Source organism: Oenanthe melanoleuca, chromosome Z (genome assembly GCF_029582105.1).
Source record: "Oenanthe melanoleuca isolate GR-GAL-2019-014 chromosome Z, OMel1.0, whole genome shotgun sequence".
NCBI lineage: Eukaryota > Metazoa > Chordata > Aves > Passeriformes > Muscicapidae > Oenanthe > Oenanthe melanoleuca.
This window is the reverse complement of record NC_079362.1, coordinates 26876058-26938906: the sequence shown is the minus strand read 5'-3', so window position 1 is coordinate 26938906 and position 62849 is coordinate 26876058. Positions and strand designations below refer to the sequence as shown.

The following is a 62849-nucleotide window of genomic DNA, read 5'->3' as shown; positions in this document are numbered from 1 at the left end:
TTCACTGTGTGCAAAGGAGACAGAACAAATACAGATGGCTGAGGAGATGTTTAATCCAGCTTGCCCTTCTGATTTTCAATTATCTGCACTTAGATACTTGCAAGCTAAAAATGCACAGGAAACTTGCAAACATCTCTGCATGAATTTAGTTACAACTATTTCTTTTTCACAAAGAAGAAAAATCGAAGCAGATACTGGTACATACATCTTCTGCATAATTTAATGTTAGGGATGAAGGAAACACCCTAATTGCAAACAAAGATTCCTTTAGGTTTGACAATGAAAAGATTAAAATTTTTATTCTATCCAGAACAGAAAATATAGGTGGATATTAATCTGTGTTTTCATTAGAGGGATTTTTATGTGAAATAAGCAAGATTTGCCCAAGATGTTAAGGATCAGCATGTTGGGACACTAGCCTGTCTTACCCTTCTGAATCTTTAATTGTCTTTCTGTATTAATTAACTAGGGCTTGGGCAGGCGACCTCAGGGCAGAAGTGATCTGTGATGAATCTCACTGGTGGATCCAAACCTGAAGTAGTGGAAGAGATTGTTTGGGAATGCTGTGAATTCTACATCACGGTCAGCATAAAGAGCAAGTTAGATAAGTATGTCAGGAATCATAGAGTTGACCCTGGTATAGAGCAGAAAACAGAACAAATGACCTCCCAACATCTTTGATGCTTATTTCTTATGTCCATGTATTAAATTTAAAGTAATCTTTGTGTAGTTTAATTACTTGGTTCTGAAGTATGTCTTAAATAGCAATTAATTGTCTGTTTGAGACACAATGGACAGGAACATAATAAGGAGGTTAGTTCCAGTCAAGGTCCTGTATTTTTTTCACCTGATACACATCTTTGTTACTTTCTTTAAAGAATGTTTCCATTACAATTTTTAATTTGTTCTCTTTATAAATATGATGTATTTCTTCAAGCTTCATGCCAAAAATATTTTCCTGTTTGTTGCATGGGGTGTTTATAATTATAAAAAGTTGCTTCCACTACTTTTTATGAAAGGAACAGTAGAAATTGCAGTGATTAGTAGGTCTGCTACACAGTGGGCTGCCAAAGAAAAGGAAAATTGTGATTTCCAAACCATTTTAATATGTTGTGCAGAACAATTGCTCTCTGAACCATTCCTTATAATGATAAGTTGTTTACCACAACTGAGAATGCATGCTTCTGATTTCAGTAATTTTAAGGGAGAAATATGCAGTAATGACATCTGTAGTGTATTCTTCCAAAGGCAGAATCACTTGTGACCTGGCTGCTGCTGAAGAATCTGGTCAAGATGAATAAGGGTAGCAGAAGCTTATTAAAAGTGTATACACGGTTAAGTGGGCAGAACAGTAATTTAAAAATAACAAATGAAAAAACAAAAACAGCCCCAAAAACCAACAAACCAAAAATCTAAAACCTATAAGAGAGCCATTTATGTAAATAAATGAATAAAGTTGATAATTCAATGAAACTGGGTTCTGTGTCCCTTGAGATCAGACAGCGATAGTTTGGTGTTATAACACAGCAGTAAAAGACCAAGTTGTGTCACTTAACTGCAGTGGTGATGGAGGACTGGCCTGAGTTAGCATTCAAGGGCATTAATGAAAAGCCACCAGAGCACATGAGCAAAACTTCTTCAGGAATCTCATTAGAGCAAATATGCCTAATTCTGCTTTTGTGTTAGGCTTCCTCAATTCCTCACCTTGGCACTCCTCTATCGTGGTTATTGGGGAGCTGCATTTGTAGATGGAAAGTTTATGCAGCTTTCTAAAATGCGGCTCAGGGACACGAATGAGGACCGTGAGCTCTAGGGCTATTGCTGCTCTTCTACAGCAGCAAACTCTTCCGGCAGCGCTACTGGTCCTGCCCAAACCGCAGGTTTGGGGATTCACCTGAGCTTCTAAGGCCTGCAGTGGGACAGCTTTAACTCAAGCACTAAGGGCTGGCGGTGCAGGGCTGCGCCAGCTTCTTACACCTTAGCGCTGATGCGCCAGCTTGGCGCTCCCCTCGGGAACGGGGCTGCCCGGCCCCGTGTCCCGTCTGCAACAGGTGTGTCCATCCAGCCGCCCTTCCCGGGAGTCGTAAACAATCCCACCATCCGTGTCTCCCCACGCCCCCGGCTATGGACAGCAGCAGCCCTTATCAGCCTTGCCACCTGCCTGGCCGGGGCAGAGGCGGTGTCCCGGGGAAGGAAAGGGGTTGTGCCAGGGAAGAAAGGAAAAAGGAAAAAAAAAAAAAAAAAAAAAAAAAAAAAGGAAGAAAACAGACGGTTTTGCGGGCAGCGAGGCCGGGGAGGAAAGGGGCCTCGCTGAGGGCGAAAGCCGCGGGGGGGCCGAGGGCGCGGCGATGAGGGCGTGCCGCCCGCCAGCCGCCCTCCGCCCGGGGCCGCGGCTCTGCCCTGCCCTCCCTCCGGCCCGGGGCGATGCGGAGGCGCCGGGGCCGTGCGGCCATGAGCTCGGGGGGCCGGCGGGCCGCGGCGGCGCTGCTGCTGGCGCTGCTGCTGGCGCTGCTGCTGGCGCTGCTGCTGGCGCGGTGCGCGGGGCGGCGGCGGGGTGAGTGCGGCCGGGCGGGGGCACGGACACGGACACGGACAGGGACAGGGCACCGGCCCTGCCCCACTGCGGCGCTGGGGTGGCCGGACAGCCCTTGGCGTGGTGGTGCTGGGGCAGCCCGTGCTGGGGTGCGCGGCCGAGCATCCCGTGCCGTGGCGATGGTGCCCGCGGCGCAGGTGCCTGGTGGTGCTGCCCTTCGCAGTGGCTGGGGTGTCTCCTCGGCACCTGCCGACGGCAGCGCATGGGCAGGACCGAAACAGTGAGGTGGCCGTAGCAATGGCATGATAAATTGTGTGTTGTGAAGGACAAGTAAGGAATAAAACTTCAGCCGTAATAGTAAAGGAGGCGGGGGGTGGAAACATGGTTTTTTATCTACTGCAGCAGCAATCTGAGGAGGATACCCCCATGTCTTATCAGAAGATTGTAGCATCGTGAGAAAGTTCTCTCTGTGGCTGTTTGTAAATTTAATTTTCTGATCTATGTTGGCTGCCATTGCATGCTGGCAGTTTTTGTTCTGTCTTCTTTTCGGAAACACACACGCAAGTATATAAAAGCGTGGATAATTAGAAGTAGGAATCCATGATGCTTCCTACAGCCTTAAGGCACTCCTGTGAGTAAAGCAAACCACGTGCATGTGGAAGGGCAGTTTTATCACAGTGATAAATTTGATGCATAAAATAATGCTGGTGTTCAGCTGCCTTCTCCTTCCAGTTATGGTATTTAGACATTGTAGAGTACTCAAAATTTTGTTGACGATGCTAAATATACAGTGTTAATATTCTTATCAATTTCAGCTATCTTAGAAAACTAAAAAATTCGATACTTCCATGTCAAGCACCATAAGACATCAGCTTGTGCAGTCTTAGTTCTTTCTTTTAAAATGTAAAAAGGCGTTAATGTGCATGCTTTGCCTACATTAAATCCATCCATTCTGATGGATTTGGAAAGTGCGGGTATGTGTGATAACAAAGAGTTGATTAAAAAAATGGAGGAAAGTGAACGTAATGCCCTGAAAGTATGAAGAGAGCAAATTTGAATTTTATTCTAATTTCATGCGTATTTAAAGTCCTGTCAAATTATAGTAAATTAAGTTGTGTGCTTCTCTACCACTTTTAATATAAATTAATTTCTAAAATTAATTTATTGTAAGTCATTTTACTCCTGGAAACATTCACAACATTATTAAGAATAACATTTTTACCATATTGACACATGATACAGATTGATAAGTATCTCAAATGTCTATGTGTAACTAATAGAAAAAAAACCCCACAACAAAACAGAGGAAACAGATATAAAGACAAAAGAGAAAAAATGCATATGGAGAAAAGATTAATTGTATTGGATATACCTTCTAAACCTTTCTGATTGCTGAAAAGCTCTTTTCATTTTTGTTAAAGAAGAGAAGGATGGACAAAAATGCTCAATGTAGTTATTTGCTTAATCTTTTTTGTTTATTTTTCATCTTTAGTCTTTTAATACAATAGCTGTGGTTTTTTCTACAAGTTTCAAAATGAGGTAGTGGTCTATTCAGTGTTTTAATTTGGATTGTATCTCCACTTTGAATTCTGTGCTGGTTATCCTGCCATGCCTCTAGTGAAGTACTTTAAAAAAGGTAATTGTGTTTTTTTTGTCCTTAAAGCAATTGTGAGCAGATCCATTCCTGATGTCTGTGCAACTTGCCACATTCATGCAACATGTCAGCAAAGTGGAGGAAAAAGTGTTTGTATCTGTAATTATGGATTTGTAGGCAATGGAAGAACTCATTGTCAAGGTAGGCTGCCTGTTTATAAATTGGAAAGAAACTCTGTAAATTCCTAAAATGCTCCTTCTCAAGTAATTTTAATTAATTCTTTGAAGCATCCTAAAAACTTTGTCACTTCCTGGCAAAATTTCCCATAGAATATATTTGGATTGTTTTTCCTCACCAAAAGGGTTCTATGTGTTCAGAATTGTTTAACGTTTTGTTACTGTGGCTGATAGTGTCCCTCTGTCTCATACATGACAAATCAGTATGTGAATCAAAGAACAGTGTCAAATGCTGTGTCTCAGTGTCTGTAATAGCTTACCAGTGCTTAAAGGGGATGGTCCTTCACCAACCATTTCCTCCTCTTCATCTCTTACCCTTCTTTCACAAAGCACTGGCAGCTTCTGGATCCTGCACAGAGTTCAGATATCTCATTGTAGGAAAAACATAGAATCATAGAATGCTTCAAGTTGGAAGGGACCTTGAAAAATCACGCAGTTTCAACCCTCTTGCCATGGCCAGGGACAGCTTCCACAAGACCAAGTTGCTCAGAGCTCAATTCAAGCTGGCCTTGAGTAGGGATGGAGCATCCACAACTTCTCTGGGCAACCTGTTCCAGTGCTGCACTATCCTCACAATGGTTAATTTCTTAATAATACCAAATCTAAATCCATCCTCTTTCAATTTAAACAATTCCTACTGGTCCTAAAACTACAAGATGTTGTCTGAAGTCCCTTTCCAGCTTTTTTGAAAGTCCTCTTTAGGTACTGGAAAGCCATAATAAGGTGTCCTCAGAACCTTCTCTTTTCTAGACAGAACAGCCCCCAACTCCTTCAGCCTTTCCTTGTGGGAGAGGTGCTCCAGTCCATTATTATCTTCATGGCCTCCATTGGACTTGCCCCAGCAGGTCAAAGTCCTTTTTATGTTGGAGACCCCAGAGCTGGATGCAGTGTTCCAGGTGGGGCCTCACCAGAGCACAGCAAAGGGGCAGAATTCCCTCTATCAGCGACTGAGAGGGAGATGGGGACTACTGACTGGTGTTCAGAATCCAAATTTACTGTGAGCTGTATATGCTTATATACCATTTTTGGAAGGGCAGTAATTTTTTACTACATCAGTTGGGTTAAACATCACACAAACAAACTTACACATTTTGCAACATTTCTACTTGATTCAGTCTTGTTCCCTGTTGCCAGTCTTGATCCAATCTTCTTGCTCTGTTTGTTCTTGCCAAGGCATCTTGGTTATCAAACTGCTTATGCTAATTAAATCCACAGTACTCTCTATCTTGGCTCCCACACCCCTCCCTCCCCTGCTGGCCACACTGCTTTGGATGCAGCCCAGGACATGTTTGGCTTTCTGAGCTGTGAGTACCCATGGCCAAGTCATATCCAGCCTCTTACCAGCACCCCCAGATCCTCTCAGCAGGGCTTCTCTTGAGCCATTCTCTACCCAGACTGCGTCTGTGCTTGGGATTGCCCCCACCCAGATGTTCCATGAACTGCTAAAAACAGTGTATGCCGTAACGAAGAGCAGAAGGAGAGAGCAGGGCCCTCTGGTTTCAGCAGCTCTTAGATTCTTTGATCTACTTAAGCTGTGCCACAAAACTGTATTCACATTTTCATCCAGGGACAACACTTTCTGTTGTTCTCCAGCTTACCAGCAGTGTTTACATCCCAAATAATTTATAAAGGAAATCATTAAGGAGAAGCCTGGTTACTTGAGCATGAGTGAGGAGAGGAGGATACCTCACTTTTCTTAATCTCTGTCTGATGTTTTTTCAATGTACTCACAGATAAGGATGAATGCCAGATTGGAGCCAGCAAGATCTGTGGAAATCATACTCTGTGTCATAATACACATGGAAGCTTTTACTGTGTTTGCCTTGATGGATACCGAGCCTCCAACAACAACAAGACATTTATTCCCAATGATGGCACGAACTGTACAGGTAGACTTCGCAAAGAATCCTGAGCATGACAAATCCAGAACTTATTTTTCTACTGCACAGATGTTTTTTCTTTCCCCATCACTGTAGAACTTCTTTTCTGAAACTACATCAGAGAACTTTTTGTTGTTGATGTGCTTGTTTGACATGCAGGTTCCTAACAGCTATTTCCATTTTGAATTCTGCTATGTTACAAATCATTGCTTCACAGTCTCATTCAAAAATTATCTTTTCAGAAAAAGCAGCAGCATCTAGATTAATGAAATAGGATGATACTTAAAATTCTCCAGATTGTAATTTTTTGTGTTTTGTGTAGAACATTAGCCAGTTCCTTGTTAGTGATGAACTGTTGTAACTGTTCAAGAGATGCCCAGATACAGGATTTTTCTCGAATTGTTTGAACAGCATATAACTTTGGAAACTATTTGTCAAGCAAAGCAGCAGTAATTCTAAAGAAAGCTAGCTATAGAATTGTAACTGTCCTCTTTCCAGATCCTTGAAGATGGGACAATAATAAACTCCTTTGTTTTCCTAGAAGTGCTGTGAGAAGCTATGTAGAACTCTTCATGGAAGAGTTAAGCTTGGGCCACATATTACTGAATTAAAACAAAAAACCCTATTATGAAGTGCATCTGCTTTTCTCTGAATTTTTAGATATAGATGAGTGTGAGGAGTCTGGGTTGTGTGGTCTCAATGCAAGATGTGTGAATACTGAAGGAAGCTACATGTGTTACTGCAATGATGGTTATAAATTAGAAACCGGAGAACATTCTTTTCATCAAGATGGAAACATAGTTTCATGCAAAGGTGAGAGTCTTTGGATACTGTTTTTGCTAGCACATAAAATCATGTTGCACCATAGTGTAGTGCCTGTTCTGACCTGCTCTTCTCCAGGGCAGAAACCCTTTCTCTGAACTTTGCTTCCTGTATGATTTTTTTTCTCTTCTTGCATTTGATTTGTTCCAGTGGTGTCAGGATCCCAGAGTCAACACCAGATATTCCTACAGGTTCTCAGCAACGCTTCAGATGTGCAGGGTCAGAGAAGCTTGATAATGTTGTGAAAGTAATGTAGTTAGTTTCTGAGTGGAAAGGAAGTGTGTTGTAATCCAGTTGTTAATATAATCACACCACATAAAGGGGAAGAGAAGAGAGACTAAATAGCTAATAAGAGAAGTTAGATGAATGAAAAAAGCCTAGGGCAGAGGAATAATAAAATAACAATTCAGCTATTTATTACATGCTGTGCCTCCTACATAAATAGTTAAATTTATGTTGGCATAGCAATAAAACCTCTACCAAAACCAAGTTTCCAATGTGAAATTCTGTCTTTAGTGGCAGTTTTCGCAGATGCAAACTGCTATCAGTGTAAGCTGTGGATATGGGAGTATATAATGAACACAGGTGTCCCAGGTGGAGGAAGCTGCCTAGATTATATTCAGCTTTTATTTCTGAATTATTGCCAGAACCATCAGTAAAGCTCACGGCCTGTAATTGCTCAATTTTTCTGACTGTAGTGCTCCTCTTTGCTTGCCAGAATTGCTGATAACCCTCCTTCTTATCTCACTTGCCTCTCCATATTCTGTGGTGAAGTAGTGTCTGTACAGATTGTGTTTCTTGCAGAGTTGCACAAGGGAGCCCTGTCCAAGCAGATGTGCTGGAGGAGTGGAGCTTTTGTAGGCAGGCTGTTTCAATGAGATGAAGAATTTGAGAGGCAGAACATTTCTTTTCAATTTATCTGCTGCAAAGTTCTTCACTTCTCCCATGCACAGGGAAATAAAGCTGTGCATGGGGGCCTGAAATTTTCCTCTGATGTTGAAGTATCATTCAGCCATTGCTGTAATGAGACTGGCCCTTGCAAAGCTCTATCTCATTGCAGTGTCTCATCTTCAGTGAATGGCTCCAGCTGTATTTTAGTAAAGGTGTTGCTCAATAACTGCTTCCCTGTGTTCCTCCAACTGTGGCCAGGACAATTCTTCAAATCTAATATTCTACCCCTTTGGCAACCCTTCAGATCATCAGATAAGGTGTATTTTGTGATGTTGCCATCTAGTTCAGCTAATTGTAAAGTGCTCAAGTGTTGTGATTTATGTACTGTGAGATCTTTCAACCCAATCTCTTTGCAGAAATTGGATGTGGCTCCCCTCCTGAAATGAAGCATGGCTACATTGTGGGGAACTACAGCTTGCTGCCAGGAAGTGCAGTTCATTATGAGTGTCAAGAAGGGTTTTACAGCAATGAAGGAAAGTTCTCATACTGCACTGCAAATGAAACTTGGGAACCTGCTACTTTAAGCTGTAAAGGTGAAAAGAATCTTAAATCTTTCTTAAATTCTTCATTAAGGGGGGTTCATGAATGAGAAGTGTGCTTGTGAAGATAGTGGACTGTTCCCAAAATCTGAAGGGTATGTTTGTTCATGATCTGGTTATTTGCAGAAAAAGAAGAAAATAAAAGGACACGTTATTGTCCTGTAGTTTAGTGACATTTTTGATGCTGGTCCCTGCATTTTTACAGACACTGAAGTGTGTCCTTCTGCTTGTGAGCTGAGGCCTAGAAAACAACTAGATTTCTTTAGCATTTTGCTGGACAGGCTTCTGAGTTGGAAAGTATCACTGACCTCTCACGAAAGCATCAATTTTCCTGACACCTTGTGAAGTTTTGTCTGAAGGTTTGCTGTAGTTGCAAAAGAGAGGCATCATAGCAGTCATCATCTCTGGGTAGTCTTCATAATTTTAAGAGCATTTGTGCATGAACAAACACTTCCACATCTCTGAAGAGTTAAGTTTCCTATGACTGTCTTTGAAAGGTTCACTTCCTTTGGTGTTCTAATTATCCATTCTCTGATAATATTACTGCTTATGACTGCAGTATTCTTTTTGTGTTCCCATGAGTTGTTAGAAAGCCTTTTTATTAGTTAAATGACACTTGAAGTGCTAGCTAACAGAACTGTGTATATACAGTATATACACAGTTCCCACTATCTATATACACTGTGTATAGCAATTCTGCAGGGGAGAATTGTCATCCTGGAAATTGTCACTTAGTGAAGTACTTTCTGTCTCTGAAATGACAGCAGTCCTCTTGGTTTCCAATTCTTACCCTTTCTTCTTTTTTTTTTTTTTTTTTTTTTTTTTTTTTTATGAGAATGGATAGAAATGTAGCATTTATGGGAAGTGAATAAATTAAAATAAGGGTTCTAAAACAACGTGGCTAGGAAAAGCAAAATGTTAACTATCACTAGAAATTAATAAGAAAGAAAAGGAAAAACAATTATAAAACAATGCAAGTAACACTTCCCCCCAAAAACCATAAATAAAGGACAATTAATCCGAAAACAAAAAGGGAGTGCCCAGAGTCTCAGGTGGTCCCTCGACAAAGATTGTGGAATGGAATTCTTGTGAGCTGTTGATGTATTTGTTTTTGTTAATATATTTGTTTTTCAGAAGTTACTTTTTCATATGCTTTTTAAAATTTATACAATCAAACTTTACCTCAAGTCAGACTTTCTCAGCACATCTCTTATGCTTGGTTGAAATAAAATACATGATATGCCAAGAAGCAGCCAAAAGTCTGAAATATTAAACTTATTTCCTCCTTGTATTGCAAGCTCTTTTCCTGGTTTTCAACTAGGACTTCTCTTGTGGAACCAGCAAGTCTGATTTTTTTCTTTTTAATACTAGTAAACATACCTTTAACAAATTCTTCATATTTTTTTGTGCTTGTGTGTGTGTTCTACTTGACTTCTTTGTTTAAGCATTATGTAGACTCTTGCCTTAACAGGAAACTTTTGTATTGCATATTGGAACCTTTTCTATGGTTTTGCATTTTTACAGTTTTTGTACACTTTTAAAAGTTTTGCTTTCTCAAGGCAGTTTCTGCTTATTGGCCTTGAGTGATGCTTATTGAAGTGGTATAGAACCACCTTTTCTGATGTAATCAGGTTTGTAGAAGCAGGAGAGTCTAAAGATTCAGAAGAAAACCAGGACTTTTCTGTATACTGGCAGCTAGACTGAGGATGGATTCGTAGATTTAGAATGCTATTCTGAGAGGAAGACAGAGAAGTGTCCTTTTATTTGGAAGCAGATGTTTGGAATAGCTACAGCACTGTCAGTCATGGTGGGAATATTGCAGAGGACCTGATTAAGTATTGTATTACTACAGGAGAAGAGGATTAGCTGGTAAAGATGAAATAAATACTTATGTGAGTGCAGCTGTCATTGCTTCTACTGGGTGACTAGCAGGACTGTCTTCCTTCATCTCCTCAGGTGTGGATTGTGGGGTTCCACCCTCTGTTTTGAATGCACGTCCAACATCTGTGAGTGGCACCACCTACAGAAGTGAAGTTACTTATGAATGTGCTCATGGTTACCTGATGGCAGGTGGCAGTCACACTGCAGTCTGCAATGCCAAAGGACAGTGGGATGGCCCTGATTTAGTGTGCAAAGGTAAGGAAAGTCTGCCTTTGGATTTATTTACCATAGATACCACTTAATTCACTCTGATAAAAATCAGTCATCCTCTTTGAGTGTTCACTTTATACAGTCTTCTGGCATAGAAAGTTGTCACAAAACAAAAACCATATTGAACAGGGTTTTTTAAAATCTCTGTTGCTAATGAAGTTGCAATAAATTTATAAAAGTTAACATTCCAAGAACATAATCCTGATGCATGTCAGGCATTGGGATTACCATGAGATAAATACAGCCTACATTGCTGACATTTTTTTAATATCCACTCTTCATATAACAATTGAAGCCACAATCCGAAATCAAACTGCTATTAGCTGTTAATATACCATCAAAATTCCTGTATTTGGACAGTTTCCAGTTGCAAACTATGATTGTTCAAATGTGCTGTTGCGATTTGAGATGAGTCTTATAGTGCTATGATTTGGAAGAATGTAGCCTAAAGAGTTCCTCAATAAGATGGAACACAGAGGTACATTTAAAAAAAAAAAAAAAAAAAGTCTCCTGGGATTTTTTTAATCTGGGCTCATATTCTTAATTAGGAGACCTTAGAATAATTAAACTCTTTAGTCGGTTTTCACATTTGCACAGCTTCACTTTTCCATTTGTTGGATTAGCAATATCTTTTCAGCTTGATCAAGTTTCAGTTTGTTTCAATCAAATATAGTAATTTCTTTGGATGATCCATGTGTATGTTATAACCACTCTCTATTTTAGAATGACCTTTAATATTCTTATTCTGTATCATGAGTCTAAGTAGAGGGTTTGCAGTATTACAGAAGAATGTGCTTCTGAATTTCAGTCTCCTTGCAGAATGGCCATGGGCAGGTAGGTGGAACTGCAGGAGTTTTGTGTCTCATCACATACTGTCCTTCTATGAGTTAAGGACATGCTTACCTGTGCATTAGTTATTCCAAGGCTTGTTCTGATGATTTATAGTAGATACATTTATAGTCCTTGGTGTATGAAAAGGAAGGTAGTCATGATTGTGGATGTATTGCCCATTGCAATACATATGTTTAAATTTTCCTTTAAAGGTTGTACAGATCACGAAGCTATAAGCTTTGGTTTTTACTTCTTTGATTTCCTTTTTTTAAAAAATATAATTTCAGAATCACTTAAAATTATTGAATAGTTTTAAATGGTTCTTTTAAAATGGTTTTAAAAGAAAACTTGTTCGCTCCATATAAGCTTTAATGACGGTAAGATTTTAATTCTTACAGTGTTTGCCTCTTATAACTGAAGTGGTTTAGAATCTTTTATTGAGGTATAATGTTAATTGAGAATTGAAAAGCAGATTTTACCGTAAATAACACCGTTCCATCTATTTGATTTTCACTTTTTATTCTTTTTGTTCCCTGTTTTTATTATGCAGCCCCCAAAACCGTAGCAAATTAAATTATTAGATAATTATCCCAGCTTTCTATTTATCTGTAAAGTGGCTTGCATAATCTATCAAATTTTCCCTCAGAATTGCTCGTTCATCTTGCCTGTAGCAGCTTTTTTTTTTCAAAACTTGAGTTAAATCCACTGACAAAGGAACATAACCTTCCTGATGCTGTCCTTTCATGATACTTCTTGGACCATGTATCTTTTTTAATATCTACTGTTACTAATGGTAGGTAAAACAAAGGAATAAATAGCATGTGGAGGAAAAGAGAGTGTTGTGGGAAGATAGACTTGTCCATAAAAATATGCTTTAAGATCCTTGCTTTTCAATTCTAATCATGACACTGTTTAATTTTATGGATCATCTTGTAGGATAAATGCCCCACCTCACTAGAAAATCTCCAGCCACAAAATCCTGGCTTCTAATGAACTGGCCTGACTTCTTGAGATCTAGAAAGTAGAAAAAAGTGAATTGTAACTTGCTGGGACAGTTCATCCCTCCATCTGTAATATTTTTATATGTCTTGCCTGTTTTCATTTCAAGGTTTTGTTTGCCTGTTTTCCTCTGTTCCAGAAATAGACTGTGGCAAACCTCTGCTCATTCCACACACGACAATGACCTGGGACAACTCCACCACTCTGTGGAGCAGAGTGTACTATCACTGCAATCAAGGATATTATTTCAGTGGAGACAGGAATTTTTCAGAATGCACAGTAGATCAGTCATGGGAGAATATTACTTACGTATGCAAAGGTAAGTATTACCTTTGCTGTTTAAATTGCAATTTATTTGATTTGTCATTCCTGTTCTGTAGTTAGGAACCGGAGGAAGAATGACAGCAAGAAATCCCCTTCTGGTTTATGATGTAGAGAACATGGTGGTACTTTTGGATGGAAAGGTCACAGAAGAGAGTGTTGGCAATGCAGCAGGTTCTGCTAGATGCTACAGATCTTTCTATAGCTGTCTTGCTTTTTATCTCAAACAGGAGACTAATGCAACTGGAATTTTATTTTCACTGAGAGCCTTCAACTTTAGAAGCCCATGGAGTGTCACCAGAGGAGCAGAAGGCGTTTGATAATACTTTCTTGTGAATCCATTACTATAAAGAGCACTCCAGTGAAAGTAGTGGCAGTTGAATTTGAAGCCCTTTATCTCTCTCCCCTCTCTCGTTTGTTTTTTGTTCTTTTCTCGTAATGACTGAAGCAAAATTTGTTCATGGTTGCCTTTCCAGCCTAGATCTAGTTGTCTGAATTTCACTCCAGAATTATTTTCTTATACTGACATTTTATTAACAGCCAGAACTAGCAAATGTTTTGGACTATTGGCTGTTGTGCTCTTTAGTGTTCTTTTGTGTCCTAAAAAGGAGTTGTCTACATTGTCTTGTTCTTAAGTAGCAGTGCTGTCTTTTGCAGAAGATAGTGTTCATTTAGCTTTGAAACATCTTCATGGTTTTCAGAAGGACTAGAAATTTGTCCTTGACTTCTGCCATTGCCCTTCACACAGTTCCTGCATGAGGCCTCTCTTCCCTCACTTAACTTCTTGAGCACCTACTGTGAACGTAAAACACGTGACATCAAGTAAAATGAGTATGCAGAAAAGCAGTTCTCTCTGCTGTTAAAGTGCCCAAGTGAAAATGGAACTGCTGTTGTTAGAATGTTATTCATATTTCATTCAGGAAACTCACACTGCTGCATTTTGTGAATTGATTTTGAAGCCAGCATTGCGTAGAGTGACTAAGTTAGTCAGGTCTGTCAGTCTGCTGAGAGTTGTCATGAGCGCTCTGAAGCTATGAAGGGCCTGAACCTGCAGACTGCAGTCATAGGATTATTGTGGATTTCAGCAAGAGCTTTGCCAGATTCCAGCTCTAGCTGCTGGAACAGAGTCAGGTCAAAAAAGTCAGTTATGGTCAAATAGAATGGTAAGGAAGAGTTACAATATAGCCTAACTAGTCCAGGCTCCTTTTAAAATAGTTAATCATCAACAGGAAATTGTTACAAAATCTTTCATCTTCTTTACTTCTACATTTTTCATATTCACTCGAGGTAACAAATGGCTTTAAAATTAAATGAAATTTCTGTTTGTGCAGTGATGCCTTTGAGATTTACATGCTCTTAGCGGTGTGTGTATAATTAACTGGTAAAGCACATTAAAATGAGAGAAAGTTATGTACCATTCCAAAATAATTTATGACAGATGTTGGAAAACCAATTATCTTTTCATCCTGCCTCAGAAATTCCATTAGAAATAAGGGAGTTAAGAGAACATCTGCAGGAAATTCTCTTTGACCATTAATTTCTTCATTTATTGCAAAGTGATTGATATGAATTCCTTTTAATTGCATTGTTTTAGCATTGTCTATATATGGGGTATATGTGATATACGGTAAATATATGTGTGTGGGTGTATACAAGCACTTTTCTCAGGTGCTAGTTTAAGTATTAAAAAAATGTCTTTACAAAGTTAATTTTACTTGTGATGCTGATTGGATTAAGCCATCAGTAAGGTACGGCAGTAGTAAGCTGGATTACAGTTTTTATCAACCTCTTATTTATACACGTAAAATGAGGCAATTGAAGTGCAGAGAACAGACCAGCAATACCTGCTGTCTAGTTGCTCAGTGTGTGAGCCTGGACATCTTGTGTAGCTGGTCCTCACAGAACTTCTTTCCCTGTGGAGTGCTTGGTTTCCCAGAATAAGAACACTTAGTGTTGGGAGGACCTCTGGATATCATCCAGTCTAATCTCCCTGCCAAGGCATGGTCACCTAGGACAGGTGACACAGGACACATTCCAAATGGGTTTGGAACGTCTTCGTGCTTCCCTGAAACACTTTGGGGGTTTTTTTGTGTTTTACCATTTGTGTTGTGTCTTTCTTGACTGCCAACAGCCAGGTGATATCTATCCTCTCCCAAATCTGCCTTTCTCTATTTGACTCCTCCAGGATTTTTTTCACATTTCACCTCTGGTCTCCAGGTATTTTTTTTGCATGTTGTTTCTAGGACACTTTCTCTTGGGATGAGAAAAAGATTGTGAAGGTAACCTGAAGATCAGTGGGGTAGCAGTGAACTTCACTCACTTTGGTTAATCACAAGTTAAAATCTTTAGTGCTGAGACATAGGCAAATGGAGGGGTTTTGCTTCTCCCATTTTATTTGTGAGTTTGAGTGTAATCTGATGATCAAAATCACATATATTTAAGACCTGGATCCTACTGTGCGTTTCACAAACCGAGTTCCCAAGCTCTGTGAGTCACTGTGAGATTTCAAAGTGGAATGAATGTTTCAAGGAACCTGTCTCCCTCTAGTTGCAGAGTACTTTTTTCAGAGAAACCTTTGTGCTGTTATTGGATACTATGTTTATGCTACTGGGATTAATGTTAAACCAAGCCCTTTCTGTATATTTGGTTGTCCAAATAAAGATTGTGTGATCAGTAGGAGTAAAGGAGAAAAAGCAGTCCCCTCAGAAAGCTGAAGACTTTGTTGTGGTAATTGCTCTGTGCAGGATTTCATGCTCTTTCACTCACACCCACTTAAAGTGGAAACTTTTGAGAAAAGATCTGCCAGCTGTTCTGTGAATTTATGGTCATTGCCCGGTGGCCTTGTCCTCAAAGTTCAGAAAGCATAACAAAAAAAAAAAATGGATGTAGTTACAGAAAAAAGAAAAAAGCTACTGGTTCTGCCTTCTTCCTTCCAGGGAGGCCACTGTATAAGATTTCTTTCCTTGCCTAAATACCCAGAACAGCCCCTTTTGTTGTTTGTGGCTTTATTTTCCTTTTGATTTCTTCTTTTTTCTTTTTTCCCCTGTATTTTATAAACTCATAAGTTGCAGATTACTCCCTGTCTTGTACACCCCACCTCCTTGTTAGGAATTTTAATTCTCATGGATAAGAGAATGGAGGTCTCATGGATATGGAAACATTTTCCTTCTGTCAGTGAGTCCTTCTTTCTATCCACTCTTTTAATAAAGCTGTGCTTGATTTAAGGAGTACAGCAACTGAACATACTATTTTGCTTCGGCTTGGCCTTAGCAGGACTGTGAAACAGATAACAGTAACAATGAACAGCACTTAAATACAGTTAATCACAAAGCTGTTTGTAAGAAATTTGCTTTAGAGGACATACAGATTAATCTCTTTCTTCTGTCCTGGAAACATGGATGCTTTCAGCATTCCATATACAATGAATGTGGAATGGAGGAGTTAAAATTTGTTGGGAGATAAACTGGTCTAGTGAGTGAGGCATCTGTTTGCTGTATATATGGAGTGGACATAATGTTAGAAAACAGGTCTATGGCAGTTCTAATAATCAAAGAAAAAGAAGGAAAAAGTGCTGCAAAATGTATTAACAGTTAAATTATAGTTCTAAATGGCTGCCTAAGTATGAAATGCTAGAAACTCTTAATGTACTGATTTAGTCAGATCCCTGCATGCTACAAAGGAGCCCCTGTGGGATGCTAATGGAATTTATATACAGAGGAGGAGTGCCCTGACCTGTGCTTGCTTTTACAGCAGAACAATACACCAACTATTTTGTGAATATTCCCTGAAGTATCTACCAATGCTGTCCTATAAATACCTTTCGATTTTTCAGCAGCTAGTAAGTGTTTTTTAGCTTAGAATCCATATCTATATTGGGTTTCTGTGACATTGGTCATGTAGTGAATGTAATAAGAAAATAAGGTAGAAGGAAAAAGGAATTTGAAGGCTAGTGAAGGAAAGGAGTGTGCTCACTGTCGATCTGAGCTGTGACCAAAAAGAGTTTTGTCCTCAACTATGTGAGAATGTTATCTCTTCATGTGAGAGCGACTGCGCTGTGTCTAATGACAGCAATGAGAGAACTGGAAAAAAGCATGGATGAGCTGAACTTCCTAACTGTTCTTTGTCTCTGAGAAAGCCTGCTCTTTTAAGTGTGTAAATTAACACATGTGTCTCTGGTTGCTAAAACTGTACTTCCTACACACTTGGTTCTGTGGGCTCCATTGTTTTAATTAGTGTTTATTTTGAAAAGTGTTCTGCTGTGTTATTTAATTTTATTTATTCTACAACAAGAAAAAATGTCAACACCTTTTAAAAAGAAACTCAAGTAAATAATGAGCCAAAACATTAATTCAGCAACAAATAAACTCTTTTCCGGTTTAACACAGAACCTTTCTTAAAAGCTCCTTGTGTGAGTTTATGAAATGCTGGCTGTATGTTTAATGAGTTCACAATCTGTAACTCAGGATGTGCTTCTTCAGGTAGCCTGTACTTACCTTCTTTTTTCCTGTTTGGACAATAAATCAAAGCAAAGCAAAAAAAAGCCCCAAGACCAAACCACAGGAGAAGAAATAAGCAATTTCTCCCAACATAAGATTTGCATGGGTAGTAATGATTTTCTTTCTGTGTTCATGTTTTTCGTCTCAGAGGAGGAATTACTGAGTAATTTATCCATATTCAACGAAACATGTGTGAGGTGGCAAAGGAAAACCGGAAGACTGGGAGTGCAGGAAACATATACAGTAAGTAAGAATGGAGGTATTTGAGATTGGGAGTGACTTTGTTCTTGTTATGTCTGCTGAATTGGTGGATATTTGTTTTGTGGGTTTTGGTTATAAGGTAGTTTGTCTTGATTTTCCCAGTGGAATACCTAAAAACCTAGGGGTGACTGGCTGGGTTAGGAAAGACGAAAATTCCTGTCCTAAAGCTTCAGAGTCTCATTCCACTAAATCACCTAAATGCCTGCTTGAATCTGTAAGAGGTTACAGCATACGTTTATGTTTTAGTGAAGTCCCATTGAAGAGCTCAAGCTCACATTGCTGTAGAAAATATTGCAAAACTTGGGATCTGTCCCTGTCTTTGACAAACATCTCAACTGTACTGTGTCTCACTTGCAGACACTGGATAAAACATGTTTTAGAAATGCAAGGTATATTGGAATAGTGTGCCTTGCTCAAAAGGTTCAACTAATGTGTATCTGAACACTTTACAACTGTTTTCTTGGAAATTGAAAACAATTTTTGTAACTGTTGTTTTGTGTTTTGTGGGTTTTTTTTTTTTTGTTTTTTTTTTTTTTTGTTTTGTTTTGTTTTGTTTTGTTTTGTTTGGTTTTTTTTTTGGTTTTTTTTTTTTTTGTTTGTTTCTTTTTAATGAGCATAAGAATAAAAATCAAGGCATAAATTGTCAGAAACAAAGGAAATAGTTTGGTCGGTGTTATTGAAAACCTAAACAACATAAGAATTCCCATGTTTTCCCATAACATCCCAAGAAAGGCGTTTTTTTGTATGTGTGTTGTTTGGGTTTGGGTTTTTCTTTTTTTTTTTAGTATGTACAAGTAAGGAAAAAAAACCAAAAGGGATTATTTAGGGTGTCCAGGATGAGTACATTAATGTGAAAAACATTTCAAGGTTGGGTAATAATTTTGGAAAACAACCAATCTTTCTTCTCCTGTGTTTTGACCAAAGTATTTTTAGTATGTATACTTTTATTCAGCACTGCTGAGATGGAAAACACAGCTTCCCAGTTCTCCAACAGATCAAAACTGGGTTTATGTAGCCAATGGTAACTGGCAAGCTGTGGATCTCTGGTATAATGTACTCTGTGCACATGCTTTTCCTGAACTCAGTCATCTGAAAGACACTCCAGAATATCCAGAGAAGGTGAGGTTTGTCTGTTCCTTCAGGTCATTCAAACAACAGATTTCTTTTTCACTGCTCTGGGACAATCTTAGACAAGCTCATCTTTTACTGTTGTTTGGCATTCTGTCCTACTACTGCTTCTGTGGGGTAAGGGGGGAAACAAGCAAAAGGGAAAGAAAGTAACAAGTAGATGTAGATCCTCTATCTGTGTGCTGTAAACAAGAAACAATATTTGCTTACGCCTCACTGTTTGAGTAGGAGATCTTTGTAGGATCGACAGTAGATTAGGTTCCTAATAGATTGGATCAGATACCATAATAGATTCCTTCTACCTCTTGTAGAAATATATGAAAAAATAATTTCAACAGCCAGAAGAAATAAAGATCCAGTTTATTAAGTCATCCCATGGCTAGTAAAAACCCTATATATTTTTCTTGAACTGATACTCTAAATCAGATGTAATCCTGTATTCCATTTAAGAAGGATTAAATAAGATAGTATTCTGAATTTTGGAGAGCCACAACAAGCTGCACTATTATCTTTGTTTCAATAGTTTCATATACTGGGCCAAAGATTGGATGAGAAGATATTCTCAGAAGATGTGATATTTAACATCAGTACTAGTGAAGATAATCCAAAGGTGTGTTTAGATCTGAACTCTGGAAGTAACTACGTGGTGAATATAACAACCATTTCTTCCACAAACATCACTGTCTCAGTTACACTAGCAATTCAAACAAAGGGTATGTTGTGTTTTGTATTCTGTGTGCTTATAAAAGAACTTACTGTGCTGCAGAGTTCACTGATTTGAGTCCAGACAGGAAAATGGGCTGCTTCCTAGACTTGATAATTCTTTATGCTGACCATGTGCGTGTAGCCACTGTCAGCATCCTCTTTCTGCTCACTTGGCCATTGACTCTATGAGCAAGGAGAGCAGTGGCAGTAAGAGGCCTTCAGAAAGATTTGGCAAATTTGCTTTTTCAGGACTTGCCTTCTGGTTGAGGCAGGATTGGTACAGAATTTTGGTCCATGGTACATGCCTTCCAGTTTCCATTTTTACCCTTGAAGTGTGGTTCTCTGCCTGTAGGAGAATTCCCCATTGATTGGCAATTTGATACTAATCTGAGTGGTATGAACATTACAGACAACACTCCTATGTTTAACAGTGATTAACAGGGTTCTGGCATTTACCAGTAATTTTACAGAAGTCATGTTCTAAAAGTGGATTTCTGTAGTATTTCAGTAATGGAGACTTTAGGCTTGCCTCCTAATTCTCCTAATACCAATTCTGGTGAGACAGACCTTGAGAAATAATTGCTTTTGGGATCCATGAAAATGCTTTTGCTTGAATGCTTTTTTCTGGAGGGCATCAATTATGACAAATTGTTCTGTGATAATTTTATTTACATCATGAGGCCTGATGATGATGCCTTGATCCTTCTGTCATTATAACCTTCTAGGCCTGGACAAGTAAATTGTCTATTGGATTTCCTGAATAGTATGCTTGGGTTTTTGTGAAAGCAGATTTCTCTGGAAAATGATCATGCTTTACTTATCCTGTTTGTTCATTCAAAAAGAAATGATAACCTACCTTTCTGTCTCAGAAGAGAATGAAATTCAAAACTTAAAAAAAAATTATTCTCAGCTACTCATATTCAATTAAGTTTAAGGAGGTAAAGTTTTTAAAATAAGTTAATATCTTTTTAAATTGTCTCTACAGTAAAGGAAGCTTTCAATAATGTATTAATTTTTAATGATACCTGCTTGAAGTGGAGGAGAAATGTCAGGGGAACTGATGTGGAAGACAGATACTCAGTAAGTGACAATCTATATTTTGAATCTAAAAAAGCAGTTTTTATAAGTCAAAATCCTAGTTTTTCAAACACTCACTGCTAGCAGTATTCATCATTATAATAGTGTTTCATAAAACTCCAAAGAATAATCTCGCACAGCAGCCAAAGAAAGACCATGATCTCTTGTAGTCCCCAGTTTCTTGCTTATTTTTCCCGTACTTAATTTGCTCTCCTTATCTGTAGTTTTGAGTTTGCCATATTCAGGCAAACAACTCACTCAACTCTATTCCAGTTCCACTGCGTCAGTTCTCTTTGCCTTGTGGTATGCCCTTATCCCAGTGGGGAGTTTCTGCATGAACTACTTCTGCCAGGACTCCTGACCACCTGCTGCTGTCTCAAGTTTCCCTGTGCCAGGAGGCACCAAGAAAGTATTGGAAGGCATAGGATCTATTTAAAGGAAAATTAATGTATAATTACTATCCATCAAGCATTTTAGTTTTCATTAACAGAGAAATCATTTAATCAGGAGAGGCCTTAAGTTAGTGACTTCGTGATCATTTCAGTCATCGACAATAAAACACGAAGTCCTACTGACACAAATAAAAGAAGAATGCATGATAGTGTAAATTTCCCTGGAAATATAGATATCTGTAGACAGATCCCGGAGTGCAATTGGCGTTTTGACATGCGTCACAATAACTTGATTTTGTCTCGATCCTCATGGTACACCTCACTGGAGAGGTGTTCACACCAGCTGACTTATAATTTGACAAGAGGGTATACTTCAGTGAAAGTTATTGGAAGCTGATATATTAGCAGGAAATATGGTCTAGGGGAAATTAATAAAAAAGAGGATAGACTAGGAGGAGAAGTGAAAGAATCAGGAAAATATCAGATCTGATTAAGACAAATCAAATTTTGGAAGCACTGGAATTTGAGTAACTGTCAATGCCAACAGTTTTGACACATCATATGCAGTGCTCTCTTCTGCATTTCTTCTAATTAAGAGCATGAGATGGCTGAATGCAAGTAATGTATTATAACATTTCAATTTTCGTGCTGTGTTTGTTCGGTTACAGTTTCATGTCCAAGGCCAGCGTTGGTACCAGAAGAACTTCTTTCATGAAATGACCTTTGAACTTTCCACACACAAGCAAGCTCCCGAAGTTTGTTTAGATTTGCAACCAGGCACCAATTACTCTATTAATATTTCCATGGTAGCTTTGAATTTTTCACTGCTTGTTTCTATGACAACACAAATTACAGGTAGGTCTTGCCATTTATTTTATATATTTACAAAAGCACCAAGTGGGTGTAAGAGACTCAGTTGAATCTGCATTGTTGATCTCAGTGTTGTGTGGTGGGTTGTCAAAGTATTCTTTCCATGCTCAAAATTGTCCATTGTTTGTTTCCATGGATTTTGTAGAGTTCAGAGGCAGAAGGGGGAGAGAAATTGAGATTGTTAACATGTCGTTTTGGGACATCAGGGAAAAGATAGTTCGGTGGGTTGGACACAAGACTGATCTCTAGGAAAGCTGAGTTAAATTCCCTGCCCTGTTAGAGGTTAAGTCACTTTCTGAGAAAAAGTTCTCTCCACCGTGGAGTTAATAGCTCACCTGCACTTGGTATGGGTATTTGTGGAAACAGAAACAGGTACTACTAAAGTCTGCAAGAATCCAAAGTAGAGTGTGGGAATCTGCAAGTACCTCATACAGCTACTTTTGCCTCTAATTGGCAAAGTACAAAACACAGAAGGCATTTAAGCAAATAAGCTTCTGAAGGAAGAGCCTCAGCTTCACAATTTGGCAAGATGTATGTCACTAAAATGCCCTGATGAGAAGCAACTTGGGTCTTGTTTTGTTTAGAACTGTTTTCACCATCCCTGTACTAGACTCTCTGTATTAGGTGAAGTGCAGTGCAGTGTTTCATGATGGTATCACCCTTCCTGTCAAGGACACAAATTGCAATAGGTAAGAAACATGAAAGCTCTCTGAGCATCTGTAACTCTGTTCAGCCACTAGATGGAATCAATACTCTTCTGACTGCTTAGGAAGAGCTGGAGATTTGTGTTTTGAAATTGATGATGTTGCTGTATTTTCAATAGTAAATCTGATTGTTTTAAGCTTCATAAAAGGTAAAACATCTCTTGTTTGTTAAAGCTGCTGTTGAAGATATACAATGACCTCTTTTTTTACATGAAATTATAGTAATGATTTAGTAATTCCTTTTCACAAGTTTCCTAATTGCCACTCATTGCCCATGAGTTCATGAGTACATGTGTCTTTGTAAAAAAAGCTGGTAATATTTTGTTGAGAGAGGTAATTTTTGATTACATACTCAGAGAAAAGGAAAAGCTGTTTACTCTGTTATCCCGTGGTATTTTCTCAATTCTGCAGAATTGCATCAGGTCACTGACTCAGCAGAGTTCTGGAGTACACTTTGCAGCAGGTGCTGTGTGAAATGGTATTTGTGTCTTGGCAGCTGGCATATTTTCATCTCTGCTGAGTTAGTGCTTAACAAATGCACATACATAGCTCCAGGAAAGTCTTTGTGTAATAGTTAGGTAATTTTCACTTTGAAAGAAGATTTTATTACACAAGCCCATTTATACCTGGTAGTTATCTTATTCAATAATCAATAAAATACAGATGTTGCTCTGTCATATTAGGAATCTTTATCTAGAATTTAATGTGCAAACACTTCTAATTTTTTTAATTCCATTGAAAAAAATATTCACGTATTTTTGAGTTTTTGCAAAAATTGCAGAAAATTAAAAAGCCGATAATGATCTTGGGGCAAAACTTGCCAAATAATGGAATTTTAATAAGATTAATTGTGCTGTTGTCTCATTTAAGATGAAGAGGATCCAGCTGAAATAATTCTTCTGGCGGTGCTGTTTTGACTTCTGTATCTTATGTCTTGGAATTGCATTACCTATGAAGCACTTTAATTTATATGAAACTGTAATTTAAGAGGAGGAGTATAATTTTCATCTTCATTTGTCCAGTTATTTTGTAATCATGAATGTATTTTCCATAGTGGATGGAATGATCTCAATTTATCTACCAAATTAATTCTGAAAAGTGGCTTTATTAGCTCTGGGGGGTTTCTAGCTAAATGGTATTGTAAAAATGCAAGATATGCCTTAAGCATAGAAGCTCTAGGGAAATTGAGACTTAACAAGTGTTTTACTGATTATGTTCTCATGGGATGTTTAAGGTTTCATATGCCATCCTTTAAGAGGTACATGTTCAGTTTGTCTGTTTCCACAACTGGAGGCAAATACAGATATTGTGTCTCCTTTACTTTTACAAACCTTCTCATTTTGAGAGTTTGGAAAATCTTAACTCTGGAATTTTGAATAGTCATGTCCCAGATAAGTGGATGATCACTGCCTTTCAGACCTAATTTCCTGACAAGGATAGTTGCAGAATACAATGAGTGTGTAAATGCTATTAGTAAATTTGGGTGTTTTTTCCAAAAAACATGATTTGTGAATGCATGTTATGAAAGTTACTTCTGTATCATGAATATCTATATCTATGTCCATATTAATTCTAAATGAGGATATGTTATATCCATATTATTTGTAAAGAAAAAAGCCAAGAACTTGGACTTAAAAGCCTGTTTTTCTCCTTGGCAAGTAGCATCCTCTAAAAAAATAGCTCTGTGCTGAGCACAAAATTGGTTTTAGCCATCATCTTGTGGATGGTAAATACAGTCCAGCAAATGCTTCATGGATCACTGTAGCAGGCATCTTACACAGTGTTTTATATTGTCTTAATTTTTAAAGAAACTCTCACCACTTGTCTACTGGAAATAGGAAATGGAGTCAATTATCAAACATCAATAGGCAGTTATTATATTGTAGCTGTAAAAATATGGTAGCAAGATTGTCTTTGAAGCAAAGAATCCCATGTCCCTTTCCAGAGAAGGAAAGGAGTGTCTTGTGGGGCATACGTGTGATTATACTACTTACACATAGCTCTGTTTGTTTTCCTTTTGGAATATCCTTTATGAAGGCTTGCTCAGGGGAGGCATTGTTCTTAATTTCACTACCTATTTTTACATAAGAATTTAAGATGGTTGCAACCATTTTTTCAAGGGTTTGAAAAACAGAGCAATAAATAAAGAGCTAGGTCTAATTTACTTTCATCGCTAATGTTCTCAATAAGAGTAATTTTTCAGTTCAGGCACATTAAAATTCTGTTGATATTTAAGTATTTTTTTAGCTTTACTTTGGGTAGATCATGAAAACTCTGGTGTTTGGGGAGTGGGTTTATGGATGCCTGTGTGTTTACTGAGTCCGCTTCGCTTTTTTTTTTTTTATTAGAGCAGACAACTATGACTTAAGACATAGTAAGACAGAAGTGTTTCTGGACACTAGTAGTAGATCTTTTGTGCCTGAGTTACTGATTACATTTCCTTCTTGTAAAATAATTCATATTAGTTTCAGTTATGATTTCTCATTGCTTTTCCTCCTCTTGATTTTCTGCTTAGAATCAAGCTGTATTTTGAGTTTGTTCAAGGTGTACTATTCACACATGCTGAAATTCCTTACGTATTAGTACCTGTACTTTCCAGGGGGGTTGAGTAGGTTTGTCCTTGAGTCTGTGTACCTGTGTAGTACTTCTGGTGTTTCTCAGCTGTTATTCTTTTTGGTTTAGCCCTGGATTTACCTGCAGGCCACGTACTCGTGTGTGTCTCATCTCTGTCCTTGTATGAACACATAAGTGAGAAAGTAAACTCACAAGCAGAGAGTCTAGAAAGTGACTTGAATAAGAAGAATGCATTCCATCACATATTAAGTACAATTTTCTAGAACCCTGCTTCTTTGTATTGGTGTGTGGAAAATGGACGAGATTACAGATCAGATTGTGATGCCTGATTTGTTCTTCTGCCTATGAATGTACACACATATGAAAAGGATAGACTATTATTCTGAAGTGTTGAAGGATGGAAAAGATTTACAGTCATTCTTTCATAAAGGGACTTTTTTGAGGTCTGGAAAAGGAGGGAAATCCCAAAATCTGCTTTCCAGTGAGGAACTGAAAGACTGTTGGAGGTGTGGTGATATGACAGCTCGTACTCTGAGAGCACATCATGTACCTCAGAGAAACTGTCCAGGAAAGTGTCAGAGCATGAGAATTGCCAAAAAGGGAGTTTCTGATTTATGTAATGGGGAAAGAGAAGTGATGAAAACAGGAGCATGATTACTTTATTTTTTTAAATGTAGAGGGAAATTACCTGCCAGTCATGTAAACAATTTCATACATATGCACGCACTTTGTATTTTTGTGAAGAGACTATATAAATGCGTGACATTCAGATAATTTCTCTTATTCTGTTTACAAAGCAATTGATATCGGTGGCACAGTCTATGGTTTACAGACAGTGCTTTGCAAGAGGAATGAAACTCTGATTTCCATACTGTTTGCTTTGGGTGGCTTGCTCACAGAAGAGAAACAAGCAAAAGAAAACATGCTGTCTTCTATCAGGCCTTCTAGCTGAAAGCACCAAAAGCACTTTGCTGAGTTTTTCCTGACCAAAATTCCCTCCTCTCCCATTGCCAGGATCTTGGTGCATATGAGCATATTCCAGAGTCCTGCCACACATCCTATTTAAGCAGCTCCAAGTTATGCAAAGGATCACTGCCTTGGCTAAGGTCCAGGAGGAAGGGAGAGCTGCAGAGTGCAGAGCACAGGCAGGGGATGTAGGGAGTGGGTGTCACTGTAAACCTGGGTGCTTGCCCTACGAGTCCAGAGCAGTGCTGCATCCCTCTGCTTAGCCAGGCAAGGTCAGCAGCTCAGGAAGTGGGGTGAGAGAAGTGGTGGCTGTTTGCAGTGTCCCAGACCAGACCTCTTTCACTAGGAGTAGGAGGCTCCAGGAGTCATACCAGGTCCCCTCCTGTGGAAGGACCAGGCAGGCCCCAAACGCAAACACCCTGAGCCAACAGCACTGAGCTCCCGTTCTGCAGCCAGGCCCTGAGCACCTCCCCCTGGCTCTGCAGAACAGCAGACCTGAGCACTCAACACACCTCATTTTGTTCCTGGACATCACAAGGGAAAGGTGCTGCAGGAAGAACCAGAGCAGATGACGAACCATAGAAATGTTCAGGTAGGGATGAGCCAGGAGCCAGGGATCACCCAGCTCACCTGCACACAGGGCAGCAGCATCAGGCGACCATAATGCAGCCTAGAAATGAGCCGTAGAAGAAGCAGGAAGATGCAGGCGAATTTCAGTGTAAAGGTGGAGTTCCTGGCCCAGAGGTGCTCTGCAGGTGCAATGGTGGCCTCTTGAGGCCCTGCTGGGACCCAGAAAACACTGATGGGCACGGGCTGGCTCCCTGTGAGTTGTGTGGCTGTGAGTTGCACTCTCGGGGTGAGGGCAGCGCACTCGCTGGCACGGAGGAGACCGAGAGGGCCCGGCCAAGGTCCCCTAAAGCACCTCTCTGTGCTTTCATCTTTCTTCCCTTCTTCCCTAGGACGTTTCCCTCCAAAGACATGCTGGCTGTGGTGGTGTTGTCCCAGAGAGAAAGGCCCGTTTGGGCAGCAGAGCTCAGGCTCCGGCCCCGGAGCCGGGCCTATGGCAGGCCAGGACACGGCTGCAGGCAGAGCCGGGCCTGGCTGGTGACACCGCAGTGACACGGCTGTTCTACACTGCCTGCCCTGATTTCAGAGCTTCTGGGGATGGGCAGCACGGTGTGATGGCTCCTGTGCACTGCCTGCCCTGATTTCAGACCTTCTGGGGATGGGCAGCACGGTGTGATGGCTCCTGTGCACTGCCTGCCCTGATTTCAGACCTTCTGGGGATGGGCAGCACGGTGTGATGGCTCCTGTGCACTGCCTGCCCTGATTTCAGAGCTTCTGGGGATGGGCAGCACGGTGTGATGTTCAGCCACAGAGTGGTAGAACAAAGGCCACAGTCAGCAAAGGGAATCATATGAGTGGGGTTTTCTAGAAATGACCAGTCTTTAAAGAAGATCCTAAATTATTTTTTCTGTTGATGTGATCTTGATTTATATTCTCCTTCCTTCTTCCCTCTCTTTACATAATATTCCTCTCTAAGTGAAAAATCTCTTCTCACTCTGTAGTAGGACTATTATTTTTAAATATGTACAGTAAAGGTAATTACTCTTCAAAGAGTGATGCAAACAGTAAACAATGTTTTCTTTTGCATTAACACCTCTACCTTATTTTAGTTTTACAGCAGTATTTTTTACTTCCTTGTTTTAAATTTTAACAAAAACCTTTTGGACATAAAGCACGCAAATAACTATGTGATGCCCAAAAGATGGACTGAGAATAAATCCTCATAGACTGGTGTCTATAGAGCAGATATTTGTGTGTTGCAGTGCTGGTGGTGAGGGGGCTGTCTCCACCTTACTCACCCTTTGTCGAATGCTGTGGTATATTTGCACAGCAAGTGTTGCTTAGTGTTATTATGTCACTATAACATTATCACTTATGCATCAGAACTAGTTTATGTAGTATGGTCTCATGCTTATAAATAGTATTTTTGCACTGCGTTTGTGCCTCCCCAATTTGGGGGTCGTGAGGGGTCTTTGATGAAGGCTTCCAAGGTCTTCTTCGCATCTGAACTTTCCAACTTTGTCTTTGAAACATGTGCCGTTACAATGTTCCTTGGTCTGTCTGGCCCTAACCAGCCTAAATTCTTTGTTTTGTGGCTAATTGGCTTTATATTTTCCAATTTCTCATTAGTATTATATTTATCTATCTCTAAAGCTATCTATCTGGTGAGTTTTATTCTGCTTTTTTGTCTATTCAGCATTAAGGAGCTAGTTAACTATATACTAGCCATTACATTGCATAGAAAGTATTGTGTTATTGTATAAAACTTATATTAATGTAGCAGGTTATATAATATAACCTGCTATGGTATAAAAAGTTATGATTCAGGTTATATAAGTATAGAAAGTTATGATTCAGTTTATATTGATATCAGGCTATGCAGATATATCAGGTTATATGGATATCTTATAATTCAAGTTATATAAGCATCTTGTAACTGTGGCCTAAGTTATATAGGAAAGAAATCCCTTGTTTGCAGGAAATAAAGATCATGCAAATGGTCTTATTTCACTAAATAGACCAGTTTTGTTTAAAACCTGGCCTTAAGAGGAATCTTTATTTTGACTTCTTCAAACTGTAAAATTTGGTGAAGAGGTGACATGTGATTTTGGACTTTGTTGTTCAAGTCCATTATTATCTTTAAAGCTTTGTTGTTGCCCTTTCAGTGTAACACCAAGCAGGCTTTAGCTCCAGCATTGAGGCATGTGATGATTCTCAGTGTTGCTGCAGCAGGAAGCACTTCCTGGTGTGTGCTTTCTTCCCTGCAGCTTGCCTTCAGGTTCAGAGAAAAATCAGTAGATGTATTCTTATTGTAGAAAATTAGCCTTTACATGAAACATTCAAGTGCTACTAACATAAGACTGCTATGTGGGAAAGAAGTGCCTAGAGTGGGACAGTCTCTGGTTATATTTTCATTTCTTGCTATGCTGTTCTCTGTTTACCTGGTGTTGTTACAGATATGTTGGTCTGTTCTGCTGGTGAAGACTTAAAAATTAATTCTTTAAGAAAGGCTAACAGCACCTGAACAGACTGAAGGATCTTGATTTCTTCACACAACTCACGTAGTGCAAGTTCTTACTTCTCTATAGTATTCCCCTTTCCCCTCCAACTGTTCTGTGTGGTGTTAAGTCACTGTTTTTAACATTTTTAAATCTGGTAATAATGATGACCTCCCAGCAGACTTTTTTTTTTTTAATTATATTTTTAAGTGCTTAATTTCTAGCAGAGTTCTTATTTTATTAAAAAAGACAGAGTGGGCAAATACTGCATATGGAATAACTCCCCCAGGGTTTATTTTCTGATCACGAAGCAAAAATTAAACTACTCCTTTCAAGTATATAATTATTATTATTACTCCTTCACATTGCTACACACTGTTCACTCTTTTTATTAAAACAAGTATATTGTCTTCTGTGTGCTTGATGTTTTTAATAGTTAGTGTTTTTTACCAGAAACTAAACATAGCAAAAGATTCCATCCTTTGACAGCACTATGTGTTTTTTCAGATTTTTCTCTTACCCACTTACTAGGGCTGTCAGTTCTGGATGGCTACTTATTTTCATGATTTGCATTTTCCTTTCAAATTATAGAAAATAGAAAAGTCAATTTTCCTGACCTTAGTCAGCTTCTTTTTGTCATCTGAGTCCACATCTGTTTCCTCTTGTGCTGTTTATTTGTGGAAACAGTGCAAAACCATTGCATGCAGTACACATTCTGACTGGTGTTAGAGAAGAAATTCCCAAGTTTTTCTTGGAAATTGGAAAATACTTAGGAGAAATTAATAATGGTGTCTTGTGGTGATAGTGAATGTCAAAGGAAAGGAAGATAGACAAAGTATACCACATAAAACCACCCTGAGAGATATATTTCCCTGTCACTTTGTCTATTGACAGTATCTGTGCTAAGGAACCACTGAAATTAAGAGATAATTTCTGTCCCTTAATTAATGTTTGCTTAAGTTTGCAATGTGCAAAGGGCCTAAAGATTGTCTGTCAAATATTATTTGTTCATTTATTTTGTTCAGATAGAAATTCTGCCAGTATCTTTTACATCATCTGCAGCTGCAGATGCATTGAAAAGACCAGGAGCAAAGACCATTTCCTGTTCTTGGAAGCAGCCATGCAGTACATTTCATTAACTCAGAAAACTCTCAGAAAGACTTTTCTGCCCTGTCTCTACTGGAGACAAGTCATTCTAAAACAATGGCTTTCAAAGAATCATAGAATGTGCTGAGAAGGGACCCACGTTGATCATCAAAGTCCAACTCCCGGCCCTGCACAGAACGTCCGTGGGAGTCACACCATGTGCCTGAGACCGCTGTCCAAATCCTCCTTGAACTCTGTCAGGCTGGTGCTGTGACCACTTTCCTGAGAAGCCTGTTCCAGTGCCTTCACCTTCTGGGTGAAGAACCTTTTCCAGATAGCCAGCCTAAACCCCCCCTGATACAAATCCAGACCATTCCCTTGGGTCCTGTCACTGGTCACCACCTCTGCTTTCCCTGGGGAGGAAGCTGTAGACCACTATATAATCTTACTTTCATTTCAATTCTAAACATTCATAGCTGGTTATTTCGCTGGTAGCTCACCCATAGCCTAGTTTTACAGATAACCTGGTAAAGGGATCTACCAAAGCAATTTATTTGTGTAGGTAAGTTTTCAGGAGGTTCTCCTGAGGATGACTCTTGTCAAGGAGTAGAGGTTTTTCTTACTAAGGATGCTTGTGTGGCCAAAGCTGTTAGCTTTATTTTGGGCATACCATGCTAAAATTGTATTCCCTCACAAGTTTCATTTAAAGCAGAGATCATACAAGCTTTCATATTTCCTCTTCATACGTTATAAACCTGAGATTTTGTTTGCCTCATGTAAGAGGATTTCTTTATCCATCTTTTCCTTGTATCCTGTGAACTGGTTTCCCATAGCTCTGTTGCACTGATGATTGAATTTCAGGCACCATGGAATGGTCTTGTGTATCTTGTGTACCTTGGGTGGTACTATTCAAGTATTACATAAGCCTGTTTCTTATGCCTTTTAGAGCAGCCTTTTGGATTTTTTCTTTTGTTTTGGTTCCTGACACTAGTTTTGAGATGTACTAATATGCCATTCCTGCAAAATGAAATATTTAGCATAAATTCTTGTTAGAAGCCCAGGTGTATCACCTTGTATTTTATACTGGTGAATTTAATCCCAGTTTTGAAAAGCAACAGCTATTAGGGTGGTTCAGTTCTCCTAGTGTAAAGTCTCTGTATTTCTTACATTGAGCAGCAAAATTCATCTGTACATACTGGGATTTTGCACCATGATTGTTAAAAATATGCTAGTAATACTAACCTCTAATAACCTTCCTGCAGCCTGGTACTTCTGCTTTCAACATATATATATTTCTAGCTCCCTTTTTAGTAGTTACTTACCCTCTTGACAGTTTTTCAAACTGACCTCATTTTCTTCTGCAAAACTAGTGATTTTCAAAAGATACGTGCAGTTCTTTATAGTCCAGCTCTTTGAAAAATCCATGCATCTCAGCAATATTTTATGTGATGTCACTTAACTTTGGGAAATCTGCATTGGTTTTCTTCTGTTTCTCTTCATGACATTGATTATTCTTTCTAGCTCTGAACCGTTGGTTTTCTGCATTTGCACAATAAGCCCTGCATTTGTTACTCTTCAGTCAGGTATCACATCAGCAGCCTGATACACTGGTGTTGGAAAAGCGTAGCTGTACCTGTGTTTACCTGTGCAAGTTCTTTCAGACTGCTGGACTAGATGGCATCTGTGCTTCACACTCTGTCCCCTTGGTTGTGCACACTGAAGCTATTTGCATTTTTGCTTCTAGGGTGCAAGTGGTAATTTCCATATCAGTGTGGTGCTGTCATCACTGCCATTGACATTAGAGGAAGAACTATTTTTTCAGCATTGGACTTGATGCAAATTCTCACTAAAACAGATTAGAGGTCTGTGTCCACATTGAAATCCAGTTTAAGTGCCTGGATATTCCTACCTGACTATGAACAGTATCTAAGGAAGTTGCATTCTTGAAAGTACTTTTGATACTACTTTATTCATACCGTTGTATTTCTTGCAATGGGCTCTGTGCACAATTTCATATTCTTCTTCTCTGTGACCGTTTCAATTACATAATCCTGCCTCCTCCAGCAAAGCTTTCATGGCTCATTTCTCTGTAGTCAACCACCGTTTTCGGGCATCTCTCTTTTTCCCAGCTAGCAGAAGTACAGGGGCTGCCAGACCATCATGAGTATATTTCCTCTGTGTTTTTCTTGGCCAGTTTATGTTGCCTGCAGGCTTTAGCTGTTTGGGGTTCAAGGTTCAATTTAGGACGTTTTGGCAGAAAATATAGCTGGCAATTGAAAAGGAACTGAAAAGTATCTAGGAACTGGTGCCTGAAGTATTTCTAAGACCTTTCTGAACCGCTGTTGTTTACGTTTCAGATCCCCCTTTCCCAGAAGTGGAATTTGTTGCAGTTAAAGGTTCTGCACCTTTGCTCAGACTCCGGAAAGCAGAAGATCAAAATGGACCAATCAGGTTTGTCCTTGTGCTCTTCACCCTTTCAGAGAACGTTCTGCAGACTCATGTTACGCACAGATTAGAACTCTTTTGAATGGCAAGATTATTTTTTTAGCAATGAGAAAAAACTTAAGTTGTAGCTCCCAGTTTCTCCCCCCTCAGCAGAGTAATTTTTAGTAATTATTTAGTATTGTTAATAATTTGATTCAGGCTTTTTGCTGTTGTCTGGAACAAAATCCTTGTTTGGATAATTGTGAGTTTTCACCACTGGCTTTGTGGTTTGATTTTGTTTTTCTTTTCCCTTTATCCACAGTGAGGTTACAGTAGATCTTTATTGATGGATCCAAACACCCCACTACTGATGTGATTTTTCTTTTCCAATAAACTCATGCAGACAATACGTATTTCCCCCCAGAGCCAGAGGAAATACTGAATAACATCCTCATTAATGCATATTCTGAATATTTTTTTGTGGTAGTGTATTACTATCAAAATGTATTTCTAGAGTAAAAGGATATACCCCTTACTAAATGCTGTTGGTGGCATAAGGAAAAAGTAACTCAATATTACACTGAAGTAGAAAGTACTTGAAAGCTAGTAGCATTTCATGAAATGGCTGGTGTAACAACCTTAATGAATACTCTTCCCATGGTTGAATACGATAGACTGTTTTTGAGAGAAATGAGGATGGATTTTATTTATTTTTTTAAGATGGTATCTGTCCTCTCCTCCTTTCAATAGAAAAAATTTTGTTTCTGTGAACTTACAAGTCATTTTTAGAGAAAATTGTATATTATTTCATAGGTGAACTTCAGTGTGAGGAGGAGGAGATAGAAGTACTTCAGTTTTATGTTCTTCTGAACATAAATAGGCGTATAGCAATAACATGCATGTGATGAGAAGAGCCAGCTCTAAGCTGTGCATGCAGTGCTTTTGGATAAAAATGAAGTGGAACACACGTGCACAGAGAAATATTTTAGTATAAGAAGTGCTTGTATTGGACATTGTTAATAAAAACAGTTAAGAGGCTACAAATAGGAAAAAACAAGTATGGATTAATGGATATCTGATGCTTATTTCATTGAAATGAGGGCTAATATTTACTTTTCTTTGTTTCACTCTAGTTTTTATCAAGTGATCGTGCTTCCTCTGGATTTGCAAAGCACTTTTATTTGTGACTCCTTTGCTGCTACAACTTTCTTTAGTAACACCACTGACATTAAAGGATATGTGGCAGCTGAATTTCAGGCGAAGGACGTTGCTGATAATATGTCGATTACTCTTGGAGACAGACATTATTATGGGAAGTTTTATAATGCTCCTTTAAAGCTGGGAGAAGAGTATTGTGTCTTTTTGAAAATAATAAGTGAATGGAATAAGGTAATTGATGTTTTAAATCCTCTTCTTTACACTTCTTGAATGAAATGTTGCTGGGGGAGAAGATGAAAATGTTAGCTGGGTATCAAATTTTTTATGACGGTTCAAGGATCTCCTAGTTGTCAGAATCAGATTAAATCTGGAGGTCTTTAAGGATCTCTTATAATTCCTTAATGGTACTTACGTCATTGTAATGTTGAAGCAACTCTGAATGCCAAAAGTCAAACAATGGAAAATAATTTAAAATGAATGGCCATTCCTGCCCTCAGTAATTGAAGGTGTCCGAGTTGGGCTAGAATTTACTAAAAGAGATTAGTACAAGAATTTGAAAATCACTCCTTAGCAATGACGAGTTCACGTATTTTAAATTTTAATTAAATATTTTATAACAAAATTAAATTTAACAAATTTAAAGTAACAAAATTAAATATTTTATAACAAACAATTCTCCAAATTACATGGAAAAATATATTTTATCACATGTTGTTACCTTCCAAAAGGCAGTGAATGTCAGCTCAAACTCCATTGAGAAAGCCTTATGAAAAGAAAGTATATTATTATCATTACACTTTTATAATTTTAAACTTTTATTTTTAATTAGAAACACAAAATTTCTAAAATTTACATATCATCTAATTTTCCAGTTGTATCTATCTCAGGAGTCAATAGTTTTAATTTTTTTTATAATACAAGTCTCAGCAGTAGAAAGTTTTTCTTGTATGGGACTGGGGATAGTTCTTTGTGTGCAATACAGTACCTGAATGTCAAATATAAAAGCTGAACTAAACAACCCCTAATAAAGAAAGGAACACCTAAACAGTGCTGCACCTTGCCATCAAAATAGAGTTTTTAGGACTTCGTATAGACAGCACAAAACAAGGACGCATGCGTAAACTGATCCATGAGTCACTTATAAGTAATTCTCTAAAACTTTAGTGAGTAACATCCTCATTAATGCATAAGCTGAAGTTCTGTTTTCATAGTGGTGTGTTGCTATCAAAATGTATTTATAGAGTAAAAGGATTTACCTTTTACCTATAACTGCCTCAGTTCAGAGTGAGTGAAATAAAACAAGTGCATGTAATAGGAGGATTCTGGTATCTATTAGGCTGAGAGATTTTTATAGCAGAGATGAAGCCTGATACGAGTTGTTCGTTGTTTGTCATAAATTTTTAATTAATTGTGTGAGGGGGAAAGTGGGAAAATTACAATAGAAGGCATTTTATTTCATAAATAATGTTAAGTTATTAACATTGACATCCGAAATATCTTGGAATTTGGACAATGAACTGTATTTGATGAAATGTAGTCTGTGGAGCAGGATTGTTAATCAGTCAAATGCATATAAGTTTGTCCTCTTTAAGTGCTACTAAATATATTTCTGAGCTTAGTTGATTTATCCTTGGGTTTTATACATTTATGTTCTTTAACATTGGGGTATTTTTACTTCTTTTACTTTTGTGGAGGTTTTTGTTGAGCTGAACAAAATAGATTCTTATGCATCTTTGCCAGCTGCTTATTAAGCTGTTTATTAAGCTGCTTCTAACTTTCTCTTTCTTATTTCCTGATCCTTCGCGGCTAACATTTACAGATGTATTTTCTAGTCACTGATTTGATGGATTAGTATTAGTTATTTGTGGAGGTCACTCTTGCTTCCTACCATTTAAAATGCACCAACTCCGTAGTCTACACACTTTCCTTTATGGCTTTTGTTGGTTGATGAATTATATAGTTCTGTGCAACAGTTATGAATCATTATTGGGATTGCAAATGCCAAACTGCTTTGGTTTGCAACTCTCTTTCTTAGAAATGGAATTTGGACTGCTGGTTCAAACGTATTGGTTATCTTCAGTTGTCATGCCCTTTTATTTTGCGCAATTCCTGGTAGTAGAAGGAAAAAAAAAATCAGAAATATGAATTGCAGGGTTTTGGGTTTTGAGACTTTCTAAAAATGTGATTACTTAAGTAACTGCATTTGAATTCAAGAGCTCAGTCGTCTTTTAAAAAGTTGCTTGCCTTTCAATTTTTAATACCTGTGAAATCAGTATTTCTGAAGTGTCTTTTGCTTGTTAGCACATTTCCATTTGAATACAGACAGATTAGAAATAGATGTAAAGGGCTCCTAACTAATGTTCTCATTATTCTCTTTTATATTCTGGTATCCTTAAGGGTCCCTTCTGTCTTCTTTCATACTAAAAATGGTACAATTTGTATCATCATGCTGCAAAATCATGGCTTGGTTTTGATTTTTATTAACATTATTACTGAGTACCCCTAACATATTATCGTGTCATTTTTCCATTGTTCATATTTGGAAGCCTTCAAAAGGGTGTCTGCTGTAAGGTTTTTATTTTCAGTTTATTTTTTGTTTCTCTGAGATTCATGGGACCTATGTAACTTCCCTGATAGGCAGGAGATATCTAATACTCTTCAGACTAGAGTGTATCATGAAGGTAGCTATTTCAAGGTGACGGCACTCACACTGGTGCCCCAGAATCTGGTGTTTGATTTGGTTTCTAAATCTTCCCCTTTATCTTCCCTCTTCTAAGAAGACTTTCCTTGTAGGTCTTCTTAATTAACCAGAAAATTCCTTATAAATAATGGGTTTAAGAGTCATTGAGATTCCACAATTCAGCATGCAGACTGAGGTGAGATTAATCACACAAATGTGCCTTCATCCTTTTATTCAAATGCTTCAAAACATAGTGTTCTTGCTCAAATGTACTGTTATTCGGAGCAACATAATACACAATTTGCTACAATATAAAAAACACGCAAATTATGTATGTATTATGTGAAAGTCTGTGAAAATAATTTAGCAGGAAGCACTGCAAAAATACACTTCACAGTAATTAGACAATAGATAATAGACCCTAGAATAGGGTATTTATAACTATGAAGAGCTGGAGAAAATGCTCCAGAGAAACCAAAGCTTACTGTAGAAAAATGAAACTTGCTTAACAAGTCTGCAAAAGCAGACCCATGTTTCTTTAACTCTAAGTGTTCTATAGAGTTATTAAAAATGTTATCATAACTGAAGAAACTGCTACATCTAGTATTTGTAAGGTATGCCATCAGATACTGTATTTTAACATACGTGTTCTGCATGGATGAGAGTTAACACAGCATATTCAGCCTTATCTTAGCTTTTCATAAATTATGAATTCTTATAGAAGCAACATCAAAGATCCTTCCATGGATAGAAGGTTTTTAAAAGAAAGCAAGAATAATGAGTTAAAAACTAGAGCCAGCCTTTCATCAATGCACTACATCTAATCCTATTTTTGTAATTTATAATTTTTTAAGATAATATAGAGGCTGCTACCAAGGGAATAACAAACTCTAGTCCCAATAGTAATTTTTGTTGATGGCTGATCTTTCGGAGAGTGTTAGTAAGTATAAGTTTTTCTCAATAGTGACAGTAATTTTTATATTTTCTTCTTTAGGTAAGAACACAATCCTGTGCTGTTTGGGCACAAATTAAAAGTAAGTCAATTTTTCCTTCAATAAAAAGGTCTGAATTGTCATGGCTTTGCTGTGGCTGTTTCTTCTTTAGCTGTTCATGATCTGTTGCCTTCAAGGATTGAAAAGATTAGAGATTGAAAATTTTCCTTGCTCTTCACTATTCCATTCCAATGGATTCAGTAATCCATTCTAAAACAGACTCTCCCGTTCTTCCCTATTTTTCAATATTGCTATTTCTGTGCATCACGTCCAAATCCTTACAGCAATTTTGTGCACAAAGGATTTAAAGCACAGAAAATGTGTAATGTTGGAAGCTATTTTAAGATAGTTCTATATTGGCTTAAAGATTTAAAAATCAGGCGAACAACATCAATAACTAAAAATAAAAATATTTTTTAAAACAAAAAACAACCCCCCCAAACCCAAACAAGAACAAAAAATTACAAAAAAACCAACAAGAACCAGCTCCAGAACATCCCCGCCATATGTTTTAGCTTTTAGAGGCCATATTTTTTTATTTTAGAATGTTCAGATGGTCCATCAAGAATTACAGATTTTTACAATCTTTAAAAAAGCAGAAGATGCTATGCAAAAATGAAAAATATGGCTAATTTGTATACTGGTAAATAGAGTTTCTTAAATATATAAGTGGCATAACTTTAAAATCCAGTAAATTTCTCAGTGTGGCTTTATTTTTATTTACTTTTTGACTTTAAAATGTTTCAAATTAGTGGGTTTACCTTTGGAGTTTGGAATCTGCTAGAGATCATATTTCCCTCCTTTCCACCATAGTTGAAACTACTCTTCACCAACCTTGTATCTCAGCAAAAAGCCAACATTTTCCTCCCCTGACAAAGAAAGCAGCACTACTGGAGTCTCCTGTGAGCCCTAAAATCTGCTTTTGAGTTGAAAGTCTCCCAGATTGGAGTTAGGAAAGGAAATAATGCTGGAAACAGTACTTTGAGACAGTATTTTGGAATTATGTCAAATCATGTGATCCATGGAGTGCTTGAGGTGCACCTCCTCCATATCTGATTATCACTATAACTGATCTTCTGGTAACAACTCTGTTTATTCTGGGTTTTCTTTAGTTACTCTTTCTTTAATTACTCTTTTGACCCAGTTCATTTACTACCACGCTTAGAATACAATGCAGGCAGTTCTTTGTTGTGGAAACTCTGCTAAGATCGAGGATTCCTTAGGTTTGGCGGTTCCATTGCTAGGACTGTTTAGGCAATAGCTGTGGAATAACTCTGGAAGGACAGAAAACTGTCCTTTTCTGAATTTGTCATTTATCAACATGTAGCACATCATCAAAGACTGTCTAAATAGGTGGGTTTTGTTTGGGGGCTAAAAGAATGAACATAGGAAAGTGAGAGTAGGACAGGTCAGGCCTTTGGCCTTTTGTTGTGAATCCATTTACCTTTATATCAAATGGACTTATAGTCTAAGTGTGTTTTGCCCTAATGTACTTTTGCAGCTGGAGAGGCTGAGAGTATTTTTGACTTGCTGAATCCTTTGAGAAAGGATTTTTGTGTGGAAGGCAAATCTGTAAATTAAATCTAAACCAAATGGTGCCATCTGGCTAGACATTATGTGATAGATTATTGTCATAAAAATGGTAGGAAACTGTATTAAAAGCAAACTTTCTTCTGCCACAAATAAGTAAAATTAAGTTTTTGGATTTTTCATGATGTACACTCTACAATATGGAGGGAAGACAAATCTAATTTTTATAGAGGGCTGATATCTTCTCTGAGGATGTGTAACTTGCTGATAGAAACTTGTGTTACAGTATTATAAGGACAGGTATATCTTTTACCAAAAATGATAATAATAATAATAATAATAATAATAATAATAATAATAATAATAATAATAATAATAATAATAATAATAATAATTTTTAATACTCTAATTAATCTTTCTTCCTCAACTGGATGGTAACTCCTAGATCGTCAGCTCCGTTACTCTCATTAACTGAGCCAGAAGTCCAGCATTTGGATTTTGTTACTATACTTCGGCTATGAGCAGACTGAAGCTGCACTATTCGATTGGTTTGTTTGAATTATTTGATACTTTCTTTCAGATTTATCACCCCCCCTGCAATACATGACTGCTGTTGGATTAGGGTCAGTGGCTGCTGTCTGCCTTATATTGTTCCTGTCATTCTTCGTAGCACGGTATGTGGTGTTGCTGCCTCCAGTTTTGCAGTCCTCCTTCGTGTGTTTTTCTTCTCATTTAGTTTTTCTTGCCAACGTGCTTGGTTTCGACATCTTGGGTGGCTAGAAACTGTAATCAGAGGTGCTTTCAGTGGCTGCTAATGCTGTTCATTGTTTGAACTGATGTCCTTTGTATCTTTGCAATTACTGGCAAAGCATTTGAAATGTGTAGGGCTTATCTTAAATAAAAGAAGGATTTAAGACGTTGAATAGAACCAGGATTTTAGTACAGAAGTGTTCGGATTTAATGGGAATTAAGTACATGAAGTTTATATGCTGAAAAATTATGAACTTTGCTTATGTACAGAGCTAATTTTTTTGTCTTCCCAAATTTATTCAAAAGGCCTGAAAATATTTTTTTTTCAGTAAAACAATTTTTTACCTATAGGCCATTGTAAAAACGTTTAAAATTTTTAAGAGATTTATTACTTTATGTTTCATGATCCTTGAAGCACGATCAGTAACTTCACCACTGTCTTCCTTTCAAAAGTAAAACAAACATGCAAGTTATATAATTGTAAATGTCTACATACATGTAAAACCTCTTCACTAAAAACTATGTCTTCCTTGTTTTTTCAATATGCATATCAACAAGAATATTTCTCTTGAAAGGTCAGGAGCCTCCAGCTTGGTGGCTATGAAATACTGCATTGATTGGTTAAACTCGTTTGGAAAACAAAAGGAACTAGTCACATATAGGGCTGAAGAAAGTGGGTTTATTTGGATTGTTTGTGGTTGTCTAAATTTCCAATCAGTTCTTGCAATCAAAATTCTGAATTAAAGGTTCCACAATCTCCTTTTTTTTCTTTAAGTAATTAAATAAACAGATCTCAGGCTTGCCTTGGCAGTAGCATGCAGTGGTAAACTTTTTGCAGAAGGAAGGGGATCCCTGGGCTGTCATGGTGTGAGAGGCTTCTCAGTTATTTCAGTTTCTCTGTGAAAAAAGTGGCAGAGGGATATTAGTACTTTTCAAAACTACTTCAAATCAATTATGTTCATAGTGATAGGAGAGTGAAGTATGAGACAGTACTGGAAGAATCATGTTTGAGTATGAGCCATATGTGAGAGAGTACAGAGAAGACAGACCCTGAACTTCCACTTCAGCCTTCTTTCGAAAGGACTGAGAGAAGACGAAATCCAAAGACTTAATATGTCAACAAGTATCTTTTAGGCTCTTGATCCCATGTAATGAGAAATTCTTGAATCCATTCTCCTGTTCTAAGGAATATCGGACAGAATCCTTGACAGAAGTTAAAACTGTTCCATCCTAGCAGTAGGCAGAGAAGAGAAACCCCAGATTTCAGTTGTGATAAGACCTTTCACAATGCTCACAAAATATTTTAAATAACAAATATGCTTTTAGTAATAATTAACCATCAGTTTAATGCATTTCTGAGTAAGAATGTGATTTGAAAAACCCGTGTGAAGTCAGCCTTCTGCCTTATTCAGTTGTAAAACATGGTCCTGTTTTAGAGGCTGTACTCCAAGACAGATGTGGCCTAGCAGGACAAAAAGAGAGTAGAATTTGATGAGACAGACCTGGGATCTACTTAATCTAACTGCACATAGGACATTCTAGTGGCAGGTTACTTAGCCTGGCAGAGAAGATACTACCAAGATGCATCATATGCAAATACACACAATGCCACTATAAAAGGATCAACTTCCTGCTTTTGGTAGTGCCAGTGGTACACGTACCATCCATGGGCAATATACCCATATGCTTCTGAACTGTAGGAGAGGGAGGCATGGGAGCAGATTGCTGTGAACAAAATGCAGCTTCTGGGTGGTCTGCAAGAGGAGGTTAAGCGAACTTGTCAGTAATGACATAGCTAGGCTGATCTTGCCATGGTGTCAGGTGAATGGTCTTGGATTATTTCTTGGGGTCCGTATAAGCTTCTATCACAAAGAGCCACTGTATTCAAGTGTTCACCAGCTTGCCACGTGTCTGCTGTCTCAGGAATTATGTTTCCACAATGGGTCAGGGTGTGAATTCCTGCTAGCAGGTCTGCTGGCAGAGGTTCAAACTATTCCTCAATGAGTAAAAGTCTGGCACTGGATTCACAAAGTGAAATCTGACTCCTGATGTCCTTAGATTTTATATTTTTAATTTTAAATAATGCATTAGCCCATTACTGTTGTTGTTATTAAGGTGTCTTGTCATTAATGCGCCAGGCTCCACTCCTCTTAGTTCTTTGCTTTCTTTTGTATATGATGCCCATTCATATGCATAAGGACAGAGCCAGAGCTCCACATTTCTGAAGATCTGTACTGGGCGTCAGTGTTGTTGATGCCAGGGTTAACACTGGTCAGGTAATCATCTGGTAACCTATGGGAATGCTTCCTACCCATCTCACACTGGCTGTAATGATCAGGATTTGTGCCAGCACTGTGCTTCTTCAAAAAAGTTTGGAAGCACTGTCATGTATCTAGTCAATGGGAATGTGTCGTATATGTCATGAATAATCTGAGTGATTACAAGTTCCCTGTCAGGCCCATGCTTGAGTCTGAAAAATTTTTGAGATTCTTTTTTAACTGGATTTTTTTCCCTTTCCAGCTCTTGTCTCCACAGCTCAGTGCATCCCCCACCTGCTGCTGTAGCCTGTGAGGCTGTACATTTATCTACTACAGTACATGTGGCACAAGCAGGGATTGCATCATCATTCCTAGAGGCTGAAAGTATCTCTCTTCTCTGATGGTTTATTCCCTGAAGTCAGCATAGAAAAAACATGCTCTTCTTTCAAAGCCAGCATGTGTCGGGTATCAGCATGTCACAATTGTACTACAGCATGAACAGTCTAAATGTGTTTGTCAATACATTTATTGTCTTGCCTTAATCCAGATGGTGTGGTGTGTAAAGGAGAACCTTCCCTCAAAAGCAGGTTATCATGCATCCCATGTGTTGGTCACAGGCTTTCAGCTATTCCAGCTGCATGAGTGCCTACTAATGAGTATTGTACTTGATTACACGAATAATCCCATGATCCAATTGAGACTGTTTGAGGATTAACTGCTACTTTAGATACCTTTGCACACATACACTGGGCTATTATGAACGAAAATATAGACCTACACTTATGTAAGATAAAGTGCCTATTGTATTTCCAATTTTAAAGGTAGAACGCTTCTGTCAGTCACTTATGAGTTATGATACATCAGCAACATATTACACTTGCTAGCCATGAAGTTGCCACATTCAAGTAGTGTCAGCAACTGATGTGTGTTCCAGAGATACTGCAGTCACTGCTCATAGCAATTAGCAGTAATTGCAAATAATATACCAATCTATAAAACTGCAGTTTGCTCAAAAGCTGCTTACTTTAATGGCATGTGAAATTAATTTAAGGAAGGACCTTCCTGTGTTAAGTGCAGTTTTGTTAATCTCTGTTCTGTAATTACAGCTGAGTAAAGCTATTAAACCATTGTCTTGTTAATTGTCTGGTGTGTAACATCTGGTTAGTCACTTAATAAAGTACAATTAACTAATTTCCTATGGAATACTCCCAGTTAATGCATTTTTTTTCTTCTGTAAGAAAGAATCCAGTGGCTTTGGTTATTTCCACTCCTTTTCAGAAGTTGCTTTGTTATATGTTAGCAAAAAAACATTTGTTAACTGGTGAAATAAAAAAGCAGGAGTTTTGTTTTTTATTTGGGTTTGTGATTTTTTTTTTAAGTTATGTTTTATGTTTTGTCACTTAAAATATATGCTATGCATTTTTGGAGTTGTTGAGTTTCTGAATTGCTAAGATTCTGATGCCTGCTGCTCTTATAATTTTAGATGTTCTGTCTCCCTATGATATGTAATTCGGGTCTTTTTGGGTTTAAAGTGCAAGAAGAGATTTCATAGTTAGAAGCAAAGAGAAATAAAAACCAAAAGGAGTTTTCAATGGCTGCATCCAGCTGAGAGTGTTTTATTCCAGGTTTGGGCAAACACTATTTCGGTTATCCAGCATTTCCACACCTGTCCTTCAAGTTAATAGTTAATAGCTAAGTAAAAACACCTTTGTCTACTTTAGCATTTTCTGTTGCTAATTGAGAAAGAATAACTAAACTGTTCATACTGGGAAACCATGCCTTACTTTTTCAGTTTCTCATGTAGAATTTATTCTCACACATTCCATGCCTAATTCCCTTTCTCAATGGAATAAATTACGAGGTTTGGTATAGCAGCACGAACTGCACTACTTCATTCTGATTCAGTCTCCTGCTGCTCTAGTCCTATGAGAGAGTTCATGAGCAGCTGTTCCTGTGTAAATGAGAGCTGGAAAGGCTGGAAATTGTTTAGAGAGACAGATGTGCCATCCTCTGTGAAAAAACTGAACTACTTTTTACGCTTTACTGAGACCAGCAGTGTTCCAGTATGCTATACTTGATTGGGACCATAAAGTCCATCTTGTCAATGGCTATAACTGGAAAACTGGAGGTTTTTGTGTAACCTTCAGCAAGTTATTTCTTTTCTATGTGCTAAGTTGCTTTTGCATAATGTAAAGTTTTCAGAGCAAGGTTTTTTCCTTACAAAACACCCATACTTCTGCTGGTAGTTAGATACATATTTAATGACTGATACGGACATCTTCACACAGTGTAGCTTCTTAATACCCAGGAATGGAATGATAAGGGAGAAGAGATGAGGCAGGACTCTCTGGCATCTTCAGTTTTCCACAACAACTACATTTCTGCAAGTTTCCCTCATTCCCTCTGCCTCCCTTGTGTCTCTGGGCAGGTCTGTCTCTGGCTGTGAACATATCTTCATCTGTGTTTATCTTATTACTTCATATGTACTTATCTTTCTTCCACCTGTATTTGTTTCAGTTAAATGTAAAAAGAATAGAGGACTAATTTAATCTTGCCATCCTCAGATGTGGAAATGTTAACAGTTTTTTTGTTAGACACTTGTTGTATTGCTCCCAAGGTTTTCTGCTGAACTAATTGCAATGTGATAACCACACTCTCATGCTTCCTGGAATTCTTGCGACATTTCTAGTGATCTTTCACTGCTGTATCTTCAGTTAACACTGAAATTCATCTTTTTCTTCCAATTTTTTCTCTGCTTCTTGATAGGTGTTCCACAGCCCAGCCAAATAAAGCTAAACAAACTGAATCTACTCTGCTTTTACTGCTGATCTGTACCACTTCATGGTGTTACATTGAAATTGAGAAACTCATTGGTTTAGATCCATACCAATGTCTGCACTACATGCAAAGTGTTTTAATCCTCTTTATAGGAAATTGTTAGTCCTGGATTAACAATTCTTATAAGCTTAAGTGAAACTAGTTTTTCTGTTTCATTTTATTATTGTTAAGTAACACAGGACACTGTAAGAATCCAGCACTTATGCAAGTAATTGTGATGGTATGTCAAATGAAAAAGATTTTATTGTAAAATACACTTTCTACTACGTGTTGGTGATGGGTCCTTTCAACCTTTTGGTGAGATTTTTTTGGTTTGGGCATGATAAAGACAGCCAGAAGCCAATCAGGCTTGTCTGCTTCAGTATTTGTATTGTCAATCAATTGTACAGGCAGGGCCATGTAAGTGAGCAAGTATCATGGTTTTAAGGCCACAAGTGCATGGAAATTAAATGCCTCACAGCCACTCCCTCCCTCCCTCCCTGCCTCCCTCCCTCCCTTCTCCCTGCAATCCAGTGGAATAGGGATGAAAATCAAAGTAAAATTTGCATGTTGAGCTAAGAACAATTTAACAATTGAAAATATAATAAATTACTATAATAATGGTGAATAATAATAATAGTGGAAAGAGAAAAAAACAAGTGATGTACAATGCAATTGTTCACTCCCCACTGATGGATGCCAGAATCTCCCTCCCCATCACCCCAAACCCAGGTTGGCTGACTTTCTGGGTGACTACCCCCAGTTTATGTAATGGGGCATGATGTTCTGTGGTGTGGAATATCCTTTAGCCAGTTTGGGCCACCTGTCCTGGCTAAACTCCCTCCCAGTTGCTTGGGGTTTTTGCATACCTCCTCACTGGCAGAGCATAAGACAAGAGAAAAAAAAATCCTTGATTAAGGATAAACACTATTTAGCAAAGCCCAAAACATCGGTGTGTTATCAACACCATTCTCATTCTGGATCCAAAACACAGCACTGTAACAGCTACTGAGAAGAAATAAATTCTACCCCAGCTGTAACCAGGACAGCCAGTATGCTCCTTGTGTTTGTGTATGTTCTCAGATTTAACTATTCTGAATCACCACTCCTGTTTCCAAGGTCTTGCACTGCTTTGTGAGGCCATTTCATATTCAGCAGGGTTCAGCCAGTATCCAGTGTGGATACATGGGTCTCTATCTCAGATGAGAGGGTTTCTGCTCCTAGTGACAGAATTGTTAGGCAGTTATGAAAATCTGTGAAATATCTAACTTGCAATTCTTTCAAGAAAGGAACTGGTGTGCTTGAATCATAGACTGAGCAGATTCTGTGAAATTTGTTGGTGATCTCAGTGCCGAGTTCTAATGTAAGGGAATAAGTGTCAGTGCTGCAAAAGTACTGCATTTCCTAGCAGCAGAAGAATGACTCTTTGGACTCATTTCTGACAGTGGTGAAGTCTGAGGAGTCATAGCGCAGTGACTGAATTTGTGATATTACTGTTATGGAGTTATTTCCATTTTGAAGTTAACAAAAGTGGCACCATTACAGTCACAGAAGAAAAAGATGAGACTTGCTTTGGAGTTCTCTTTTTCCTCCTCCCCCTCTTTCCTCAAATTTTTGTGTGCATTTTTTTCTAGAAATAGCGCCTTTGTTCCTGCAATCTCACCGTGCAATAAGGAACAGCAATCTTTCATTAGTGTTTTTTCAACCTGAAGGCAGCAAAATTTACTCAGTTCAGTTGCAGTTCATGTTATATGTTCCCTGGAGTCCCTCTTGGATTACCATATGCAAACATTATACATGTACTGTGTGTTTTTGTGTGTGTGTGTGTGTGTGTGTGTGTGTGTGTGTGTGCACACGTGTGCGAATAATTTATTCTCTTTCTTCCATTGCACTTAACTAGCTGAAGATAACAGTCAAAATTTCCCAGCAAGGGCGGTGAAGCTTGGTTTTCACCCCAAGAGTGTAAAAAATACTAGTAGAATGAGAAGAAACAGAGAAAGAATTATAGAAATATATCAAATTCTTGCCAGAAAGTAATTTCCAAAGGCCCAGATTTTCCTGAACAGCTTTTAGCATGGAATATTTTAGCCTGATTTGGTAACAGTTCTTATAAAAGTCACTCCTGGGAGGAGTGAAAAAGGCAGCAATGTGGTGAAGATGTTCCAAGCTAATGACCACAAATCAGCTGTGTCAATACATTGAATAAAGACTCTTATAACAAGAACAAAGGGTATGTGAAAGGGTTGGTGAAAGCCAGCTCTCAGCTATCCCTCTTAACTGTGTAAAATGGCCTTCTAGGTTTTACTCTTAACTAATGAAAATGTTAAGAAGTTTCATTTTGATTTGTATTCTTGTGAATTCTGACCCATTCTGGGTATTTTATTTTCATGCATTCACTTGTCCAATCCTTTCTTCTAACTTGGAGTATTCCTTCATGCACAGAAAAACAGATCACCGTGGAATGCCAAATTAGTAGCAATTGTAAATATGTGCTGAGAGGCACAGGGACAAGACATGAGTGTTTAACACATTCTTTGCTTCTGTCTTCAGTGTGAATAATGAACCAAAGGGGTCTCAGTACCTTGAGCTGGAGGACCATGACTGTGAGAATGATCAACTCCCCATTGACAGGAAATTGTGCAGGATCTGCAGCTCCAGTTGAACATCTACGAATCTGTGGGGCCTAATGGGCTTCCCCAAACTATTAGATGATGTCATGGCAAAAATCTGTCTTGATTTCTGAGCAGTCTTGGGAATCCAGAGACCTCCCACCTGATTTGAGCTGATGAACATTGTTCCAGTTTTCAAAAGGGGCAGGAAACAGGGCCAGGGAAACTATGGGCCTGTCAGTTTCATTTCAGTGCTCAGTAAAATTATAGAAAGATTATCTGGGGAGGTATTGAGAAAGAAGAACAATGCAGTCACTGGCTTCATGAGGAGAAAGTTCTGTTTGTCAAACCTGATTTCCTTTCGTGCCAAGGTAACACACCTAGCTGATCAACGGAAGCTAGTTGATGCAATCTTTTTGGATTTCAGTAAAGCTTTCAATACTGGCCCTCTAGTATTGGAAAGCCCTTCTGGAGAAAATGTCCAGATCATAGCTGAATAACCACATTATGTGATGGGTGAACAACTGGCTCAGGGCTCAGGCACAAAGGGTTACAGTGAATGGGGTGACACCAGACTGGTGACCTGTCACTGGGAGGTTCCACAGGGCTCCATCCTCAGCCCTGTGCTCTTCAAGAGCTTCAGGAAGGACTTGGACAGACACTGATCTCTTCTCTGTGTTAACCAGTTACAGGACATGATGGAGTGGCCTAAAGCAGTGTCAGGTTGAGATTTAGGTTGGATATAAGAAGAATGTTCTCCACCCAGGGGGATAACAGGTTCCCCAGGGAAATGATCGCAGCACCAAGCTTGACAGAGCTCAAGAGAAATTTTGAAAATACTCTTGAGCTTGTGGTGTGACTCTTGGGGATGGTGTTGTGTGGAGCTGGGAATTGGACTCTATGATCCTTGAGGGGCTCTACTAATCAGCATATTCAGTGATTCTGTGAAAGAGTGCTTGAACAGCAGTTCTGCATTTTTACAGTATACCAATCTCCAACTGGCAAATGATGATGATGACGATGATGATGATGATGATGTGATTATACAGCATGTTTCAGCATGACAATTTGAGTGGTTCACGGCTTAATGAAATCTGGCTCCTTCCAGTCCTGCTAAATACTACCTTAATCACAATACTCTTCATGGCTTCTATCTGCCAGATGTTCATTTTTATTACAACAAAACAGGTTCAAAACTGAGCCTAGATTGACATATATTGAAGACCTCATTTTTCTCCCCCAGATTTTTAATGAAATTCCTTTGCATTTATGGAATCACACACATTTTCACCCTGTGCTATTTAACATTTAACATTTAACATTTAGCATTTCATGCAATGAGACATATATTTACATTAGTTTAGAATCTACTGTTATGTTTTAACTCAAGTCAGAAAGAGGAGACCAGAGAGGCTAAAACATTGTGTATTTATCAAGAAGATTGAAATAATAGGTATGAGATTGTTCCCTGGTATAGCCACAGAAGTGTCCACATAATCTTCTGCAGTACTATTATTTATCCATTGTTTGTCTACACAGGAGGTCAGTGTGAAGCAAGGTGGATAGGAATTTCCAGCTGCATATTACCTTTGTGCAATTCCCTTTATTGTCTGAAGATATAATTCCATACTTTATGTGTGGTGTGTGTGTTCCTTCTTGAAAGACTTCTTTTTTTCTCAATCTGTCCAATAGTATATGAGATGAAATAAGATTGTTGGAGTTAGTTTAGGATCCTATTGATCTGCTTTGCTTTCTGCTGGGACTCCTGTTTTATTTTGTTTTGGTTTTTTAATTACACAATCTGATAATTACCACAACAAGACTGTTTAATATTTTTCAAATAAACCAAATTTTTTAAACACATTTTTATTGTATCAGCTTTGGGCATTTAGCAATGTAAAACCGTGCCATCTTTGACAAGGTGTGACTATTTATCAATTATATGAATTACTGCAAGCAGCAGTTCTAGCTTCACCCTCCAAACTAAAAGGCAGAGTTCATGCATTGAAAAGGGGCTGCATTTAAGGTGACAGAGTAAGACTTAATTTACAATGATTTTGTAATCAGAGAAATGATGAACCCAAAACACTTGGTAGAACATCAGCAAGCAAGAATAGTAAGCTGATATGAGAAGTAATCCAATGTAATGACATTTAGATGTCACATGTTTTTGTGCAAACATGCCCCAGCAGATGAGTACAGCAGTATGACACTAAAATACTTCTGCTTCCAGGCATTTTATCTGGTACTTGGACTTCCCCTTCCCAGATATTTTCCTTGTGAGTCTGCTTTAGGTATTGACTGATTGCTTCCTGTGTTTACTCATATCCTTTCCTTTTAGTTATATGCTTTCTCTGTAGGGGTGAAACTGCTGCAGTCAGGATATGCTTTTTTAAGGAATGAAGGCATGGTGAAAATTATTTCAAATACATTGATACAGTGTCTAGAAACTACAATACTTAAAAGGTATGCTATTTATCAACACTCTAGATACCAGATGCTGATTTTTAAATTTTTATTAACTTCAAGTCCCACTTCAAAATCTTACCTCAGCAGTCATTAAGAAGTTGAAACTTTTGCACAGAACTTCACATCCATATCCCTTTCCTTTTAAAGGTATATTTTCCTGTCAATGGCATATGAGTCAAGACTGAGAATTATAGAATATCTCAAGTTGGAAGGGAACCATATAGACCATTAAATCCAACCCCCTGCTTTTCACAGGACTACCTAACACAAAACCATATGACAATGTTCAAGAGTTTCTTGAACAGGCTTCGTGTTGTGTCCACTTCTCCAGAGGCCTATTCCAATGCTCATCCTCTCACTGAAAAACCTTTTGCCTCATGTTCAACTGAAGCTTCCCCGATGCATTTTCATTCCGTTTCTTTATGTCCCATTGCTGGTCACCAGAGAGAGAGAGACCAGCATCTCCCCCTTTGCTGACCCCCACTGCCCTCATTCATAAGCTTGGGACTGGTGTATCCACATGTTGCTTCTGCACTACTTATTGTAAGTAGCTGTCTCACAGTTTTAAGTTTTCTAAAGAAAAAACCCCTCTACAAACTCTGTCTCCCCACAATAATATCTTTGCCTATTGTCTGTGTTAAGGCACATTCAAGAGAAGCAGGAATATTAGAATTTGTTTTGAGTTTGATGCAAGCAGGCAATTGAGAAGGGCAAGAATTCAGCCTCTCTACTTGTCAGATTCCAGAGAATCTACTGCACCACTAGTAATTTATGTTCTGCTCCAGCTTTATGAAGCATGGAATACAGTAGAGTCCATTGCACAGTCAATTCTCTCTGTCTCTTGCATGCAAACAGCAATGAAAAACTTCTGCTCCTTAGTATGTGATGAGTCTCCTGTGCCTTCTAAGAGCTGAGTTCATTTAACAGCATTACTCAAGTTCTGTTAGGAATTCAGATCAGTAACAAGATAAAAATCCAAGGAAAACTAGGCTTGATTGAACCCAATGTTCATAGATCTGCTGTTACCTAAATTCTTTCAGCATCCCTGCAGACTGTTCTCTGCAGACCAATTTAAAGAACTGTAGAGCAATGGATTTTTTTGCTATGCATTTGCAGTCTGTTAATTCTTAAAACCTGTTATGAGAATCAGAAAATCAGTGGAGCTGGAGGTGGCTGCCATAGAGAATCACAAGAATGTTTCTCACTAGGTAAGAACAATGACATTCTCAGAACTCATCTATTCGTATTTAAGAGAAAAAAAACTCGATATAAGTGCAATCATTCCATAAATAGGGTGTGTCTGATAGTTGCTGGTCCAGAATGATGACACATAAGCAAAAAGACTCAGGCTTCCTTGAGGAATGTGTTTTTCCCCAACTATTGTCTTTTGGGAAATGGACACAGCACAAACAATATCTAGGCATTTGCAACACATGCAGAAGCTAAACCTTGGTGTTCATATAAATAGAAGAAATAGGTTTATATGGGTGTATACATAACTGAACAGAAGAATTTAAGTGTGAATCAAGATAACATTTAAGTTCATTCAGGTAAAAAAAAGCCTTTGAGTCTCAGGTATTTATTGTTGTATTTCCAAGATGCCCACTAAAACCATTCTCTTCACACACCATTCATGCTCTTACCCATTTTTGTTCTTTCAAGAAACTGTGCTGAGAATGAAGGTACCTATGTCTGTAATGCTCTGTATTAGAGGCTGCAGATTAAAGATCCTTGTGTTTGTTAGCAGGAATTTATTACTGTTTTTGTAGCTTGTAGTTTATATGCTAAATTTGCTGTTGTCTGACTTCAGCAAAAATGTGCTGATTTTTAATTATCTAGGGGAAGTCTTCACTTCAACCTTAGCCTTCTCAAAGCTGTGGAAATCTGGCTACCAGCTGCTGGAAAATCACAGACAACAAATACAAGTCTTGAAACTGCAGAAGCAGCAGTTTCCTTTCCTGCAATCCCCAACTGCAAATCACTATAATCAGTCCTTGATTTTCAAAACATAAAAGGAGGTTTCAAAACCAATATAAATTATTCTCATTCCTACCTTTGACATCCCTGAGCAAACCTACCATTTTTTTACTTTTGCTTTGTTACTTTTTTTATCTTGTATTAATTTTCTCCTACATTATAAGCTATATTAATTTCCTTTTGTCTTTTTCCCAATTGAGTCAACTTCCTGTAGGAATATAGGATTGCCTTTTTTTTTTTTTTCCCTTTTGGAGGTGGGAGGGAGAGGAATAATTTTTTTGTAGGGGAAAAATAAAATCAGTTATACCCCTAGGAAATATGTTCTAATTAAAAGGTCTTCCAGCCTGAGGATTTAAAATGTGTTTGCTGTGACATTTGCTCTTTTGCACTGTTCCACTTACATTTCAAATCAAGACAGAAAAGGTGCATGGATATACTTTAAATTTGAAGCTTTCTATTAGGCAGCAGGAAAATCAGAGAGAGATGAAGTGCCTCTTGATGCAGCTTTAATCCCCATCTTGCAATCTGACAACAACATAACTTTGCTGATTCTTCACAATAAATTATTGATCTAAAAAAAATTCTAGTGAGAGTTCATATTTTTAAAAATATGTGAAGAGTTAAACTGTCCCAAACTGCTTCAGAACATCATCCCAAATGTGACTGGCTCTTTTGCTGTCAGAATTTTGAGAAGGAACTGCTTCTCTTGCTGTCAGTCATTGAATATGCCTTTTGTCATGATTCCCTACAGGCTCTTAAAACACTTGCCATCACATTTGAGAACACATGTTTTAGAATCACAGAATTCGTTGCTTGTCTAGCCTTTGCATTTCTCCATGGCACTCTGAACAGACTGTCTGTGACTCAAGATGGGCAGTCATGGCAGTTAATCTTTCTCCTAGGTCTGACAGGAGGAGTTATCCAATACTTGCTTGTGAGATGATTTTTGCTGATAGATTTTCAGTCAAGGGATCAGCAAATGAAAGCAAGTGAGAGAACTTCTGCAATTTCAGGCTGTCAAAATTGTCTGCAATTTTTATACATGCCAGTAGGGAAGCATTACCACAGTTTCAATTAAAGATCCAACTGGATAACGAGCAAGTGACCTGAGACCCATTGGAGGCATCCTTTTGTGTAATTGCTGAGCTTGTTTAGAAAAACAGTGTTGATGTCAAGACTGACCATTTCCATCCAAATAGGTCTCCTTCTGAGGGAAAGTTGAAGGCCTGTTGTTATTTTGAAGATGAAGTTTCTAAAGGTTAAGGGAGAGACATTTTAAGTGTCCTTAATTCTATAGATTTCTTTTTGGAAATGTACATTCCCCTGGGGGAAAAATGTCAAAACCAAAGCCATAAAATCTGATTAAGAAGGAAAGCGTAAGGTAAATAGATCCCAAGATACTGCAGAAGTACATTAGGATTTGCACCAAGGCAATGCTGGTAAATTTTTCTTGGAAGATAAATGTGGGGCACGTGCCTTTAGAGAAGGAAAAGAGTGTTTTGGATATGGGACTTGGATACTTGTTGCTGGTCAGAGTAAGCATGTTTGCCTCTGTGCAACAGAGGCACTGATACCCCTTTCAATCATTTATAGATTCATCCTTTTGTAAAATACTGACAAACACCATAATTTGTCAGTGTTTTTTAAAAACAAATATATATTAAAAAAACTTATTAAACCTGATTTTGCTTTTCACAAAAAATAAATGTAGTTTTAATGGACAAATTGCATTTTTAAGCATTCCTGTATTTACTTTTTTATTTGTTTTGAACTACTGCTTCTCCTTGGTACTTAAGAAAAAACTATGTCAGTACTGAATGCTCTTTCTTCCTTTTGTACAGCAAAATTCTTATAATGTTTCCTCTGCTTCTTATCTGGGGTTATTTATCTTCAAATGCCTCTTCCTGGGATGAAAATCCTCCTATCTGGTTCTGAATATAGATGATAATCTTACTCCCATGCATAAGTCAATCCTTATATGTTCTTTATACAACATCTTTCACAGAGAGCCCAAAACACTTTGCCACACGAAAGCATGAGGAACAGAGAGATTGTCCTGACTGCCCAGAATTGGTAAAAACATGAAACTAGACATGTTATAATTTGACTGTCAGTTTTGTATTGTAAGCACTGATTCAGACAATGCTAGTTCTTTCTTTTCTGGGAACTACTTTTTATGGTTTAAAAGCTGGTTCTGTCACACATACCTGTCTGTGATCAAGGTCTGGTTTTCATACTACAGACTCATTTTACATTACATTGCTGAAGGAGAAGGTTACATAAAGTGTTTGTTAATACAGGGGCATTTCTCATGGATTTTTATCCACCACTGTGCTTGTGATTAGAGTGATATATTTTGAGAGTAGGTAGAAAATAGAAATATTCCATTCTGTAGGAATTAATGCATTTTTATTTTTTAATGTTTTGGTGAAAATTATGAGTGTGAACATTATTCTGAAGTGTATTATATCTGTGTGTACTCTGTATCTGCATGCCTGACACTGGTTCTCAGCAAGAAGAAGAGGTCATAGATGTATTCTAGGTATCTTAGCTACTCACATAAAGAAACTGCAAGTAGAGTACCCTGTCTTCATCCTGTACATGTGGTGTCATTGCAGCAAGCAGTGTTACCTGCACAGTTCCCCTCAACCTTGGCATGAGCTTTGCAGGTTCTGTCGCTTTAAACTGGCCACCATCTAAACCCACATCACTCTATTTGCCACAAAATGGTATTGGGAGGCAGAGCAGGAGAGCATTTCCTGTGGGATTTCAGTGGAGTTATGTGCGCCCTCTGATAGTCTCTATCTGCTATGTGTGTCACAAGGAAACAGATGAGGAGGCTAAAAATATCAGAAAGTCTAGCATACAATTATGACATGACAAACATTTGAAATTCCTTTGGGCCTGAGGAGCAGTAAGGAAAAAAAAAGCAACCAGGTTTAGTGAAATTGTATTTTTTTCTTTCTCCTGCTTTATGAGAAATGCCTCACTGACAACTGGAAAACAGTGCTAAACTGTGGCTGACAGTCATATTTTTGATCCACAGTGAAGTAACTTGCTTAAAATATAGAAGTTCTTGAGGGGAAAGGACCATTATCACTTTGAAGAGAGGCCACTGATAAGAAACTCTGTGACAAGAACATAATTAAGGAGGGGAATGAGTTGCTCAAGAGATAAAGGAAAAGTAAGCCCATAGAATTTGGGAAGAGATGAATGCACCACTTCTGCTTTTTGTGCTGTTTTTTTCCCGTGTTCCCTTTGTTGCAGTTCCTCATAGCCAACCATGTTTAGCTGTCAGTTTGAGGGTCCAGCCAGACAGGTCATTTGCAAGTTGGCAACACAGGTATAGTGATTGCAACATCATGGTCACTCTGGATGTGCTCATGTGGGGAGTAGAAGAAATTGTATTTCTCCAGAAAAATATTTACCTACAGAGAAAAAATGGTGTAGTGGAAGGAGTGGGACAGCAGAAGCAGCCTGAAGTTAAAGCTGAGATCATAATTTTCCCTGTAAACATTAGCTGTTTTTGTTTTTTTCCTTCCAGAAATAAAAAAAAAAAAAAAAAAAAAAAAAAAAAAAAAAAAAAAAAAAAAAAAAAAAAAAAAAAAAAAAAAAAAAAAAAAAAATTCCCCTGACTAAAATTTGGCAAAGCTCAGGGGGAAGAAGGCCCTAGTGGACACGTTTCTAACCTGGTTGTTAAGGTATCTATCAAAACGCAGATTTTCTCTTTGTGATTGAGACCAGGAGCTCAATTTGAATCTCTCCTAATGCAGAATGCCCTGAATACTGTAATCTTAGATACTTCCATAGTAACTACAGAATGCACATCCCCATCCATCCAGCCAATCATAATCCAGTGCTAATAATTCTAAGCTCCCTGTGATCCCTTTAAGTAAAGAAAGGCTTTCTGTTGGCTTTGCTCTTCTTCTTTTTTTACTTTTTTTTTTCAAACAAGTAGGGTGTTTGCAGCATTTTTATACTCGAGCACAAAGCCAGTGCTTGAGCTCTAGCAATCTGCAGATATAGCCAGAGCCATGATGTGAACTTGAGCAGGAACTGCACACCAGCTGTTGGGTTCAGTCTGTGCCACACAGCACAGGAAGACAACTGCAGCCTGTGATGGTCATGGGACTTCTGACTTGCTGTCTTGACATGTAGAATTCTACTACATCTCACCCATTTTTTGGTCTGGCACTGTAGCCTGCCCTCTGCTTTCACAACTCACATTTAGTAAAAAAAGAGCTTTAAAATACTGCAAGTCGAAATAAAGTGTCTCCTCTTTTCTTATTTTGTTTTGTTTGGGAGGTGTCTGTGAAACAAAACACCAGCTCCTGCTTTGGCATTGCTGATCTCCAGCAGCCTTGCTCCCTATACACAGGATCTCTGTGATACTCTGACTTTGAGAAGTATGAAATTTGGATTGTTAAAATCTGATACAGCTGGGTTTCACAGCTTCCACAGGTGATAAATGGTTGTTGGTATTTATATATCTAAGGACTTGTACTGGCTTTGGAATTTTTTGACAACAATAATAATTTTGTAAAAAAAACACTCCTTTTCCTATTGAGAAACAAAATTTTACAAAAGGGTTATTGAAACATACATAAATAGGCATTTTTCAGGTACAAGCTATGAAAGTCCAGTGATTTAAAACCACCTTTTCTTTTCACAGTTTCCCCTTGTAAGGGAAGAGCTGGAGAAGCAGGAAGGTATTCTGTCAGAATCTTGTAGTACTGCCTCTGAACATTAACTTCACATCCAAAGGCAGGCCCTCTGCCTAGTCTGTTTAATAGACGTTCTCTAAGGCATCTAGGTGTTAGCTATTCTTCTGGGGATAGGTGAACACTCATAAACATCTGGCTACCTACATGCTTACAAACTAGGTTTCTTGAGAACAGAGATGTCTGAAGATGTTTTGGTGGGCAGAAGAGTCAAGGGCAATAGCTCTTCTTTTTTAGAGAACTTTAGTTTTAGAGAACTGGAAACAAGGTAATGGGTAAAGCTGCTGCACCCCACAGAAAACTGAAGGCCTAGAAAGCTCTGGCATTACAAATGAAGAATGACTTCTTACTTATCCTCCATCAGGAGAAGTTCAAAGAACAGTCTAGAGTGTGTAAGCCAAAGCACATCCATAAAAAGAGCAATTCCCTTTATCTCCAACAGGATGGTTAATGTGTAAGCCATAGAAATGTTTACTTAGTAGTGATTTTTAAAAAGTTATTGATTATTGGCCCTCCATTGTCCCTTTGATCTATATATATAAATATAAATGTACATGTAGATGAGTTGAATAGTAGATACAATCACAGATCTGTGTCCTGCTCTAGCTTTGCATGCAATATTTATACAGCTTCCTTTGCCATGTGTTTGATTGCACAGTATTGTAGTATATTTTCATTGCACATCATATATGATGCAGAAGTTCACTTAATAAAGCTCATTTGCTAGAGGGAGGCTTACAAGTCACCTTTAAAAGATCTGAACAGGACAGGTACTGTTAAAGCACAAGGTAGAAAGGGGAATTTGTGAGCAGAGTGCAAGAAGAACAGACACTATAGAACTGTTCCACAGGTCTTCCGCTTTCACCTCCCTAGGGTGAGTGTTATGCCCTCTCTGTCTCCCTTTCTCCTCTGTGCAACATGGATAGTAATGACTGTTCTTCCACTGAGATCCTGGCATTCCCTTCCATGTAGTTTTTTCAAGTGGACATACCAGCCTGGGGATGCTAGCATCATCTTTATTTTTTCGGTGCTGGAGGTCTGGCAACAGTAAGCAGCTGGTGAGCCCACTGGCTGCAGTGGACAAGCTCTAAAAGGGGAAGCAGGCTTGAGGTAGGGTATGTGGCACAAAACTGTCAAAAGCAGCACTGCAGACCTTCTTGTTTAGGATATGTAGGCTCATTACACAGGTACATGTTCTGCCATTTAGAAACACAGATCACTGAATTTTCTGCAACCTGAAAAGACAAAAATTTTTAGGAAAATCCCATTTGCAGCTACAAGTTATCTTGTGCAGACATTCTAAAGCAATTCTTCTAAGAATTTCAATTTCTAATTTTTTCTTCTAATTCTTCTTGGCCAGGCTTGGCCAGAGTTTTTTTCCCTTTGGAGGCGCTGTCCCAGTGAGAGCTCAGGTCCAAAAAATGCATGCCTGCAGTCTTGTAGGACGAGCTTGTATTTTTTTCACGTGAAGAAATGCCTGGAAAAACTAGTGTAGGCCAGTAGGGCCAGAACACCCACACCAGCTTAGCTGCAAAGTAGCTCTACTGTAAGAGGGTCAGTTCTTCCAACAGCTCTCACACCACATGCACACTCTTCCTTCCCCCTGCAACTGCTCCCCCTGACCAGGCACATTTTTGTGGCTTGGTCTAGGAGCAGCAGTTCTCCAACAAAGGGTTCCAAGCTGTTTTGAGCTATATTGAGTGGAATTCCCATTCTTCCTTAGGGTGCCATTACTTTTATCCTAGCATAATGAAACCTAGCATTCTGAAACCTAAAAATCCCTGTATCTGAGACGTCTATTATTTGAGATGTCTATTCAGCCTTCCCCCCCAACACTTTTTTTCTTCTTTTTTTTTTTTAATTATTCTGATAATTCTGTTTTAATTCAGTTCAGGAAATATGATTGGGTGAGCAAATCAAGACAATTCACAGAATGACATCCTGCTTAATCCTGTTTCATCTAAAAGCCTCCTCAGGAGAGGAGTAGGGTTTGTTTTCTTCAAACTGCTGCTAATCTTTCTATAGCATCAAGACTGAGAGCACATTTATCATACCTTCATCAGTTCATCCAGCATCACATAGAAGCTGTTAACTCTTTTTAATTAATCTGAAAACAAAAGGCAGTATAGGTTTGGTTTTTGGGGCCTTCTTGTTCAATTTCCTTAGACCTCAACCCACATTCATTAGTATCTGGCAACAGAACTGGTCATTTCTGGAAACCCCACTCATGTGATTCCCTTTGCTGACTGTGGCCTTTGTTCTACCACTCTGTGGCTGAACATCACACCGTGCTGCCCATCCCCAGAAGGTCTGAAATCAGGGCAGGCAGTGCACAGGAGCCATCACACCGTGCTGCCCATCCCCAGAAGCTCTGAAATCAGGGCAGGCAGTGCACAGGAGCCATCACACCGTGCTGCCCATCCCCAGAAGCTCTGAAATCAGGGCAGGCAGTGTAGAACAGCCGTGTCACTGCGGTGTCACCAGCCAGGCCCGGCTCTGCCTGCAGCCGTGTCCCGGCCTGCTATAGGCCCAGTTCCGGGGCCAGAGCCTGAGCTCTGCTGCCCAAACGGGCCTTTCTCTCTGGGACAACACCACCACAGCCAGCATGTCTTTGGAGGGAAATGTCCTAGGAAAGAAGGGAAGAAAGATGAAAGCACAGAGAGGTGCTTTAGGGGACCTTGGCCGGGCCCTCTCGGTCTCCTCCGTGCCAGCGAGTGCGCTGCCCTCACCCCGAGAGTGCAACTCACAGCCACACAACTCACAGGGAGCCAGCCCGTGCCCATCAGTGTTTTCTGGGTCCCAGCAGGGCCTCAAGAGGCCCCCATTGCACCTGCAGAGCACCTCTGGGCCAGGAACTCCACCTTTACACTGAAATTCGCCTGCATCTTCCTGCTTCTTCTACGGCTCATTTCTAGGCTGCATTATGGTCGCCTGACGCTGCTGCCCTGTGTGCAGGTGAGCCGGGCGATCCTTGGCTCCTGGCTCATCCCTACCTGAACATTTCTATGGTTCGTCATCTGCTCTGGTTCTTCCTGCAGCACCTTTCCCTTGTGATGTCCAGGAACAAAATGAGGTGTGTTGAGTGCTCAGGTCTGCTGTTCTGCAGAGCCAGGGGGAGGTGCTCAGGGCCTGGCAGCAGAACGGGAGCTCAGTGCTGTTGGCTCAGGGTGTTTGCGTTAGGGCAACCAAGGTAATATCTGCAGAAAAAAATTTACAGTCCAAAACTTTGTCAGCAACAATTGTTTCCTGAATCTGATAAAGGACGAAAAAGATGGTCAACTTGGAGAGTCGTGGACTTTTTAGTTGTATTTTGCATTGGTTTGGGAAAAGATGCTGAAAAGAAAAACAAAAAACTGTAAACTTTTGAAACATGGTGTATTATAAAATGTCTGAACTCTTCTGAGTAGCTTTATCAAGGTTAACACTATAATCTGGAAATGGCATGGAGAGATAGTGTAAATTCCATCTTATAACACTGTGTTATGCGTAGAAGATGATCAGTCCTCATTTAAGGCAGAGCATATAGACAGAGAACCAGGAATATGCTGTTGCAGTGGTACACTTCCATTTCCTGAAGATCTTCAGGTGAATAGAATGAACTGAGCAAGCTCCAGCTACATCAAGGCTCTTGACTCTGATTAATATGTTGAATGGAAGAGATCAAACCAATTATGTGTTTTACAAAGACAGAAATTGGTGAGATTCCTTAAATCCTATTTCAAATCAACAGAAAAAAATATCTTTATTTTGTCTCTGGTAGATAAGGTCTGATCAGACCCCTATGATGCTGTTTCTGATTAATTGCTTTTCAGTTCAGACTTGCACAGGTCTCAAATAGTTCACAGAGGGATAAATGCAAATAGTTTCAAATAGTTTTGATAGGTGGGAAGGATAATGGGTCAGAGACCACCATGCAGGAGGTACTAGCCAGCCCATTTCTGGAAGGATTTATGTTGTTCCTGCTGCTGCAGAGGCAGCTGGCTAGACCACTGGAGATGCAACATGACAGAGATTTATTAGATATATAGGTCATGTTTTTAACTCAGAAGAAATACCATGGAAAACAAACAAACAAACAAAAACAGAAAATAAAAGACCATTTCTGCTTTCTCCACCACTGTACTAGTCTCAGTAAATAACTTTTTAGGTCCCTACTGAACCTCAGCTACTACTTCTGGATTGTGCTGTTTATTCAGGACTGGAGGATTTTGACCAGCAGTGAAATCAAAAGGGTCAATATTTTTCTATGGTAATTATCCATCTATTTGAAGTCTGGTAGCGGAAAGACCAAAGAGAGGCATTCACAAAGCAAAATCATTATTTGAAAAGTATTGAAAGAGACAGAACTTTAAAAATGTTTACCTGATAAAGCCACTTCACAGTCCGTTGCCTTCCTCTATAATACTGTGGATAAACTGTGTAATTCTGTCAATAAAATATATATGTGTACTTGAAGAAAGTGAAATAAGGTTTATTACACAAATTGTTCCCAGAAGCAAAAAAAAATGTTTCTGTTTAATAGGATGCTTTAACAGCTTCCTGTACTAGGGAGAGGGACATTTGAAAGAGCTTTGATCCTCTGGAAATAATCTTTTACATTTTCTTGTACAACATGAGACAGTTTGTACTGTCCAAACCTGTGCAAAATGTGATTTCACTAGTGTTCCTGTGAAGACTTCAAAAATACCAAATGTAAAAGCTCCTTGAGAATGTTTGTCATGAGATGAGCAGGAATAAATATTCCAGCTGTATTTCAAACTCATGATGAACTAATCCAAGCAGAAAGGTAGAAAGTCTACAGGTGGAATCTCAGTTATTGGCTGTTCTAGTTCTATGGCTACTACTCTTTCCAGGTAGATTTATAAGCAATATTTAACAAAGATTTCAAACCAGAAATAATTCTAATTATTCTCCAGGCAAATGGTAACAGTGAATTACTGTTTCTTTTAGGATCAGCTTTGTAATTTACCTACCTTCTTAGAGTGGAAAGGCATAACCATAAGGAAATAAATACAGCCCAAACACAAAATTTATTAGTTCCTGGAGTGATAATAGAAAACACTGTTTTTTACCGAAGTTATATTAATTATTAAAATGTTATATTACAAAGCAGCAAACATTGTATCTGTTATTCTGTTAACACAGAACTCATATGAAAAAGTGTTATTTAAATAATTTCTTAGAACAGTTCTGTTAGAATAAAAAATTCCTTCTTATACATTCAATAGTGTTTACTTATAATACTATTATTTTTGATTACTTATTACAGAGATATATGAAATTCACACCAAGTCCTTTTTCCATTTTTTAAAGTCTCAAATTAAAGAAAAGATTGATGGAATGAAGACATATGACACCTAACCCTAGAAATAAGTATTTCCAACAAACAAACCACATTTTATTTTTCTAGAGTTTTTATAGCTGAAGTCAAAATTTTTTCTGTGATTCTAAATTAGTATTCACCAGATCATGGATTTTTTTCCCTTATTGTAAGAATGTAAAGAAGATTTGTTTCTTTCAGTCCTTGGATTGTTCATATGTTTCCTTTTGACAGAAAATGCAGAAATGACATGCAAGTGAAGAGGATGCTATGAAAAACCCTGTGTAGATCCGAAATGCTTGCTAGTGGTGTAGTCAAGTTGAGCACTAACAAGAAGATATTAACAAAATAGCAAATCTCATAACTTCAAACACACAGATAATATCCCAAGAAAAATGTTTCTCTATTTAATATCTAGCTATTTGCTAAATAACTTAATAGTAATCAGCACAAAAAAAAAAAAAAAAAATAGTTACTTGCTTTTCACTCTCTGTTGTGGTTCATTTTAGAAAATACTTGAAAAATTTGCTCACAGTCTAGGGAGCAGCCCCAGCCAAAACTGGTCATATAAGAGGCAGTGGCCCCTGCTCCAACACTGGCCTGCCTTTGCAGGCAGGTTTCCAAACAGCATCCAGCATAGAACATTCTATGGGTCAGCAGTTTGCTCCCTCGAGGGACTTCCTTGCAATTCATCACACTGTATTTTGGATAGCTTTTCCTGTTTCCAGTCAGGTGATTCAACCACATGTCTTGTGAGGATAAGGAGAGAAATATGCTGAGGAACAACAAAAGCCGCTTACATGCGGCTGCTAACCAGAAAGTAACCCCTTATGCTGTGCTGTTAAAAGTCCCATAAAAAAAATTCACCTTAAATCAGTCTTAGTGACCAAGCACATGCTGTCTCATAAATCAAAACTCTGAATAAAAATCAAATTCCTATTCCAATATCAATATTCCTATATT

General features: G+C 38.4%; 1 protein-coding gene across 2 annotated transcripts; it reads left to right on the top strand.

The window, feature by feature from the left end:
* The first annotated feature begins 2397 nt into the window (after positions 1–2397).
* SUSD1 (sushi domain containing 1) lies at positions 2398–43324 on the top strand. 2 transcript variants are annotated; one of them, XM_056513543.1, is made up of 16 exons: positions 2398–2554; positions 4197–4328; positions 6097–6252; positions 6904–7056; positions 8373–8549; positions 10512–10691; positions 12676–12855; positions 17502–17596; positions 19266–19455; positions 20433–20527; positions 21585–21771; positions 32539–32632; positions 33739–33994; positions 37438–37477; positions 39546–39639; positions 42236–43324. In XM_056513543.1, the coding sequence occupies exons 1-16, from the start codon at positions 2425–2427 to the stop codon at positions 42372–42374; spliced, it is 2298 nt and encodes a 765-aa protein (XP_056369518.1). In that variant the 5' UTR covers positions 2398–2424; the 3' UTR covers positions 42375–43324. The 2 variants fall into 2 exon arrangements, with proteins under 2 accessions (XP_056369518.1, XP_056369519.1); XM_056513544.1 differs by lacking the exons at positions 33739–33994; positions 37438–37477.
* Positions 43325–62849: the final 19525 nt, after the last annotated feature.

What these genes read in the sequence shown, in the direction of transcription:
- SUSD1 (XM_056513543.1), top strand. Translation starts at nt 2,425, where the DNA reads ATGCGGAGGCGCCGGGGCCGTGCGGCCATGAGCTCGGGGGGCCGGCGG. An exon ending in CCCTGATTTAGTGTGCAAAG is followed by an intron (nt 10,692 to 12,675) that starts GTAAGGAAAGTC and finishes CCTCTGTTCCAG; the next exon opens with AAATAGACTGTGGCAAACCT. An exon ending in GATCAAAATGGACCAATCAG is followed by an intron (nt 32,633 to 33,738) that starts GTTTGTCCTTGT and finishes GTTTCACTCTAG; the next exon opens with TTTTTATCAAGTGATCGTGC.